Source organism: Prionailurus bengalensis, chromosome B4 (genome assembly GCF_016509475.1).
Source record: "Prionailurus bengalensis isolate Pbe53 chromosome B4, Fcat_Pben_1.1_paternal_pri, whole genome shotgun sequence".
In the NCBI taxonomy this organism is placed as follows: Eukaryota; Metazoa; Chordata; class Mammalia; order Carnivora; family Felidae; genus Prionailurus; species Prionailurus bengalensis.
Window position 1 is genome coordinate 8090986 of NC_057358.1, and position 72089 is coordinate 8163074.

Consider the following 72089-nt stretch of genomic DNA (forward strand, 5'->3'; position numbering starts at 1 on the left):
GTCAAGATTCAATAACAAGAAAGCAAATAATTCAATAAAAAATGGAGACAAGATTTGAAAAGACACTTGCCCATGAAAAAAAAAATGTACAGATGGCAGATAAGGAAGCACATGCAAAGATGCTGAATAATGACTTTGGTTTCTGGTTAAGCATTCAGGCAGCTTGCAGGCCTCTCCTCCAGCCTAACAGCAGGTGAAAGGCTGAATCCAGTCACTGGGGATCCCCCTCACTTGTATGAATTTGACAATACAAGTGCTTGACCAGGTTCTCACAGAAGACTGGGGAAAAGCTCTCTCATGCTTCGAGTGGGAAGAGGGGAGGAGAAACGACATGAAATATGCCAGAGGATATGCTCTTCGCAAGGTCTGTCCTCAGAAGAAATTATTTTACCCCCACCTAGCGTACATGAGGGAAGGAAAGTAAAGCACTCTAAACCTTTCCAGCCATTCTGTTCCACATAAAGGGAAAAAAACAACTGAGAAGCACTGTCAAGTTCATAGTCCAGGAGTGTGGGCTCACCAAAGACTACACCTAGTCAATGGACTATATAGTACAGAACACTTCTACTCCCCACACCTCACCTCTACATTATTAAAAACCTAGTTTCTACAGTCTTTTTGTCCAGAATATCACACATACCTTTTGGCAAAGAATTATCAGACATATTAAAAGGCAAAAAAAGCAGTCTGAAGAGACTGAACAAACATCAAAAATAGGGTCAGATATGCTGCCATATGTATTAACAATTACCATTTTAAAAGTCTATGATTGAGGGGCACCTGGCTGGCTTAGTTAAGCATCCAACTTCAGCTCAGGTCTTAATCTCACAGTCTGTGACTTTGAGCCCTACATCAGGCTCTGTGCTGATAGCTCAGAGCCTGGAACCTGCTTCATATTCTGTGTCTCTCTCTCTGCCTCTCCCCTGATCACACTCTCTCAAAAATGAATAAATGTTTAAAAAATTTTTTTAAAGTAAATGTCTATGATTGAGGGGACCCTGGGTGGCTCAGTCATTTGAGCCTCCAACTCTTGATTTTGGCTCAGGTCATGATCCAGGATCATGGGATAGAGCCCTGAGTTGGGCTCCATGCTGAGCATGAAGCCTGTTTAATTCTCTCTCTCCCTCTGTCCCTCTCCCCTGCTTATGCTTTTCCCTAAAACAAAAAAATAAAATAAAAAACAAAAATAAAAATAAAACTCTATGATTGATATGCTAAGAATTTTAATGGGACAAGTAGATGACAGCAAAAAACAGATGGATAACATAAAAATGGATATGAAAATCTAAGAAAGACTCAAAAAGAAATGCTAGAAATAAAAAAAAAAAAACAAAACACTGAAATAGAAATGAGGACTGCTTTGATGGGCTCATTGGGACACTGGACACCGTGGAGGAAAGCATCCCTGAGCTTGACATATGACAATAGAAACTTCCACAACTGAAAAGCAAAAGACTAAAACAGACAAACAAACAGAATATCCAAGAACTGTGGGAAAGCCACAAGAGGTACAACATATACATAATGAAACCAAAGGAAGAAGAAGGAGACAAAGGAACAAATAATATTGGAAGCAACGATGACTGAAGGAATATCCCCCACACTAATGTCAGACACAAAACCAAAGAACCAGGAAGGTCCAAGAAAACGCCAAGCAGGAAACATGCTAAGAGGAGCTACACCTAGGCATATATGATTCAAACTTCAGAAAATCAAATATAAAGAAAAATCTTGAAAAAACGCCAGAGGGGATGGGAACCTTGCCTATAGAGGAGCCAAGATGAGAAGTACATCTGACTTCTCCTCAGAGGCCAAGCATTCTGTCTGTAAAGACAGAATGAAGCAAAATAGTTCCAGTGTTGAGAGAAAAGACACGCCAACCTAGAATTCTACACCCTGCAAAACTATCCTTCAATAAAGGAGGAGAAACATGTTTTCAAAGGAACAAAAATTGATGGAAATTGTTGCCAGTAGACCTGCCTTGCAAGAAATGTTAAAATAAGTTCTTCAGAGAGAAGGAAAATGATAAAGGGCAGAAACTCAGACCTACATAATGAAAGGAAAAGCACTGAGGAAGGAATAAGTGAAGATAAAATAAAAGCATTATTATCTTGTGTTTAATCCAGCTAACAGATAACAGTTTGATCAAATAATACTAGCAACATATATTAATTATGTATGCTTTCTGTACATATACATGGGTGTATGTGCGCTATATATATATATATATATATATATATATATAAAATGTGTTATAAGGGAAGTGAATGACAGCAATGATGCAAGACATGAGTGGGGAAATTAGGAAAACTTTGTTATTGTAAGGCATCTGCATTACCTGTGAAGAGGTATAGCGTCATTTGAAAGTGGACTGGGATATATTGCCATAGAATCTAGGGCAACCAGTAAAAAACGTTTTTAAATAGCTTATTTGATATGTTGAAAAATAAGAAAATAAATGGGATCATGTAAAATGCTAAACTGAAATCCCAAAAGGCAGAAAATGTGTGAAAAACAAAAATAGCAACAAAGAATAAGGCCAACAAATGAGAAATAGCAACCAATAGTGGTGCCTGGGGGGCATCCGACTTAGTCTCAGGTCATGATCTCGCATTTGGTGAGTTCCAGCCCCCCACTGGGCTCTGTACTGACAGCTCAGAGCCTGGAGCCTGATTCGGATTCTGTGTCTCCCTCTCTCTCTGCCCCTCCCATGCTCACGGTCTGTCTGTCTGTCTGTCTCTCTCTCTCTTAAAAATAAATAAAATATTTTTAAAAAAGGAAATAGTAACAAATATAGGTATTAATCCAACTGTATCAATAATTACTTTAAATGCCAATGGTCTCAATACATCACTTCTAAGCCAGACATTGTCACAGTGGACAAAAAATCAAGACCCCAATATATGCTGTGTACAAAAACTCACTTTGTTATTATTATTATTTTTTTTTTTTTTTTGAGAGAGAGTGCATACGCAGGGAAAGGGCAGAGGGAAAGGGAGAGAGAGAGAATTTTAAGCAGGCCTGCAGTGTCAGTACAGAGCCCAATATGGGGCCTGAACTTACAAACTGTGAGATCACGACCTGAGCCAAAGTCAAATGCTTAATCAACTGAGGCACCCAGGTGACCCTGTTATTATTTTTTTAATTATTTTTTTTAATGTTTAATGTTCTGAGAGAGTCAGAGCATGAGCAGGGGAGGGGCAGAGACAGAGAGGGAGACACAGAATCTGAAACAGGCTCCAGACTCTGAGCTGTCAGCACAGAACCCCAAGCAGGGCTTGAACTTGGGAAAAGGAAACGATGAAATCATGACCTGAGCCAAAGTCCCATGCTTAACTGATTGAGCCACCCAGGTGCCCTGACCCTGTTATTTTTTTAACTTAAATATTTAATAAATAAATGCTTAAATATTTTTAATTTTTTAAATGCCAATAACAAAAGATTACAAAATACTGGCTGTTTTGAAAAAGATTAAGAAGCCACACCACAAACATAATTGTTTACATTTAACATATTTCACGTGAACATTTTCCCCACTGCTAACATGAAAAAAAACCCTCACTTTAAATATAAAGTTACTTACAGATGAAAAGCTAAGGGATGAAGAAAGATATACTAGGTAAAATTAACAAAAAGAAAACAAGAGCAGCTGTCTTATTTCAGACAGAACAGACTTCAGAGCGAGGAAAGTTGGCAGCCAGAAAGTGGGGCATCAGGTAATGATAAAGGGGTCATTACTCCAAGAAGACATAAAAATCCTTAATGTGTATACACGTAAGAATAGAAAGCCAAAGTACATGAGGCAAAAACTGAGAGAGGTGCAAGAAGAAATAGATGAGTCCACTATTATAGTTGGACACTTGAGCATCCCTCTATCAGCAGTGGACAGATCCAGCAGGGAGAAAATGAGTAAAGACATAGTTGGACTCAACAGCACCATAATTAACTGGATACAGTGGGCATCTATAGGCTACTTCAACCAACAACAGCAAATAACACATTATTTTCAAGTTTACATGAAACATTCACCAAGGCAGACCACATTCTGGGCCATCAGACACAACTTAACAACTAAAAGAATAGAAGTCATACAATGTCAGCTCTCAGACCACAGTGGAATTAAACTAGCAATGAAAATAAAATCATGTGTGGTCAGTGCACAGCCTAAAGTTTACAGGGAGGTAAATGACTCAGAATAGCCAACTCAATATATATAAAAAAACAAGAACAGAGTTGGAAGACTGGCACTTACCTGACTTTAAGACTTATTATGAACCTACAGTAATCAAGACAGCATGGTATTGGTGAAAGAATGGACAAATAGATAAATGAAACACAACAGAGGGCCCAGATATAAACTCACATAAACAGAGTCAACTGATCTTTAATAAGGAAACAAAGGCAATACAAAGGAATGAAGATGATCTTTTCAATAAATGGCACTAGATGGATATCTGCCTTCAGAAAAATGAATCCAGACACAGAGCTTATACTCTTTATGAAAATGAACTCAGAGTGGATCGTAGACCTAAATGTAAAACACAAAACTCTAACACTCCTAGAAGATAGCTTTGGGTATGGGGATGACCTTTTAGATACAACACCAAAGGCACAATCCATGAAAGAAACAAATGGTAAGAGGGTTTCATTACAATTAAAAACTTCTGCTTCATGAAAGATAATGTCAAGGGAACAAGAAGATGAACCACAAACTGGGAGAAAATATTGACATCTGATAAAAGATAAATATAATAAAAAAAACTCTTAAAACACAACAATAAGAAAATGAATAGCCTGAATTAAAAATGGGCAAAAGAGCTGAAAAAACACCACAGAAGATATACGGATGGCCAGTAAGTGCACGAGAAGATGTGCAACGTCACATATTCCTTCCTCTTATGTGTATCAAATATAACACATGCCGGCCTTAAATAATTTCTTCCTCTTTTTAGCTTAGCAAGCCAAGTACTTTGTACTCCTCATGGCAGTTCTCATTTTATAATGTGTACCCCTGTGACAGGGTAAGTATTTGGCGGGGGTACAGTAGCCATGTCATCTTCTGCCTTGGGGTTCACGGAATGTCTAAACAATGACTGACCCCAGGAAGTGCCTGGGCTTGTTGATTTTAGTAAGAATAATATAAAATGCCTATAATAGTGCTGGGCATACAGTGTGTCATCAGTAAATGTCAAATTCCTTTTCTCTTACTGTGTCTCAAGTATTCAGATAAGGTAACTAAACTGATTGCGGGCAGTAATTCTCAAGCGTCATGTGAACTTTAATAAACTTTTCGAAAACATCAATGCTGATTTCATTAAAGTTGGAACAACACTTGTAATACATAACCTACTATTCTGAAACAAATGCACTTTTGTGTTGTCTGTGTTTTATGTTTTTTTTAAATATTTTATTTCTGGAATACATATTTTAATATAGTTGCTTTTAACTCATATAGAAAATTTGAAAGCTTTGGGGTGCCTGGGTGGCTCAGTCGGTTGAGCGTCCAGCTTCGGCTCAGGTCATGATCTCATGGTTTGTGAGTTCTAGCCCCGCATCGGGCTCTGTGCTCAAAACTCAGAGCCTGGAGCCTGCTTCAGATTCCAGATTCTGTGCCTCTCTCTCTCTCTCTCTCTCTCTCTCTCTCTCTCTGCCCCTCCCCCACTCACACTCTGTCTCTCTCTCCTTCAAAAATAAACATTAAAAAAAATTTAAAAAAAAAAGAAAATTTGAAAGCTTTTAAAACCTTAACATCCCCAAGCTGTTTTGTGAAAAATTTCATCACGTTGCTAATGAAGGCTCCTTCCAAAAGAGATACAACTTGGGAAATGTCAGTTTATAAAAGTTTTTAATATGCTAATTTTCATTAAGAAACTCCAAGTGAGATGTAATATTCTGTTGTTTCCAATAATACATGGCGATGACACCATTTATTTTTCAGGTTTGTTTTTTTTTTAACACCTTTTGATATTTCTTATCATTAGGAATGCACTTTGGAAAGTAGTGTTGTCAGGGAATGGATTTTCATCAATACACAGTTGCGACGTATTTTAGCACAATAGAGAAATCGGGAGAGCTCATATTGCTGTAATCAGTTTTAACAGAATGTAAGAAACCATGAACAGACTGGAAAATGCTCATTAAATTTAAAAAAAACAACAACAGTATATCATTGTCTGGCTGCTTTTGGTATAAATATCAACCACTTGCAGAAAGAATCCTTCATCCTGAAAGGATGAATCAGATATAGTTTTCTAAGTGAGTAACAGTTAAACACCACACCTTTACTTGTGCAACTGACATTACGATACTTACAAATTTTAAAGGTGTATGTTCTCTGAAATGAATATGGGAGACAGAGAAGAAGGAATCTTGAGAAGTTTTCACTAGCAAAGTGGTCACACCGACACAAAGATCCCAGACTCTGAGGAGTGTACTTGTCCCATTGGGTGCCATTTACTCTGAGTGATGATTTTGTTCCAAACGGACACTGAGCTGAACAGTAAAAATGAGTTTTAGCATGGTAATATGGGCAATAGGATTTCTCTTATTTATCCCTTTAAATAAAAAAATCTAAAACAACGAGAAATATTCATCACTTCTGTCCCTCAAATCTAGCTGAGGAATGATTCCATCAGTCAACTTGGTAAAACAATGATAAATGCATATTTCCTTGGAGGTTTTACTGTATAACTTACAAAGTAGGCAACAATTTATTATCTCTTGGAGATTACCGCCAAGAAGCCCAGAGGAATTCATCCACTTCATCTCTACTCAATATATGTGGTAATTATAGCATTTTTATCACTACATAAAATATTTTAATTAAATCCTTTTGCCACAATCTTATGGGGCTTGAAAATCATCTTTTTTTGATCTTTAACTGATTAAACTGTAGTGCCTTGTTTCATCAGTTCTGACTTTTTCTTTCTTAAAGCAGATTCCTAAGACCCAAACATCTAAGTTTTTCACTGTCAATTAGTGTTCTATTTCGAACGTCAGAATTTACTTAGAAAAGATGACGAGTGAGCAGGGATTCAAAGAAGGAAGGAGAGAGAGAGAGAGAGAGAGAGGCAGATTGTTTCTTCATATCTTACCAATGTCTTTTAGGAAAGTCATGATTCATACCAGGAAGCCAACTGGTAAATATTCAAAAGTCAAAAAAAAAAAAAAAAAAAAGGAAGAAGGATAAGGAGGAGGAGGAGGAGGAGGAGGAGGAGGAGAGGAAGAAGAGGAACAACAACAACACCTCCTGCAAGACAGTGGTAGCTTAAAATCAGTCTTGGTATAAAATTGAGCAAGTGCTACAAATGAGGCCTGTTTTTGTTCATGTGCTTGCTTACTACACCCACTAGATCTATAAACAAATTAACATAACGTTTGAGAAAACAGAAAAACACATTAAAGGTTCTGAAAAGTCCTACAGTTTGGTCCATTTATTAGATCAAATATTTTCCAAATTTTATAGAGGGGCATTTCTTACTGGAATAAAAGTGAATTTTTTAAATGTTTATTTATTTAATTTATTTATTTATTTTTGAGAGAGAGAGAGAGAGAGAGAGACAGTGTGTGAGCAGGGGAGGGGCAGAGAGAGAGAGGGAGACAAAGAATCCAAAGCAGGCTCCAGGCTCCCAGCTGTCAGCACAGAGCCTGACGTGGGGCTCGAACTCACAAACTGTGAGATCGTGACCTGAGCCAAAGTCAGCTGCTTAACTGACTGAGCCACCCACGTGCCCCTAAAAGTGAATTTTTCCAGTGGTTTCAAGAAATCAGGCTCTGGAGCCAGACTGCATGAGCTCAAGGCTTTGCTCCGCCATTTGCTAGTTTCTTCGTGGTTCTTCATTCAACTGCTCTGTGACTTAACATTCTTCCCTTGTAATGTTACAATAAAGTATGTAAAGTTACAAATAAAGTATATAAAGTTATGTGCTTCAAAAGCTTGTTTTTGAGGGTGAGATGGGTTAATGTTACAAATATTAGAATGATGTCTAGAACATAATACATTCTTAGTATATGTTAAGTTCTACTAATTTAAGGAAATCATGCTCCTCAGAACTTATTTTTGAAAACATTCCTCAAAAGTGTAACATAGTCTATGAGGAGATAAACTAGGGATTCTCCTATTCATTTTAAACTACTCAAACGACTTTCTTATTCACATAATATACTGAAAGCAATGTGATATATAGACTCTATAATTCCTTGGTCAGTTTCTATTACAAGTACCCAATAATTAGGATTTTGTTTCAAAGGAATAGGAATTTGAACAACTTTGAAATCATCACTGCTTCCTACTGAACACTCCTTCCTTATACTTTCTTAAAACATTACCACTCTAGGGTGCCTGGGTGACTCAGTCGGTTAAGCATCTGACTCTTGATTTGGGCTCAAGTCATGATGTCACAGTTTCTGGGATCGAGTTCTATGACAGGCTCTGTGCTGACAGCATGGAGCCTGCTTGGGATTCTCTCTCCCCCTCTCTCTCTGCTCCTCCCCTGTGCACATGTGCTCCCATTCTCTCTTTCTCTCTCTCTATCCCTCTCAAAAAAAAATAAACGTTAAAAGCTATATATATTGCCACTCTGTGAGTTATTGCCTTCAGGCCATTGCTAAAATATGATTTTATTAGAGTGAGACACAAAATGGATGCAGCCTGGAGATTTTTATCAGATTTCCTTTATGTTAGTCCATTCAGGGTGTTCTAAGGAAATATCACAGACTGAGTGGCTTATAATAATAGAAATTTATTTCTCACAGTATTGGAGGCTGGAAATCTAAGATCATGGCACCAGTTTCGTTGCATTCTGGCAAGGACCCTCTTTCCAATTAATAGCTAGTGCCTTCTTGCTGGGCTCTCACTTGGTAGAAAGGCTAGAGATCTTTCTGGAACCTCTTTTATCAGGGCATTATCTCCATTCATGAAGCATCCACTCTCATGACCTAATTGCTTTCCAAAGGTCCAACTCCTAGTACCATCAACTTTGAAGGTTAGGATCTCAGTGTAATCTTTGTGGGAACATATTTAGACCATAGCATTCTTGAAAAGATTGCTGAATATATATAACCCAAAATAAGTAAGTTTTTAAACAAAATTTTAATGACTTTTTTCTCCTTTAATATGGTTTTTTGATTTATTATTATTTTTTTAATATAACTTATTCTCAAGTTAGCTAACATATAGTGTATACAGTGTGCTTTTGGCTTCGGGAGTAGATTTCCATGATCCATTACTTATATACAACACCCAGTGCTCATCCCAACAAGTGCCCTCCTCAATGCCCATCATCCATTTTTCCTGCCCCACTGGACCATGCCCCAATAAACCCTCAGTTTTTTCTCTGTATTTAAGAGTCTCTTATGGTTTGCCTCCCTCTCTGTTTGTAACTATTTTTTCCTTCCCTTCCCCCTTGTCTTCTGTTAAATTTCTAAAATTCCACATATGAGTGAAAACATATGATACCTGTCTTTCTTGACTGACTTATTTCATGTAGCATAATACCCTCCAGTTCCATCCATCCATGTTGTTGCAAATGGCAAGATTTCATTCTTTTTCAACTCCAGGTAGTATTCCATTGTGTTAGTGTGTGTGTGCATATATAAATAAGGAGATACACACACACACACACACACACACACACACACACACACACACCCCATATATTCTTTATCCATTAATCAATGATGGACATTTGGGCTCTTTCCATAATTTGGCTATTGTTGATAGCACTGCTATAAACATTGAGGTACATGTGTCCCTACAAATCAGCACTCCTGTATCCTTTGGATAGATTCCTACAAGTGCTATTGTTGGGTCACAGGGTAATTCTATTTTTAATTTTTTGAGGAACCTCCACACTGTTTTCCAGAGTGGCTGTACCAGTTTGCATTTCCACCAACAGTGCAAGAGGGTTCCCCTTTCTCCACATCCTTACCAACATCTGTTGTTTCCTGAGTTAATTTTAGCCACTCTGACCAGTATGAGGTGATATCTCATTGTGGTTTTGATTTGTATTTCCCTGATGATGAGCAATGTTGAGAATTTTTTCATTTGTCTATTTGTCTTTTAGATGTCTATTTATGTGTTTGGCCCATTTCTTCACTGGATTATTTGTTTTTTGGGTGTTAATTTTGGTAAGTCATTTATAGATTTTGGATACTAACTAACCCTTTATCCGTTATGTCATTTGCAAATATCTTCCTCATTCCGTTGGTTGCCTTTTAGTTTGTTGATTGTTTTCTTGGCTGTGAAGAAGCTTTTTATCTTGATGAGGTCCCAATAGTTCATTTTTGGTTTTATTTCCCTTGCCTTCGGAAACATGTCAAGTAAGAAGTTGCTACGGCTGAGGTCTAAGTGGTTGTTGCCTGTTTTCTCCTCTAGGATTTTCATGATTTCCTGTGTCACATTTAGGTCTTTAATCTACTTTGAATTTATTTTTGTGTATGGTGTAAGAAAGTGGTCAAGTTTCATTCTTCTGCATGTTGCTGTCCAGCTCTCCCAGCATCATTTGCTAAAGAGACTGTCTTTGTTCCACTGGATACTCTTTCCTGCTTTGTCGAAGATTAGTTGGCTTGAGAGCATGTTTTAGTCTGTGAGCCATAGAGAAGTGAGAAATGAAACATAAAACTGAAGTCATTTAGGTCTTAGGATTCAGAAAGTTGAACGTAGGACTTCCATAGCACCTGGAAATGGGGAACATGATAACTTAGAAGGCTGATGGAGCCGAATAGAGATTTCATGTGTCATCCATGACAGGATGAGGAGACAAAGATTATAGTTTAAATCCTGCCAAGTCAGAGGGACTTGGTAAACACCTCTGACTTTTTATTAAAACCCAAGAAGGACTGCACATTGGGGGTAAAAACTATGTCCCAGGATGAAGGGCTGCCCTAGGAATAAATGTAAAATATATATAGACTAACCTCAACAAAGCCTGAAATCAGGACTTCACAAGAGCAAGGTGACCTGCCAATAATTTAATTGCCTGCTGGAGAAAAGCTCAGCACGCCTCAGAGAAATATAACAGAATTTACAATGTGTCATTCATATAGTCCAATATACAACCCAACATTAATAGCCATGAAGAAAACAGAATACGGCACACGGTCTAGAGAAAAACCAGGAGACTAACAAACAATCATTATGTAGAAGTTAGTGGGCAAGAACTTTTAAATAACTATGATAAATCTGTTAACAAGTCCAAAGTAAGAGACATTGTTATAGTGGATGATGTGGAGAACTTTAGAAGAGATCCAGAAAACTTAAAATGGAAATAAAATTGAAATCCTAGAATTATAAAAGAGTATATGTGAACTCAAAAGTTCATTGGATAGATTGACAGCAGATTTAACACAACAAAAGAAAGAAATTAAGCTACCTATTTCTAAATGATTTATCGGTCAGTGAAGACAACATGAAAGAAATTAGAAAATATTTTGAACTTAATGATCATGAAAATAAAACCTATCAAAAGTGATAGGAAGCAGCTAAATTGGTCACTGGAGCACAATCTTTGGTTTAAAAGCTCCTGTTGGAAAAGAAGAAAAGTTGAAATCAATGATTACAGCTCCCACTTAAAGAAACTAGGGAAGGCACAGCAAATGAACTTCAAAATGCATAGAAGAAAACAAATGGTGAAGATAAAAATAGAAATCATGGAATGGAAAACAAACAACCTAGAAAATGTCTAAATCAAAACTTGGTTCTCTTAAAAAGATTAGTAAAGTTGGTAAATCGTTGGGAAGACTAATCAAGAAAAGGAAAGGTAATATAATACCAGGAACGATAGAGGGGATGCCAGTACACATCATACAGGTTTTATGAAGATCTTCATGTCAATGATTATAACAGATTGGGTAAAAGAACAAATTCCTTGAAAAGCATGTCATACTAAAACAAAGACAAGGAAATTGCAAAATTTCAATAGTGCTATATGTATCCAAGAATTTTAATTCAAAACGAAAAAAGAAAAAAAATTGAATTCATAGACGAAAGTCTTACAAAGAAATTCATAGATGCAAATGGCTTGATTGGTGAACTCTATCAAATATTGAGCTAGGAAATATTACCACTCTTACATGTACTCTCAGAAAACAGACATGGAACAGTATGTTCCAACTTACTTCATGAGGTAAGAACTCTGATTCCAAACCTGACAACGTCATTACTACAAAATAATCAAATACCAACATCACTCATGAACACAGATATAAAGATACCTAAAATACTAGCAATATGAATTCAGCAACATGGAGAGAAAGTCATACACCATAACCAAAAGTTCTCGTCCTCTGAACACAGGTTAAAATCAATCAACACCATTATTCATGCAAAAGTTTTTGTATTGTTACTTGTCTTGCCAAAATTATACAGCTTTTTAGGTATCCCCCTATTTTCTCCGTTAGCCATATTTGAAATGAGTGGCAACTAATTGAATAAGCACTGGCCCTTTTCAAATTAATTCTACTTCGGCATTCACCTGCTTATGCAACATAAACACCTTGTTCTGTTCCCTTTACTAGCTGGACATCAAATGAACATTATTTTAATGTCATGTACTATGTTTGCCTAAAGTCCTTAGGTATATATACCCACACTATCGGCCAATGTGCCACTTTAAGTCAAAATGTCCCCATGAGAAAGGTAGTGAGTTCTGCCTCCCATGCTAGGTTCATAAGCTTCAAGTGGAAAAACCCTACAGCTTGAGGTGGCTGTGTCACAGAGATCCAGGGCTCAGAGGCTGCCCTGTTGAAGCAGGGAATTGTGAAATCCACACCAGCTAATGGCAGGAAGCAGCCAAGCTGCATGAGAACTTCTGGCCGGTGGATTGCCAAATGCTGAGCCAGGGCTAGATGCTGACCTACTTACTCAGCAATGTGCAAGTGCAAAATCGTGTTTTCCAGTCTCCCTTTAGAGTGGACACAGATAGGACTGAATTCCCAAGGGACTTCCAGCTTCTGATCCTCCTCAAATGAGGTGGTTTCCTGAGTGACCTAGACCAGTCATTGGAGGCAACAGGGTAGAAATAAAATACCCACCTCACTCACATTTCTGTTTTGCCTTTACTTGTGACATACATACACAGCTTGCAGATGACTTACAAATACAAGGTGTTACCTTACCTAAATTGATGAATCACAGGAAATATATACATGTATTTATTTTTATTACTGTATATTGTATATATATACACATTTACTCAAGCTCCAATTTATAAATCATGACTTACAAGTGAATATTTTCATTACCCTAAAAAATAATAGCCATTCTTTCAATAAATGCACTTAAGCAATTGGTATTCTTTATATTTAGTAACAAAAATGCTCGGTAACTAATTATTATTTTTGTATTTATATTAATAGAAATGTATATTTAATACACATATCTATGTAATAAAGTAATATATTACTTTTATAATTATATTTATAACTTTCATATTTATATTACAATATGACTGATTTGTTAGTGATATATAAAACCTATGTTTTCCAGGTGGTCAGCTGACTGAACTGTGGGACTTGCCATACATAAGTGAGGAACAACAAAGAACAAAGAGCTTGCTTGGAAGGTCTGGTTTAGTTCAACACAACTGGCTGAAATCTCCCACTGGACATTGAAACCCAGACAATCTCACTGTCACAGAGGGCCTACATATGACTTTCCCTCTCTTCCCTATAGTTTATTTTTTTTCTGACCAGTTATGAGTGTGGGGTCTCTTTCTCAGAGCCCTTTCTGTGGTGCATCCAATCCTCTATGGCTGTCTGAATTAAGCATAGTTTTGTGGAAAAATGCAAGTTCACAGGACCATTTATGCCTTGCTACTTCTTTGCTGCTAATGTTTCTCCTGGATGAGACCTATTTTGTATTCATACTGCATTACTCTGCTAGAACTGTCATAACCAATTACTACAGATTGGGTGGCTTAAACAACAGAAATGTATTTGCTCACAGGTCTAGGAGCTATATAGCAGAAGTCCAACATTAAGGTGTCGGCAGGGGTTGGTTTCCTCCAAAGCTTCTCTCCTTGGCCGTCCTCATGTTCACACGGCATTCTTCTGCTACATGTGTCTGTGTCCAAACCTCCTCTTCTTAGAAGGCCATTAGCCATATAGGATTAGGGCCCACCCTAATGATCTCATTTTATCCTCATTACTTCTGTAAAGACCCTATCCCCCAACATAGTTACATTCTGAAGAACAGGCCTTTAGCACTTCGATGTATTAACTGAGTTGGGGGCAGGAGACACAATTCAACCCATGACAAGTACCTTATGTTTCTAGCGGTGTTTCTACGTCCTCCTTCCCAAACAGCAGACAAGTGCATATGGAATACCATGGTCTATCTGTGACCCTTTTGTTCTTTCTTCTGGAATATTCTATCAATTTTATATATAATTTTACTTGTATTTGTTCCTTGTCCCCAAATACTGGTTTGTAATCTCCTTGAAGGAAGTATCTATGTTTAAAACTAATGGATGCAAAATAATTATTAATTGCTATAAAATGATATATCAAAGGAACAAAGCAAAGAAATTTATTTCATATAAGGGATATAAGACATAGGGATCTAAGAAACATATTGCCTTTGTGAAGCAAACAATTTTCTATGGATGAAAAAACTGATAGCAATGTGAAGTCATCCTTTCAATGCTACTGATGACTTTTAAACAAGAAGGTGATACATCCGTCCCCCCACGACCCCCACTCGCCGGCATCTGTAAGTTACGGCCTTTGCCAAAGAGTGGCATACAAAGAAGCAAATTGAGACTTCATCATTTTCCCGTGTGGTGAGATTCATGTATTCATTCAGTAAGGATTTATTGGTTTGCTCTGATGTGCCAGGCACAGGGCTTGGTGCTGGTAACACCTTAGTGAAGGAGACGCAGATATGCTACAGAATAGGAACTGAGTTTAGATTTTTACATCTCAACCATTTCAGTGAAGATTAGCATATGAATGAACTATACAACTTATTTGCAGTCACAGTTTTGGTCTAGTCTTTGATATTCTTCCTCTATCACATGAAATAGCTTTTCTTTCATAAGCAGAAGAGGAGCAGGATGAAATAGAGAGTGCTGCTACTCCTTGGCCAATTTCTTTATAAAATTACATTTGGAAATATCTATTTAATTGGTCCCTCCGAGGCCTGTAAGCTGGAAAATTTATAGGCTGTTATGTGGTGACAGAGTAGAAAAGTGGTCCAAGTAATCTTTGAAAGGTGCCTACCAAAAGAAATGAGTTTTACCAGTGATATCTCTATAAGGTTGGCTGACACACGAAGATTCAGGAATTCAGGGATTTACATCCTATGGTACTTCAGACACACTAGCAGAAGAGAGCCCCATATGACGGACCCTGGGTCAATTCCATCTGCCCGTGACATTTTCTAACTTAAAACAGAGATCTCATCCTTCCCACGATGGATTCCATGGAATGGAATATTCCACTGCTATTTGTTCATGTGGAGGAAGCTTTTACTGAAATCAGCAGAGAGGGAGAATTGGGTCCACACAGAGACTCTGGATTATACTTCGTATACAAACCTATGCAATCTGACTTCTTTCCACCATCCCCATGGCTAGTTTCCTGGTCCATATCACCATCACCTCTCCTCTGTCTACCACTTGAGCTCTTTGCTTCCACCTTTGTCGCTTTAAAGTCTCTTCTCAATATAATTATCTGAAATAATCCTTTTTAAAAGCTTAAGTGAGACCATATTATCGCTTAATTTAAAATTCTCCAATGCTCTTTAAATAAAGATGCTCATATTTGGCACAGTAAAAGCCAAAGTCTTTACCAGGGACTACAAGGCCCTACTCTATATGTCTCCATTACCTGGAGTGCAAGGACTGCGGAGGATAGGAGTCAATGTAGCCCAAGAGGTAATGGGACACACAGAGTAGGGCCCTGTTTTGTTGCAAACACAGCAGCCATGCTTCTCAGTCATTCCTGGGCATGAAAGGTTCTTCTCCCGCCTACCCAGGTGGTTCTCCTTTGCCTACTTCAAGTCTTTGACCAAATGTAACCTTTCAGAAATCTCTGGCCTGATTATTCCATTTAAAATGTAATTACCCTGGCATTTCTTATCCCCCTTCCCTGCTTAATTGTTCTCTATATCAGATTTCATTACATCCTTATGTACTTATGTACATTATTGATATATTCCTATATGGTGTTATCGATCTATTCCCTCTAGAATATAAGCTTCAACTCAAAGGGCCTAGGCCAGTGGCTGGTAGAAAAGCATCAACATTAAATAGTTATTCTGAGTGAATGAAAGACATGAGCCAAGCTCTGGATTGTATTATAGAGTAACATTTGGAGAACGACCAAGTAAGCTTTGTAGCTGTACTTGACCAAAGGTCTACCTTCACTATTGCCACTGGACTGTTGGAATTTGAGTATAAGTGGGTGGAAAGTCAAAGAGACATGAGTGCCAAACCAAAAAGTTCTTAAAGTTAGAGCTGTAATTTTGGGTAGAATGAAAGGTTTGGATGGGATATTTCGGGTAGAAAGCCAGATTTAAACTACATTATATATTTTTACTAAATTAATCTACTTTAAAATTTTTTTTTCAACGTTTATTTATTTTTGGGACAGAGAGAGACAGAGCATGAACGGGGGAGGGGCAGAGAGAGAGGGAGACACAGAATCGGAAACAGGCTCCAGGCTCTGAGCCATCAGCCCAGAGCCCGACGCGGGGCTCGAACTCACGGACCGCGAGATCGTGACCTGGCTGAAGTCGGACGCTTAACCGACTGCGCCACCCAGGCGCCCTTAATCTACTTTTAAAATGTGCTTTATAACTTCCAGATTAAAACTTAAATTTTAAGGGTGCCTGGGTGGCTCAGTCGGTCAAGCTTCCAACTTCAGCTCAGGTCATGATCTCACGGTCTGTGAGTTTGAGCCCCATGCTGGACTCTGTGCTGACAGCTCAGAGCCTAGAAACTGCTTCAGATTCTGTGTCTCCCTCTCTCTCTACCCCTTCCCTGCTCGTTCTCTCTCTCTCTCAAAAATAAATTAAAAATATTAAAAAAATTAAAAATATTAAATTTTATGCCACCTTCCGCAGACACACAGTTGTTGTTATTGTAAAACAAACAAACAAACAAAAAAAACACTGACGTCCTTTGGGGACATCAAAATATGAGAAATGTCAGTTTCCTTGAATGAATTCCAGGCATAGCCCTATACCCAGTATAGTCAGGGATTTCTACAACTGTAGGTGTTACCCTGGGGCTTGCAATGAACTAGGCCTTACCACTGCAATTGCAGATTTCTTCGTAGCTTGGTCTGTGTTGATGCAGCATTTGCCATGTCGAGCATTAGAAACTTCCTCAACAATTTCTATATATCTGCCATGAATTACACACAATCAAAGGAGATACCAATGCAAGGTACCACTCGATAGTTCCCCTGGAAGGACCTCTCTCTGTTTCTGGGACCCTGTGGTTCTGTGTCTCTGTACTAAGTGGAATGTCCTAAAATGTATAAGAAGTACGCATGTAACCTGCTTTGCTTTTAGTGAAGAGACACCAACACAACCCAGCCTCAGCAGCGTCCCCCATTTCCTGGAACTCACTATTCTCCACGTTGTACCCGAAGTAATATTATCATTCCCATCCTCAGTGTCATTGTCCACATATGATTATTGAACTATGCGTTAGCGACTGTCATGTGATTTTTATTTCACAGAGGCAATGAGACCATTTCTCATTCCTAAAGTCCACACACAACCTATAAATTAAGCCACACTTTAAAGTTCTAGGATTAAGGAAAAAGTGAAAATAAGAAATAAGTTCTTTCTCAAACATTTGTTTCAGGAATTCCTTACCGTGACTTTAAGTTATTACTTATGTGTTCAACATTCTTGTCATTTTCTTCACCTTAAGGGTTATATTCATCATAGTATCTTAAATTGCCTCTTAAGCAAAGTCTATCTTAAAAAAAATGGGGTGCCTGGGTGGCTCAGTCGGGTAAGCATCCAACTTTGGCTCAGGTCATGATCTCACAGCTCATGAGTTCGAGCCCTGCGTCGGGCTCTGTGCCGACGACTCAGAGCCTGGAGCCTGTTTCTGATTCTGTCTCCCTATCTGTCTGCCCCTCCCGTGTTCACGCTCTGTCTCTCCCTCTCTCTCAAAAATAAACAAACATTAAAAAAAAAAAGCAAGAGAGAACACGGGAAGGCAAATGCAATTTAACATCTTAATTGTTAAAAATGTAATAAAAACTTGGTATGCGAGTTAATGTAGTACCATTTTTGCTCAATAATTTTTTGTTACTCAAAACCATAAGTGGCCAGAGTCTACTCAAATATAAGTTTGAAAATTAGGACAAAATAAACACTAAAGTACAGGGTTGAGTTTTACATTTCTCAGTTCTCCTCCTGGGCCTCCATAGGTCCAGACCATGGAATGTATGACAAATTTAGGGATCGTTCAGTCATCATGCAAAAAGCAATTATTAAGTGCCCATTATGTACGAAGCACAACTCTGTGAGCGTTCATTGGTTGGTATTCCAATAAAATAATCTGTGTAATGTGCCTCTGCTGGCACTGTTGGATCTAATGGGAGCCTGTTTAATCTTAGCTGTCATCATTGCTATTGCAAAGCCATAAAAGTACATCCTGGTCCATGCACCCGGGGCTTCATACAAAGAGAGTCAACCGAGTGAAAATAAGTCCATGTTTAAATAGAAACCTGGAGAAGGCTTGAAATGTATTTAGTCTACCAACAGTCTTCTTTATGTTTTTATTTGGGTTCCATGGGAATGGGTTTCTGTGTGGGAGCTTTGATGCTTTAACTGTGGGGAAATATACGTGTTTTTTTTTGGCAGATTTTAAAGAGAGCCATAGAAAGTCATCCCGACAGATAGAAGCAAACGCTGAAGTACAAATGGGTAACGAATTTTAGGTAACCCTAATAATTTTATTTCATTTTTACATAGTTGCCAATGTATAAGACAGAAATTGTTATAATGTGAAAATAAGCAAACAATGCCACTGCTTCTATTTTTCTAGAAAGTGATGAAAATTAGTGAGTGTTGAAAATTGTTTTTAACTGAATATGTCAATACGTGTGCGTACTAAGTAAAGGTAACGTGGATTCAAAATGATGCCTCAGAAGCACAGATTAGGAGCAGAGACTCTGAGGGAAAAAGGGGAATGTTGCCTCCCCAGTGCTGGCATTTGGGAGTATTTCCTACATAGGACTGGCAGCAGGGACTGGCCATTTAAGGAAAATAAGAACTGAAGTCTTACATCAGACCCATCTTTTGGTCCAGAAGAAGATCACAATTATTTCCTGAGTAAGACACTAAGCCTTCAATATTGACAATGACTATGTTCGCTAACTTTCAATCCACACATTTCCCCCAATTCTTTCTCTTCTGCACCTTTTTCTAAATGTCTCTATTCTATTTGTTGTACCCTCCACAGATATCAATGGATATAGGTTTACTGAAGTGAAACAAAATTTCTTACTTTCAGTGACTCTATATTTGCTTCATTCTCATGCCAAAAATCAGTTTGGTTAGGATTTTGGAATTTAGTTAGTAGGTCCAAATTCACATCTTCTCCTAATTAAAAAAAGATCTCTGGTTTAAAAAAAAGAATGAAAGAGGAAACAAACAAGCAAACAAAATTTGCTAAAGTTTCCCTCGACTGTTAAGATAAAGCCCAACTTCCTTGAAATGGTTCATCTCTCGACCCTGACCTTGTCCCTCTCTGCACTGTTTTGCTCACCCTCGTTCCTGCCACACTGACCTTCCTCAGAGACGGCACAGCCAAGAATGCTCAGGCCTTGACACAGGCTGCTGCATAATGCCTGAGAATTTAATATGCAGTTGCTTTCATCACACCTCACATAGCTGAGCCTCTACTGATTTTGCTTACTGCAGTCTGCGATGAATCTTTCAAGTTTATTACCCAAGCGGTATATCGCATTCACCCTGCAACTATGGTGATCTTTGGTATTTTAACCATGATCTCCCAGTGGTCCAAGAGTAACAGAATTTGGAGGAGACATCCCTGCCCTTCCTACATTCATACCTCAATATATTTGCTTTCAACTTGCTTCATTTCATACTGTATTATTTTATGTAGAAATGGATACATACTTCTGTAAAGCTTGTCTCCATCAAAATCACATATGTGCTTACCTTTTAATCCAGCAATTCCATTTCTCAGGATTTGTCTCATGTGCATCTTGGAACATATATCATTTATTAAAATTTGCGTCACCATTAAAATCCTAAGAGATTTGTAACAGAATTCATGGCCATCAATAGGATGATCTGATATACTCATCGAATCATATACTCATTGGGGAAAAAAAAGAATGAGAACACTCTACTCTTAAGTAAAAATAGCAAAGGGCAGAGAAATATGTATCATACATGTGAAAAAATGAATATATTGCGTAGGATATCTCTATTTGTGTTGGCACGGAACGTCTCTGGAAGGATACACATATCCTTCCAACATCTGTCATCCCCAAAGAGAGGAGATAAAAGCATTAGGGAAACTCTTCATGTGTATGTATACTTTAGAACATTCTGAATTCAAACCATGTGAATCTATTTCCTATTCCTAAATAATTAAAATTTTTACTAACCATAAGTGTTTCCAGTAAGACGGAAGACCGAACATGTGAATCTACACTTGTCTCCTCTCCAAATCTCAATAAGACAATAGTGTACTAGTTTGGGCTTGCTGCTGTAACAAATGACCACACGCTCGGTGGCTCACAGTGATATGGCTTTATCATCTTACAGGATATGCCTCTCAGGAGTCCAACACCATCCTCACGGAGTAAAATCAAGCTGTCAGCAGGGCTGTATTACTCTGTTGATGCTCTAGGGGAGAATCCTTTTCCTTTGCATCTTTAGCTTCTAGAGTCTGTCCCAACTTCCTAATTTCTGCCCCTTTCTCCCTCTCTAACCCTTCCTCTGTCATCAGATCTCCCTCTCGTTACAGTCTGGAAGGGCTCTCTGCTTTCAAAGAATTGTGTGGCTAGTCTGTGCCAGCCTGGATAATCCAGGGTAATCACCCCTCTCAGGCCATTAACTTTGGTCATATTTGCAAAGTCCCTTTTGGCATGTAACAGAGTCCTAGGTTCTGGGAATTAAGACACGAGCATCTGTGGAGGGGGGCAGCACTAGTCTTATCTCCCAATGACAATGATTTTTTTTTTAATGACATAAATCCACAAGAACAAGGAGACTTAGAAAGGGATTTTTGAAACTGGAATACAGACAGAAGAGAAGTCAAGAACCTAAAAGACCCAAGAGAATCGAATGCTACACCTTCAGTGTGAAAAAGCTGTGATCTAAACCCATTTATATCTCAAAATCCCCACATGTCTGAATAATATAGTGCTACTTACCTCTGGAAGGCGGAATGAATAAGAGGGAGCTTCAAATAAAGAAGTTTCTTTGATGTTCTATTTAGGAAGCACGCGAGTTACCCATGTCCTTACCACATTTCTGTGAAGTTGAAAACTACTTCTATTCTCACAAAGGAAATATGTTCTCAAGACAGGACAAGAGCTCAGGTAAGGGTAGAGGGACCCTACTGAAATAGGGGTGACATATCCTGTCAGATCTGAGGCTCCCAGTTCTCTTATTCCTCTGAGTTCCTAATATGCTTGCAGCCAGAAATGACTGGTGATTCAAAGAGTCATTTTTGGAGAACATGACCTGCCTAAGTGGAAGAAACCCAAAGCCATCAACATTAGATGTTGTGTGATCAAATGTTCCAGTCAGTGATCCCTAGAGCACAGTTCACAGTCAAAACCCATCCCTATGCTGAGGGCATCTTCCAAGTTAATCCTTCGCATTCTGAATTATGAGAGGATAAACTAGAAATGCTAGTTTTCTGAAGAAAGCTTCTAACTTGAAACTAGAGGCAATAGCGAATAAACAGAAAGCGTAGGAAGAAAACAGAAACTATAATGGGAGATAAATTTCTTAGAAAAATGTTATTCAGAAGAGGATATATTATATCTACAAAAGCAGAACAGAATGCTAAAAAAAACAGGAGACTTCTAGTGACTAAAAAATAATTTAAAAAAACCCCTCTCCTAGCAGACATTAAAAACTCAAATTCAGTGAAACAACTGAACAATAATTTTGAAAGAGTCCTCAGAGAATAGAGCAAAAAGACAAACAACAAAAAAATAGAAAAAAGGATTTAAAACTTAAATGAGGAAGTCCAAGAGGTCCACCAACTGAATAAAAAGAGTTTAAACTTAATATTCAACTGGGGAAATAAAATAAAGAAATAAATAAAAACCAAAGGAGCCACAAGCAACAAATATGTAGTCATATCGCAGTAAGATACTGTATTTTGTTGTTTGTGCATTTGCAATGCAAACATGAAAAGATCTCCCTTTGACAGGAGATAACATAAAGTTGCCCTAAGGCAACTTTTAAAGAATGCAAAATATCACAGGACAGTAACCTAGACAACTAAAATGCATGGGATACATATAAGATAGGGAGAAACTGGGATATTTGTAATAATAAATGAAGGCTAAAACAAGGTATTTATGAATATATCAATTTCCTATGAGAGCAAGAGCCAAAATAACGAATGGTTTGCTGATGTCTGAATGACTAGTAATGAGATTTAAATTACAAGAGAGAGGATTTAGGTTGAATGGTGGTGGAGAAATCAAGAAGTCTGTGAAAATAAATAATTAGAATCATATATACAAATATATATTATATAATATTATTTGTAGGTAAGCCCTTAAGAAATTGGAGTTTATATCCATAAAAAATTATAGAAATTGAGGATTAATCAGAATTAGAAGTGTGAAGAATATATGGGAAGGAAATTAGAGATCAGTAATGGAATTTTTTTTATATTTGATAAAGATTATTCTATTATGCACAGTATTTTGGAGAAAGTGCTAATAATGAATTAAACTTAAAAATGGTGAATATCCCAGGTTTCAAACTATACTACAAAACTGTAGTAATCAGTACAATATGGTACTGGCACAAAAAGACACATAGATCAATGGAACCCAACAGAGAGCCCAGAAATAAACCCACCCTTACGTGGTCCATTAATCTATGACAAAGGAGGCAAGTATATACAGTGTGGAGAAAACCATCTCTTCAATAAATGGTGCCAGGAAGGCTGCACAGCTACATGCAAAAGAATGAAACTGGACCACTTTCCTACACCATACACAAAAATAAACTTAAAATACATGAATGACCTTAATAGAAGATCTGAAACCATAAAACTCCCAGAAGAAAATACGACAGCAAGCTCCTTGACATCAGTCTTAGAATATTATTTTGAATCTACCTCCTTGGGCAAGGGAAACAAAGGCAAAAATAATCAAATAGGACCACATCAAACTAAAATGCTTCCGCACAGTGAAGAAAACCATCAATTAAATGAAAAGGCAACCTACCGAACAGGAGAAGATATTTACAAATGATGTATTTCATCAGGGGTTAGCATCCAAAATGTATGAAGAACTCATACACTTCCATACGAAAACACAATCTGATTTTTTAAAATGGGCAGAGGAACTGAATGGATATTTTTCTAAAGAAGACACACAAATGGCCAACAGGCATGTCAAAGCATGCTCAACATACGTAACCACCAGGGAAATGCAAATCAAGGCCACAGTGAGATGTATCATCTGGAGTCAAAAAGACAAGACATAACAAGCATTGGTGAGGATGTGGAGAAAAGGGAATGTGTGCCTGCTGCTGGAAATGTAAATTGGTACAGCCTCTGCGGAAAACAGGCTGGAGGTTCCTAAGAAAAATTAAAAACAGAATTACCGTATGATCCAACAATTCCACTTCTAGGTATTTATCTCAAGAGGACAAAAACACTAATTGGAAAAGACACATCCGGCCCTAAAATGCAGCATTATTTACAATAGCCAAGATGTGAACGTAACCTAAATGTGCAGTGACAGATGAACTGATAGAAATGGGGTATATACACTCGATGGAATATTACTCAGCCCTAAAAAAGAATGGGATCTTGCCATTTGTGACAACATACATGGACCTCTGGGGTATTATGCCAAGTGAAGTAAGTCAGAAAAAGACAAATACTGTATGATTTCACTAATATGTGGAATCTAAAAAAACAAAACAAATGGACAAACAAAACAGAAACAGACTCATAGATATAGAACATAGTCTTCTGTGGTTGTCAGAGGAGATGGGTTGGGGAGATGGATGAAATGAGTGAAGGGGATTAAGAGATACAATCTTCCAGTTATAAAAGAAAGGAGGCACGGAGATGTACATCATACAGAGTATAGTCAGTAATAATTGTAACACCTCTGTATGGTGACTGATGGTAACCAGAGTTATTCTGGTGACCATTTCATAATGTATATAGATATCAAATCCCTACGTTGTACACCAGAAACTAATATAATATTGTATGCCATTTATTCTTTAAAAAATCGCCTATAAATGCAGTGCCTGGGTGGCTCACTCAGTTATATGTCCAACTTCTGATTTCAGCTCAGGTCATGATCTCACTGTTCGTGAGTTCGAGCCCTGTGTGGGGCTCCCTGGGATCTGCTTGGGATTCTCACTCTGCCCCTCCCCCACTCGTGCTCTCACTCTCTCTCTCTCTCTCAAAATAAATAAACTTAAAATAAATAAATAAAAGTGGCTTGTATGGTTATTGCTTTGGTTTGTTTATCAAATGCTTCAGGTCCCCCCCCCCCCCACTTTATTTAGGTGCTTGTTTAAAACATACGTATTCTTTTAGAATTTTGAAGCATACCATGTTATAAAAATGCCAATTTTTAAAATAATGCACACATCTAATTTGCAAAGAAATATCTTCAAGTGCCGATTAGCAGAAAAGAATAAGATTAAAACTTTTATAGGAAGGTGAATTAACTTCTCAGAGTAAGTTCTGTACATTTTTCTGTACCCTGGAGAAGTTGTAAACTTTGCAGTGAGAAAGAGACTCTGCTTGGTCGGGAGACCTACAAGAGAACTTGGTCACCCTGATCAGGTTCTTGACATTCTAATAATTTATCTCCCACACAACAGCTGCAGTGTACTTCCAAACATAAAAATCAGATCACTGTCCTGCATAAGACTCTTACGGCTTACCTACGTCCCTAGAATTAAACGCTAAGTAAAACTTGTACATGCTTTACTAAAGTGTTACAAGGTCCAATGTGATCTAGCACCTGCTACGTCCCCCACATCCTGCCAGTCACTCCATGCTCAAGCGCCTGGGTCAAAAAGCACAGCTTATATGCACCTCAGTGTTTTTGTATTTATTTTTTCTGCCTTAAAAGCTTTCTTCCCGGGTTTTCCCCTGGCTTCCTCCCTCACTGCATTCGTATCTCTGCCAAAATGCCTTTGCCTCCAAAGACTTTTCTTCTCGTCCCCCTGCCCGAACCTATATAACTCTCATTTCAACCCTCAAGCCTCCAGCACCTAATTCTTCTCTGCAACACTCCCTGATTAATCTTCTCAACACAGCCCAGGAGGGGGATGGTAAGGGTGAATATGTCACCTGGCAAATTTAAAGTGGCAAATTCTAATGTTTTGTAGATGGCGCACGTATGCACGCTCAGAGCTTGAAGCTAGCTTTATAGATTACAAAGTCATGTAATTAAGATAGTTTACTGATGAGAAAACTCAGGTTAAAAAGAGTAAGTAAACTGAGCACAGTTACACACTTATCAAGTGGTGCAGCCTGAATTTATATGCAGTTTTGATGCCCCCAGAGCCTCTGCTTTTCATGTGTTACATTTTCTTCCAAAAATGAATTGATGCATTTTAGAGTTTTTTCCTATTAGTTACTACAAACGGAAACTAGATAAAGCAATCAGGGACAGAAATCTATGGTCTCTGATAAACAAATGTTTTACCTAAAGCACCTATGTGCTCAAATTAGCCCAATTCCTCTCTCTCTTGTGTTGGCTCTGTTTTAGAAATAATACAGAAACCCTTTAGATTTTAGATTCATTATAAATATAGTGGCTATATGGTATTTAGCATTGAGGTATAACGGACATACAGAATGAGTTGCACCTACTTAAAGCAAAACATTGGTAAATTTTTCATGACAAATGGTACCCCCATGAAACCATACTACATCAAGATGGGGAACATATCCACCGCTCCCAATGGTTCCCTCATGCCCTTTGGAATATCCCCTTCCCGGTCAAACACTGATCTGTTGATGACCATAAATTGCATTTTCTAACATCTTATATAAATAAAATCATCCCATATGTACCTTCTTTTATGGCTTCTCTCACTCAGCATAATTACCTTAGGATTACCTCTTCCTACATGTTGTGACATGTGGGAATAGTTCATTTCTTATTGAAGGATATGGTTTTATTGTGTGGATGAACACAATGGTTTTTAATCCTTTCACCTCCTGGTGGACATTTGGTTCTCCCACTTTTTGGCTATTACCATAAATCTGCTAAGAACTTTTGTTTAAGAGAATTTATACGGGTATGGTCTCTAGGGAAAACACGTAGGAGTGACGTGACTAGATCATAGGTAAATATATGTTAATATTTTTTAAGAAATAGCCAAACTGTTTGTAGTATTTTGTATTCCACTCACAGTGTGTAGAAAAGTTCTTGTTCCTTCCAAAATTTGGTATGGTTATTATTTTAAATTTTAGCCACTCTAGCTACGTAACTAAACCTCACTGTTTTACTTTGCATTTCCCCAGTGACCTGCAATGTTCAGCATCTTTTCTCGTGCTCATTTGTAATCTTCTTCGGTGTTTTCTTTGGTGAAGTGTCTGTTCAAATGTTAGCACACTTCTTCGAGTTTATAGTGTTCTTATTATTGGATTTTGACTTTATGTATTTATACACTATGGACGCAAGTCCTTCGTCAGACATATGCTTTGCAAATGTGTTCTCCCGGCATGTGGCTTGGTTCTTTATTCTCTTAAGATTATTCTACAAAGAGCAGAGGTTTTACACTTTGATTCTCTAATACACCAATTAAATCATGCATTTGATGTCATATTTAAGAAATCTGCCTAGCCATTAGCCCAATGTTTTATTCTAGATACTTTAGATTTTATGCTTTAATTTAGGACTATGACCCATTATGAGTTAATTTTTGTATATTGTGTCAAATATGCATAAATAGATGTTGAATTTATCTCTCCCCTCCAATTTCCTTCCTTTTCTTTCTCTGTCACACAGGATATCCATTGCTCCAGCACCATTTTTTGAAAAGACTACCATCTCTCCTTTGAATTGTCTTTGCATCTTTATTAAAAGTTCATTGGGTCAATAAACTTTCTGTTGAGTTACATTGACTTACTTTTTTACGTGATACTAATACCACACTGTCTTAAATACTCCAGATTTAAAGTAAGTCTTAAAATCAGATAGTTCTAGTCCTCTGACCTTTTCTTTTCAAAATTGTTTTGGCTATTGTAGATTATTTGTATGTCTATATAAACTGTAAACTCTGCTAGCCAATTTCTACAAAAATTCCTTGCTAGATTTTAAAACTATGAATCAATTTGTAGAAAATTATATCTTTTTTAAAAGTTTTAGTTTAAACTCCCTTTAGTAACTACTAGTATACTATTAGTTTCAGGTGTAGAATTTAGTGATTTATCACTTACATATAACACCCAGTGCTCATCACAAGTGCCCTCCTTAATTCCCATCACCTATTTAACCCATCTCCACACTCCCCTCCCCTCCAGTAACCATCAGTTTGTTCTCTATCATTAAGAGTCTGTTTCTTGGTCTGCCTCTTTTATTCCCCTCATGTTCATTTGTTTTGTTTCTTACATTCCACGTATGAGTTAAATCTCTGTGTGACTTATTTCACTTAGCATAATACCCTCTAACTCCACCCATGCCATTACAAATGGCAAGGTTTCATTCTTTTTTATGGTTGAGAAATATTCCATTGTGTGTATGTGTATATAAATATAAATATATTTATATATATACCACATGTATATGTGTTTATATATATATATACATATGCGTGTGTGTGTGTGTGTGTGTGTGTATATATATATATATATACACACACATATGTATATATGCCACGTCTTTATTCTTCAGTCAATGAACATTTGCCTCTTTCCATAATTTGGCTTTGTTGATAATGCTGCTATAGACATCAAGGTGCATGTATCCCTACAAATTAGTGTTTTTGTACCCTTTGGGCAAATATTTAAGTGCAAGTGCTGGATCATAGGGTAGTTCTATTTTTACCTTTTTGAGGTACCACCATACTGTTGTTCCAAAGTGGTTGCACCAGTTTGTACTCCCATCAACAGTGTAAGAGAGCTCCCCTTTCTCCGCATCCTTGTCATGACCTGTTGTTTCCTGTGTTGTTAATTTTAGCCATTCCAACCAGTGTGAGGTGATTTCTCACTGTAGTTCTGATCTGTATTTCCTTGATGATGAGTGATGTTGAACATCTTTTCATGTGTCTGTTAGCCATCTGGATATCTTCTTTGAACAAATGTCTATTCATCTCTTCTGCCCATTTTTTTAACTGAATTATTTGTGTTTGGGAGATTAAGTTTGATAAGTTCTTTATGTATTTTGGATACTAACCCTTAATCAGATATGTTATTTGCAAATATCTTTTCCCATTCCGTAGGTGGCCTTTTAGTTTTGTTGACTGTTTCCTTCACTGTGCAGACGTTTTTTATTTTGATGAAGTCCCAATAGTTTATTTTTGCTTTTGTTTCCCTTGCATCAAGAGACATATTTTGTAAGAAGCTGCTATGGCTGATGTCAAAGAGTTACTGCCTGTGTTCTCCTCTAAGATTATGATGGTTTCCTGTCTCACATTTAGGTCTTTCATCCATTTCGAATTTATTTTTGTGTATGATGTAAGAAAGTGGCCTGGTTTCATTCACTTGCATGTTGTTATTTAGTTTTCCCAACACCATTTGTTGAAGAGACTGTCTTTTTCACATTGCATATTCTTCCCACTTTGTTGGAGATTAACTGACCATACAGTTATGGTTTCATTTCTGGATTTTCTCTTCTATTCCATTGACCTATGTGTTTTTGTGCCAGTACCATACTGTCTCGATCACTACAGCTTTGTAATATAGCTTCAAGTCTGGAATGCCTCCAGCTTTGCTTTTCTTTTTCAAAGTTGCTTTGGCTATTCAGGGCCTTTTGTGTTTTGATACAATTTTTAGGATCGTTTGCTCCAGCTCTGTGAAAAATGCTATTGGTATTTTGATAAGGATGCACTACATATGTAGATTGCTTTGGGTCATATAGACATTTTAACAATGTATGTTCTTTCTTTTTTTTTTATTTTTTAATATGAAATTTATTGTCAAATTGGTTCTACACAGCACCCAGTGCTCATTCCAACAGGTGCCCTCCTCCATGCCCATCACCCACTTTCCCTCCCCTCCCCTCCCCCCCCCCCCATCAACCCTCAGTTTATTCTCAGTTTTTAAGAGTGTCTTATGGCTTGGCTCCCTCCCTAACTTTTTTTTTAATCCCCATACTGGCATTCACCTTTCCTACCCCAAAACGTGCGGTTTGTGGTAACCTTTATAAAAAATGGTTCTAATGGGTATCCCAGCATATACGCTTTTTTAAAAGCCCCTTCTGAATACCAGGGGTGGTGAAAGTGAATTATGTTCTTGGATTTGTTTTAAGCCTGTAATGGGTCAAAAAGGTGTGTTCTGAAGTTTTGTTCTTGTGTTTTTTCATTTAGATCCCCCGGGATACAAAGGAGAGAACATCTCCATTTTCCCAAATTGAGGGTAAGAGAAGGAAAAGAGAAACAGGCTGTTGACCCCAGTTTGGCTCAGCTTCCCAGCCTCCTTTCTGGTTCAGGTTCTTTCACAGGAACTAGTTACTGCTTCCATAACACTGTTATGGGTAATCTGTGAGCATAGAACGCTTTTCCATTTCCTTATAGCATCTTCAATTTCTTTCAGGGAAAACTGCACGATACTATAGCTGTAAGACTTCTGTGGGTATGTTTTAACAAGTTCAAGAAGTCCTTCACTCTTCCTAGTTTGCTGAGAGCATTTATAAGGAATGGATGGATGTTGGATATTGACAAGTGATTTTTCCTATTGGTTTCCTCTTTTAGTTTCAGTGTAGTAAGTTATTTGAATTTCAAATGTTAATCCAACCTCACATTCCTGGAATAAACCAGATTTAGGCATTTTCACATATTGGGTTTCATTTGCTGAGATACTGTTTAGAATTATTGCATCAAATTGCATGATAGTACATTTCTTTCTTGTAATGTCTTTTTCTATTTTTATGTTGGGGTAATGCTGGCCACACTGAATGAGTTCGAAAGTACTTCTAACTTTTCAATATTTTAAGGCTTTACGTGGACGTTGTATTATTTCTTTCATAAATTTTTGATATATTCCTTCTTAGAGATGAATATTGTCATTGTATAGATAGACTACAATTTTGTAAGAACAACCACAATTTTGATTTATTACTGATCAATAATAAAGTCATAAGGTCTGAAGGTGTTTTTTTCCTTCCTGTGGTTTTTCTTTCTAACCTGATAGTTGGGAATGTCAGGTCTTGGGTGGCAGAAAATTTCCACCATTCTCTAGGGAATTGATCTCAGCTGTTGGAGGCCACCAGGCTTTGGAGGTTAAGCATCTCCCATAGGACAGCCTGCAGTCAAGGACTGACTGGTCCAGCCTCCTTTTCTCAGTGCCTACTCTGGGGCATAAATCATGCTTCAAAGTTCCTTAGGGGATTCTGCTGAAACTCGACTCTAACTGAAACCACATCCCTGCTCACCTGCTTCCCCTTTCCTATCCATCTCTCGCTTTTTTAGAGACTTCTCAAAAAAAATTCTTTCTTAAAAAAGCATTTTCATAAGAATCTCATCTCAGCCTCCACTTCCAGAGAAACTTGTCTAAAGACAGCAGGTGTTTGACTCAGCATATCCCAAATGAAATCCTTGCTTTTTCTCACCACTAGCCCCCAAACTTTCTCTTTGCTAATCTTCCCTTTCCCAGAAAAAGAAAGTGCTGCCATCCACCATGGATCCAAAAATATGGCTTTGCCTGTATCCAACTCATCGTGACCCCCTTTCCTCAATCCCAATGATACCAAATACTGCCAATGCACACATTTATTAAGTTACATATTTGCTTCTGAATACACATAAAAAACTGTAGAATTAATTAAGATAGGGTTTCCATATAACATGGACTGAACCTTATTTCCCTAAATCCTAAAGAAAAAAGTGTCACAAAATACGGCCAACCATATTAAAAGGTAGATCAATTCATTTGTACATATATATGTATCTGGAAGTCTGTTTGGTGGAACTCGAACTACATAATAAAAAACAATACAGCACGTTATTGATATTTTGTTATAGAGTTCAGTATTCTAATAATTTTATTCCCGCTCAAATGATAATATACTAGAGTGAATAACATTTTCTGTAAAAATTATTTTCACACATTTTTAAAGTTTCAATCAGTATCCTTTCCACATCGTATCTCAAAATGCCTCTAAAGAACATAATGCCAAGCAATTTGTTTCCTTTGCAAAAATCTCAATTTATACATTTTGCAACTACATCATTTAAAAAAAAAAACTCTTTTATGCCAAGAGAATTACACTGTTGACTATATCAAAGTAAAATATTCAAAATGCTAGCAATATATTAGTACATGTTTCTGACAATGGTTCCAAAGGGTTCAGACAACTAAAACGTATTTATAAGATAGCCATACCATACTTAAAGCACTGAAACCTCAACAACAGTTGAAATGTAAATCAGAGGGCAAACTCAATGTATTCTTCCTATTGCTTTGTGTGAGGTCATTTAATCTTGCTTCTAATCACTGCAATCAAAAATGTACATGACATACCAAAAAGACTGCATTAATCCTTTCAGACTCAATATCAGATAATGAACTAAAAAAGCCCTTCCAGCTACTTCCTGTGGTGAACATTCCTTGTGATCTGTTTATCAAATAGCTCCTTTAACAAGAGCACATTCTTAGTTTTATTCAATCAGTTTTTAAGTATCATCTCTATTTAGACTTTATCTTTTGTCAGTGGCTATAGCTAGTGATGAGGAAATCTCCGGAAAGTGAGGAGTGAAAGAAGGATGTGCCTCTGACTTAGGGCAGAAACTTTGGTCTAAACAAGGAAGAGCTACATTGATGAAAGCCATTTGCATTGAGGGAGTGGATGTGTATTTGTTTCATTTCTAAGTAAAACAGAGAGTCTTCCTTTTTAAAGCAAACCCCTATTTTATTTATTAAGCCACTAGGTAGTTCTAGGTTAAAGCTTCTACTGAGGGGCATCTGGGTGGCTCAGTCGGTTAAGCACTTGACCGACTCAGCTCAGGTCATGATTTCCCGGTTCATGGGTTCAAGCCTCAAGTCGGGCTCTGTGCTGACAGTGTGGAGCCTGCTTGGAATTCTCTCTCTCCCTTTCTCTCTCTGCCACTCCTCTGCTCTTTCTCTCCAAATTAAACAAACAAACAAACAAACTGCATTTTTAAAAAAAGCTTGTAATGATTATATTTATTCTAGATACTATATTTTCCTATATACCTTAGTTCAGATTTAATTTGAACTTTTTCTCATCCTGCTTTGCTCACCACTTTTGTTACGTCTGTAGTCACAAAGAAGACAGATGCCTTTGGGTGGCTTTTGTGGACCACCTTGGATAAATCACTGCATTTCAACTTGGGAGCTATTAGCTTGTTTCTCCGGGAATGTTGTTTTCTCATCAATAGATTTAGGAATATGTTTCCATTTTATTATAGTCGATGTGGCCTAAATATCATCCTCTCAACTAGCCACACCCAGAGGAACAGAACAAGTCCCACTGTAAAACTGTTTAATTTTATACCTAACAATACACATTAAGTACTTCAGTTTTTAACAATTTGATAGAGAACAAGATTTCTTCATGTGCAGAGAATGTCACACAGGGAGAATTTTACAACGCAAAGTAACAATGTCAACAGAAATGATCAATATTAAGGAAGTGTCTCCTTTACTGAAGGCGCAAAGTTGGAATTTCTAAAATCAGAAAAAGTTTTTCCATTTAAAGTCACTGAAATTGAAATGCCTATTTACTCACAACATTTAGCACACATTTAAGTTATGAAATGAGATATGTGGGCATAGCTGATGAAGTATAAGACTAGTGCATACAAGGGCAGCATTAAAAATCTAGATATAAACTTCTTGGTCCTACTATTCTTAATTTCCCCTCTGTCTTGTTTACAAGCTCTCTTTCCTGAGAGCAGTTGTTCATTATGTTAATGCAACATCCTGTCAAATAGTACTTCAACTAGTAACTCTGATGGTATTTTGTTGGTGAGGGAAGGGAAGACATACCTCGATACAAGGAATTACTACAGAATGCTAACGACAACGAAAGAAGTTTGTAAACCCAAATTTGGCAGTCCCGGCATCCTAATGAAATCATAGTATATTTAAGTGGAAAAGTAACTCAGAACTTATCTGTTCATCCAAGAAAGGGAGAATACCCTGAGGGGGGGTTCAAATGGTACTGTTTATTATATGGCAGAATTCCATGAACTGCAAGTGAACAGGTAATGTTTGTAGAGAAGAGAAAATAACCAGTAGTCATTAGGCACTTAGAGTTTAGAAATTAAACATTCCACACCGTGATGGGAATGGAAACAGTGAGTGACATATATTACAAACACCTAGCCATTTCCTTTCCTCACAAGATGCTTGCTATTATGTAATACCGAGAAGACAAAAATGGCACCTGGGGAAATGGCATTTTTCAAGGGTATTTATCACTAGAAAGCACTCCCCGTGACTCCAGTCATTATCAACTTTGTAAAATAAATAGTGGCTTGCAGTACTGGCTTGGCACAATAGGGTTGACAGAGAAAATGCAGTGTTTTGGATGTCTGGAGCCATGGACAAGAGCAGAACCCATCTTGTGCATGTTAGCAAATATTAGCAGCCACCCACCGTGCCCTCTGGAACCCCCTCCTATGCTGAAAAGCCACCGAAACTTAGCCTTGCCTTTTGTAGACATGGATCCAAGCGCTAGAAAACGAAGATTTTCAATTGAGTTTCAGGTCATAGCTTATAAATATGCCGACTACCTACTCTAAAAATGAAAGTAATTTATTTGCTAATGGAGAATGGTAGGTATCGGAACAAAGTTTAGATTAGATTAGAAAGAAATTCTGTCATTCTTTTCATTGCGTTTTCACACACATACACACCCCATTCTTGCAAAGAATAGGACTTTTTTGAATGTGAAAAACAATATTAGAGGCGTTGCAAGGGGAATTTCGATTCATTTCCATAAAGAAATGTTTTGACTTTACCAAAAAAGTGTATCAAAGATTCTGGATACAGGCTACTAAAATTCAATTTCTAGACCTTAGGATGTACCTGGTTAATTTATTGAAGAATACTCTATTTAAGTAGAACTTAATTGACCACATTAATACTATGGCTATAGATCCCACCTTAATTTAAAAAATTAGGCATTGTACAGAAAATTCTAGAGCCTCAGCGTCCCAGTTTATTTCCCCTAAATTTCACCAGCCAAATTGGTTTCTACTTTCTCGTATTTCTGTACTTCAAATATGATGCTAATGTAACACTTTGCACATTGCATTACTATTATTAATTGTAAATGTAAATGTATTCGCTTTCCTATGGATTTTGAGCATTTTTGATGTCACACTCCCTGCATCTGATTTAGAGACAGTACCAGAACGAGACCTGGCTTCTAGGACATTTTTCAACAACACTTTCTGAACTTCATCGTAGTAACTGTTCATCTCATTTTTACCTTTATAGTCCCCCCAAATCTTTCTCTTGAAATGCTCTGGAATATCAAGTTGTCGGGCAGAAGCAGACATGGGCACAAAACTTAAAAATCAGAATTTGTAGTTACATTACTATTTTTTAGATGTGAGATCTTCAACAAACTATTTAATCTACTTAGGTCTCCTGTTTCTCATCCGCGAATGGAGTATAATCACACTAATTATATGTTTTCTTATAAGGATTAACAGTACATTATAAATAAAAGCACCAGATTAGTTTAAAAGCCCTGTATTAAAAAAAAAAAACATCTTTATCTTGTTGCTAGATGAGGTAACATACTCAATTTTGATAGCTCTGTTACATATTTCTCAATTATGTAAATAATATCTTCTTAACTAAAATGTGTACTTTCTGATGTTTGTATGGAGAGAAATAGCACCAAACGAAAAAACCAGGACTGCAAAGCTCATGTTAACATGTTATCTTATGTTAACCAAATACAATTTATTTTGATTAATTTTAATTAATTTTCAAACTAAAGTATTAGATTATTGATCAAAGGTTTATCACAATCTTTTTCAAGAATATATACATTTTTATACTTGTATGTTGATTTGTGTCTATGTGTATGAATAGAATCTTGAGGACTGCTTTCATAACACAGGCAAAATTAAGTGAAAAATAGGACAATTATCATGGTCCCCAACCTCAATATTCTTTTTTTTTTTTCATTAAAATGCCAAGGACAGGAAAGTTGTTTCAACCCAGATTCCAAATTCCCAATTTTGTATCCCATTCAAACACGTACATCTAAGACTGTGTATCTAAAGCACATTCTGCAAAGACGCAAGCACACAGTCTCTTTCCATGTGGACTTCACTATTCTGAAACATACACATTTGGAAATAAATGAAAAAATATCTTCCGTTCTTTGAACTGTGGCAGCTAAGTCCATTTTTTTTTCATGTCCTATAAATGAATCCCATTAAATTGCTGAAACGGTATACAGTATTTACATGCATTTAAATTCACTATAAATATTTACAGAACTTCAAGATGAATGCCAGTCATATAAGCTAAATATGTCTGACCACAATTACTTTTCATGAGTAAACGGGTTTTGCCAAATGGCATTTTTTCAAAAAAAAAAAAAAACTAAGTATTTTGGAATTCTGTTCAGATGACAGCAATATGTAGATAATCACACTCTACAACTGTTCACATAAAGTTGAAGGAAACTATAGATTTTTTAAAAGAGATTCATTGTTAGGTATCTAGGCCTTATGTGTCTTGATAGTGTTCTTTAGCGTGTGTGTGTGTGTGTATGTGTGTGTGTGCGTGCATGCGTGCGTGTGTGTGTGTGTGTTTGTGTGTGTTTTAAACGGGGAGAAGAAATGAACCAGGGGGACTAACAAAACTATAAAATGGCAGGAAGGTGGGGGAATGGGGTTAAGGAATGGAAGATTCTGCCAGGAGAATGAATTCAAATGCTATTTTTAGCAGAAACTTCTGAGGAATTAACTGCTTCCAACAGTTTACCAGAAACTACTTTGATTGCAATAAGTTTCTAGCAGTGACACGGGGGAATTTTTAAAGCTTGGAATGTGATAGGGATGTCCATAAATCTCTAATTCGGGGCCCATTGCTGTTCCTACTCAGGTTGGTCTATACCATTAACAGCAAACATGTCAAATTTCTCTCCATCACAAAAGCAATGAGGCTTATCATCATTGCCATGCTTTTAATAACATCACTTTTTTAAATGGCCTTTTCACAATGTAATCTGTGACCTACATAGAAAATGTGCTCCTCTGAAGGCCATATTTACATTTTGACTATGAGTCAACTGAACATTCTAAGTCAGAAGTAAATAGCAGAATTATAGGACAGACATTTACCAAATCTGCAAGGAAGAGTGAAAACAAAGTTGTGGAGAATAACTAATAAAAAATAAGCTTACTATATGTATAATGTATGATTCTTTGCACATGGAGTTTGGGAGAGGACACACACATCAATTTATTTATCCACAGATTTCATACTCAATACCTAGTTCCTCAAGGAGATGGGATAGATTTCTACTGACCTGACCATAGAAGTTCTATATTCTAGTTCTTTGTTCAGCACCAATTAAATATATGACCTTTGAGTATTTGTACTGAATATCTTGGCCAGAATATGTTCATCTTGATAATTAGAAACACACCTAGGCTATTCCTATGGTATCTACTGCTTAATGACAGTATTTATTATTTGAAATATTATAAAGACCCCTAAGTAAGGAGTAAGCTAAAAGCATTTCCTATGTGCTAGACTTCCCTGTTAGACCAACGGATAATCTATATATTTTAATGTTTATTTATTTTTGAGAGAGAGACAGAGAGACAGAGAGAGAGAGAGAGGGAGAGACACAGAATATGAAGCAGGCTCCAGGCTCTGGGCTGTCAGCACAGAGCCCAGTGTGGGGCTCAAACTCATGAACCATGAGATCATGACCTGAGTTGAAGTCGGACGCTTAACCGGCTGGGACACCCAGGCACCCCTAATCTATATATTTTATTACACAGATAAGCTCACCATTTTGTTCCCAGAACAAAACACTGTGCTTTACACACAACGAACCCTTAGCAAAAACTTACTAAGTGAACAAAATAGCCATGTCATAATTGACATCATGAAGAAATCCTGGTGTAATAAATGTGTACCGATTTGAACAATGAACAAAGAGCCTGTATTTTGTTGTTTTTAATTAAGATCTAAAATAAGTATGTAATTTGGAATATACAAATTTACAGATTAATGACTTTGCCTGAAAACGGTGTATTTTCCAAAGAATTTAAAAAACTTTATATAAAACATCTAATCATCCTACCAAAGGCAAACTAACAGTAAATGAAACAAGGTACATTTCTATGTAGCCTATAGAAATATTTGAAGAAATATATATTTGGCTATCCTCCTTTCCCCCAAATAAACATTTGTTTTTCCTCATCAACAGAAATGATCAGTTTCCAAACACGTTAACTGGAACAAACACATGACTTGTTTTCATTACACATCCAGAAATAATACTGTACACTTAAGACAATGGCTTCATTTGGAATATTTGTCTCATTATAATTCTATTCTCTGTAAAACAGATCCAGAAGTTCAGAAATGCACTTAGTACATTTATATTATACTGGCGATCAGAAAATTAATGAATTTAAGTGCCTGAAACTTTTCAAATCACCACATTTTACTTAAGGAAACTAGTGCTCTGCAATGTCTTTTTATTCTCCCAAGATGGCAAAATTAGTTAATGGCAGAGTCAGGATCAGAAAATATTTCTGATTTCTACCCTGTGTGTGAAGATTTATTATTATTATTATTAATAATATCATTATTATTTATTCTTCATGTTTGTATTGGGTGCCTACCATGTGTCAGGTACTATTCAAGCCATTTGAGATATCTTGATACACAAAAAAGTGAAAAGGACCTTACATTTAGTGGGAAGAGACAGATAATGAACAGATACATTTATAAGTAAACACAAGTAAATTCATATGGTAGGTGAGAAAGGGATAAGTGCTATGGAGGAAAACATCAAGCATGGTCAGGCATTCTGAAAGGTGAGATGGGGAAGGGGAATGGTTAAAAAATGTGTGTACAGGGTAGTTCTCATTCAGAAAGTGACACTGGAGCAAACACCTGGCAGAGGTGAGGATGTTAGCTGTAGAAATTTAAGTGGAAAACATTCCATGGAGAAGGAACAGTTAAGAAAAGGTCCCTACAGCAAGAGTTTGCTTAATGTATTCACGAAGGTCTTGGTAAGTAGAGTAGAGGAAGGGAGGGAAATCAACAACATGAGCTTAGAGATTTGAGGCAAAACAGCCCACGTAGGACCTAACTGGCCATTGCAAGGGCTTGAGCTTTTACTCTGAAGGGGCATGGGGAGCCATTTGCAGAGTTTTGAGCACACAACAAACTCGATCATGACTTACTGCTGAGGACGGGAATTGAAAACCATTTTCTGTAAAGGGCCAGATAGGAAATATTCAGGCTCTGTGGTCCTTTTGGTCTCTGTGGGAAATAATTAGCTCTGCCACTATTACATGAAAGCAGCTATAGACAAAACATAAAGGCATGAATGTGACTGTGTTCTAAGAAAACTTTATTTACAAAAAAAAAAAAAAGAACATGAGCCAGATTTGCTCCACCACTCTGGCCCAAGAATGAACAACCCCAGGGAAGCAAGTGGAAGCAATGAGGACATTTTTGTTTTGTTTTGTTTTGTTTTGATTTTAGTAATCCATGAAAGAGACAATGAGGTATGCATGTTTCCATCTATTCTACAATGTATTTCTACTTAAATCGCCTCACTGCCAGAGGAGTTTTCAATGGAAGAAGTGAAGGAGAGAAAGACAGGGGAGGAGGAATCACCCTTTTGCATAATTTATTTTGTATGGAAAATGCATAAAAATAAAATAGTGGGAAAAAACCAAATATTAGTCACTTAATTAACACATTGCTTCACACAACTCTCAGGAGGTGATCTGAATATGGTAACTGCTTAAAAAATATATTTTGTATGAGAAGGAAAGATAAATAACACATGAAAAAAATAACTTTCAGGCCATACACAATTTAATACTAAAGTATCTGAACCAGACTCTAAAGTATAAGTTGCAGTTCAGCTGTAAGGTGTATCTTTCTTCCTCCCTTCTATTTCCAGGAAAGAAAATTTTTAAATAGCAGATGTCTTTTCTTCCAGCTAGATACATTATCTACTCATGAAATCTGAAATCTAATATGACACTTCTTTTTTTTTTTAATTTTTTTTTTCAACGTTTATTTATTTTTGGGACAGAGAGAGACAGAGCATGAACGGGGGAGGGGCAGAGAGAGAGGGAGACACAGAGTCGGAAACAGGCTCCAGGCTCTGAGCCATCAGCCCAGAGCCCGACGCGGGGCTCGAACTCACAGACTGCGAGATCATGACCTGGCTGAAGTCGGACGCTTAACCGACTGCGCCACCCAGGCGCCCCAATATGACACTTCTAATAACACTATGGCGATCAGCAATGCTTTTAATTGAGTGATTTTTCAAATGCAGATCACAGCAGCAAATAGACAATATTGTGATACTGTTATGACAAAATAGGTACAACTCAAAACAATGAGTATTTAAGATGTATTAAAATTAAGATGATGAAAATATTAAATTATACTAGCAACATTTTATGATTTCACAATTACAGTGATTTTTTTCTGGGTACATAAATGATACATGTGTATTGTAAAAAACTTCGACAATAAAAAAAGTATAAGAAGAAATATGTGCTTTTAAATCTCCATCACCATATATTAATAAATATTAATACTGGCCATTTTAATGCATATATATATGTAGACATATATATTTACTGTACTAGGTTGATACATTACATGTGAAGATTTTTACGTTTTCTTCTTCTTCTTTTTCTCTTCCTCCTCCTCCTCCTCCTCCTCTCTTCCTCCTCCTCCCTGTTATTACTACTCTTCTGAAATCATTTTTCTTATATTTCCAAATCATATCTCATTTCAATGAATCATACTTAGCAATTATATATAGTGGAAGCCCAATTTCATCACGCAAAATAATTGCACAAGAAATGCTACTATGTTCTCTCACTGAATTAACACAGTGAAGAGTTGGAAAGGGAGTTGAGGAAACCTTGATTAATGAGCTGAATAATGAAATAGCCAGTTTGCTGTCAATCAGAGATTGAATAATCATTCTTCCACCTTTGTAGGGCAGGTCTGCATATCCTATGGAAATCAGAAGCTCTTTCACCTTTTGATTTTCTCTTGCCGAGTGTCCACCCAGAACCATTCAGCTTCTTATTAATTCTGACTCATTCTTTCTACTCATAATGCAAACAACTAAGTTCTTGGTAATCTGACCCTACTCATTTGAAATGTGTAGTAAGCTGGATGTGAACTAGCTTAAAGTTATCTTTGGATCATCTATGAAGAGAGTTTGCTAAGCATGTCAATAATAAAATTTCAAACTATAAGATGAAGATTTAGACAACTTTAAGAAAAACAATAGACTGTCAACAATTAAGATGTACTTAAGCAGTTATGGTTTCTATATGATTAATCTGCTAATTATAAAATCTTCACCTATAATAGGTTTCACTGACTACATAGCAATGCTTCCATATTAATTTTGTCTTAGTGCAAGCATTCAGAGGTAACATTTCTGCAGTTTCGGTGATTTCCTAGCTTTTAAATGAACTATTATTAAATATTTCTGAAGATCTTAGAATTTCTCAGTGGCATGAAAGCAAAGATCATAAAAATAACTATAGACTTTTTCATAGTTCTATCGATGTGTTATTTATCCATGATATGCACTTGATTGCTGACCAAAATAATTTTAAATAACTAACTTTTCATATGTGATTTTCTTTTAATTTGACAGTGTGGCTTAGGAACTGTATTACATTGTACCTAGCTTTTTTTGGACTTGAGCCAGTTCTAAGAATAAGTTTTGAGGAACTAATAAGGAACTCAGAGTTTATTCAGTGCTGACATTTTAGCGTTTTTCAGGTGTGATTTTTAAATTTTTGTGTCTTCAAACACTGTTACCCCTACTACTACCCTGTGAGGTCATTCAACAACATCAAAAGGCATGGTGATTTTCATCTGAGCTATATCTTTCCATTGAGGAGAGAAACCCAAGATTTTAGAATGTGAGCTTATTTTTAATAAATCACGTGGTTTTGATATATGAGGCATGGCTAAGCTCTACTGCTACCTGGGGCAATTTTTTTTTCCTATTTCAGTTCCCATCTTATTTACCTCAATTCTCTTTTTCCTACCAGGGTAGTATGCAGACGCGTGTGTGTGTGCGCATGTGTGTGAGTTGCTACTAAAAAATGAAAAGTCAAGTCTTAAGTTACTCTGTAATCCTTGTTGCCAAAACTCACTATGGCTATTATTCCAGTTTTATGTTCAGCATCCCGAGCTCCAACATGCAACCGCATCCCATTCCAGAAGCCCCACCTTTAGCCACATCTCCTTTGGACATTTGGGTATACAAGGATTCATTTCACATTCCTTCAGTAAGCATTTATGTCTCTCAACCCTAAACAATGATTAAGTTCTAACTCATACAGATATTTTAAAAAGATGGAGGTGAGTCAAAAGGAAAAATCTAGGGCTTCTCACTCACTAGACAGTAAATTAAGGTAACTGTTTTTGGTTTTATGCAACAAGAGCTAGATAAATTTTTATAACTAAAGAAGAGCGGAGCCTTTTTAAAAAAATTTTTTTTTATGTTTTTGCATTATTCCTAAAGTAAGCAAGTGAAAGTCAGCCTCAGAAAGAACTGCCTAGGACGTAGGACAGGATCTTCTCTTCAGGTCCCATCCACTTCCTACGCTGGCCCCTGAAGACTCGGCCCATCTTTCACTACACTGCCTCAATTTCTTGCTTCCTCAGGACAGTCAGAGGCCCAGCCAGCATCGATGAAGGGCTGAGACACCTGCCAAGGAATGGGGGTCCCATTCTTTTTTTTTTCCTTAAGTTTATTTATTTTGAGAGAGAGAACACGCACACAGAAGGGGCAGAGAAAGAGGGAGAAAATTGCAAGCACGCTCTGTATTGACAGCACGGAGCCCCACCCAGGGCTCGAACACAGGAACCATGAGATCATGACCGGAGCCGAAATCAAGAGTGGTATGCTCAACCAAATGAGCCACGCAGCTGCCCCTGGAGGTCCCCTTCTTACAGTTCCGTGCAAAGGAATGGTAAAATGCACATTCTTGACACCAAAACTGGCAGTTAGGGAGATGTATCTCTTCCACCCTGAACCGGAAGAAGGAATTTCCCATACAAATATTATCACGGAAAAAGAGCCATACTATTTGACCCTTGGCTTTCACCCTAAACCTGTGAAAGTCCATCTGTGTTCCTGTGAATTGATGTCTCTCTAATAATATATTGAATATTAACCTAACATACAATTTTTTTAAAAACTAAAATCATGTGCATGTTCCATTATTTCCCTAATGGTGCTATGCATGAAAAAGTGCCTAAATCATTAAAAATTAGAGGCCTTTATTGGGGCGCCTGGGTGGCTTAGTGGGTTGAGCGTCAGACTTCTGCTCAGGTCATGATCTCATTGTTCGTGACTTCAAGCCCTGTGTCGGGCTCTGTGGTGACAGCACGGAGCCTGGAGTCTGCTTCAGATTGCGTGTCTCCCTCTCTCTCTGTCCCTCCCCTGCTTACACACTCTCTCTCAAAAATAAGTAAACATTATGGGAATGCAAGCTGGTGCAGTCACTCTGGAAAACAGTATGGAGGTTCCTCAAAAAACTAAAAATAGAACTACCCTATGACCCAGCAATGGCACTACTAGGCATTTACCCATGGGATACAGGTGTGCTGTTTCGAAGGGACACATGCACCCCCATGTTTATAGCAGCACTATCAACAACAGCCAAAGTATGGAAAGAGCCCAAATGTCCATCGATGGATGAATGGACAAAGAAGATGTGGTATATATATACAATGGAGTATTATTCGGCAATCAAAAAGAAGGAAATCTTGCCATTTGCAACTATGTGGACGGAACTGGAGGGTATTATGCTAAGTGAAATTAGTCAGAGAAAGACAAAAATCGTAAGACTTTACCCCTATGAGGACTTTAAGAGACAAAACAGATGAACATAAGGGAAGGGAAACAAAAATGACATAAAAACAGGGAGGGGGACAAAACGGAAGAGATTCATAAATATGGAGAACAAACTGAGGGTTACTGGAGGGGTTGGGGGAGCGGGGATGGGCTAAATGGGTCAGGGGCAGTAAGGAATCTACTCCTGAAATCATTGTTGCACTATATGCTAACTAATTTTGATGTAAATTAAAAAAAAAAGTTAATAAAAAACACTAAAAAAAGTAAACATTAAATAAAAATTAAAGGCCTTTCTTAAATAACAAAGAATCCCTTAGCAATATGAATGGCCAAACCATTTATTTGATTTGTAAATCCTAATTTTATGAATTGATGTGAATAATGTAACTGTATATGTTTCAAAATGCAAAAAAATTTGAGTTATTTAAGCAATCTATAAAACCATATTAGTATATTTTTTCTATTTTCTTACACTTAAATGCTTTCAAATTCACATAAATGAGCTTATATTCCCTCAAAAGTGATGTTTATTTCTGAAAGAATACAAATAAACTTAATGACCTTTAAGTTATAGAAGAAATATCGATATACTACAAGGCTCTACTGTACATTTTGGAAAGTCAGGCTCAACTTACTGTAGCACTATGGAAGGAGGGAGAACCTGATATAAAGTGTGAGAAAGGAAACACTTATAGCATATGTTTTCTGAGTATTGGAGGGATTTTCTAGGTACCATTCAAACCTAGAGTACCTTTTGAAACTTCTTCTATCATTTCTGTAACTCATAAAAGAATAAATTTTGTAGAGAACATTTTCAGTGATGGGATGAAAATCCTGTATTTTCACAGACTCATTAGTAGCTAAATAAAAACCATTTTAGGGGCACCTCGGTGGCTCAGTTGGTTATACATCCAACTCTCAGTTTCAGCTCTGATCATGATCTCATGGTTCGTGGGTTCAAGCCCCGCATAGGGCTCTGTGTTGGCAGGGCAGAGCCTGCTGGGCTCTATCTGTCTTTCTCTGCCCCTCCCCCAACTCTCTCTCTCAAAACAAACAAACAAACAAACAAACAAACAAACAAACTTTAAAAAACTCATAATAAAAATTGGTACTTTCTAAAAGATTGAACATTGCACTTACAAAGAAAGAACAAAAAAGCAAGTGAGAGAGTTAGGAAGATCAAAAGAGGGATAATTCTTTGCACTTATTTATTTTGAATGTTTTAAAAATGATCAGTCCTACAGGAATGAGCATGGATTGATGTGAAGCAACATCAATGGGAATCAGAGTAGCATTATCAGTGGAGATTTCTGATCCAAAGAGATCCTGGTGAAGTATATGAGTTACGGCCATCTGTATCACTCCCATTGACTGTGTCCATCACCGTCCCCTTCAGCCATCATCTCCACTATGTCGTCCCTTCCTGTCCACAACTACTGCCACCATTATCACCACCATCGCCCTACCTAAAACTAAAGAGAGAGAGAGAGAGAGAGAGAGAGAGAGAGAGAGAAAGAACAAAAGAAAGAAAGAAAGAAAGAAAGAAAGAAAGAAAGAAAGAAAGAAAGAAAGAAAGAGAAAATAAGAAAATAAAAGGAAAGGGAGAAAGAAAGAAAGGTTTTATGTGGAACAAGCTTTTAAAACTTCTTTATGGATCTATAGGTTTTACCAATGCCCGATAAGAAAAGGTTGGGGAAACCCCATCCAATTTAGACATGGACATTTATATGTGTGTGTGTGTGTGTGTATGTGTGTGTGTGTGTGTGTGTGTGTATACATATATGTATGTGTGTGTGTATGTGTGTGTGTGTGTATTTTGTTAACTATTATGAGTGTTAATATTCCGTCCTATTACATGTGTTCAGTTTTTCTCAACTAATTAACTTATGAACTTTTCAATGACCAGAGATGTAGGCAACTCCATAAAGACCCTACAATGAAGTAACTGACAGAGTGACTGCCATGAGTAATTCATACACATGATGACAACGTCCAAATCAGGCAAGGAAAACTGCACTCTCAACAGACAGTGTTTCTGTTTGACCGAAAATTTTAAATTACTCATATCAAAATGAAAATAAGCTCAACAGATTCATAATTAACTGGGGTGACCATAATGTAAATACTTTATGTATTTTGAAGTAGACGTGCATTAATTGTATTAATGATTTTGCCTTATTTTTCATTGTAATAATACTTATTAAGTTTGCCTTTAAATGGCAGGTAACTTAATTGGAAATTGCTTATTTTGAAAATTATCTTAGTTACAGTCTTGCTTTGTTCCCTAAATAACCCGATTTCATTCCCTTCCCCTTTTCCCATTTGTGTACTTAAAAACCACAAGGAAAGAATTTTGCAGAGCACAGAATTTCTTTTATGCTTTAAGGTTTAGACTTTGTTTAGAAAATCTGAAGAATTTATTTATTTTCTGAGGCTTTAATCTTTTTGATAAGTAAAGTTCATGGAAAACCATGTAATTGGTATAGAACTTTTCACTTGAATTGAATCGCTTAATCCTTCTGTACTAGAATACTTTTGCATCTTGCCTGGAGTAAATTAGTTTCTTTAGGTTAAAAAAAAAATCTGGGAATTATATTTTTCAATTTGAAATTCGCTTAATATCAAAGTGGCTATAATTAATTCTTTTTTTCCTCATGATCTGAAAAGCCATAATGAGAAATTACAAATAACGTATCAAAGAAATTTCATAAAGTATACCTGATAAAAACATTTCAAGTGTGAGGTACTTTCTTTTTCACACTAGATTTGATTTTATAATACATAAAAGGCATACAATTAGTGCCATCTAGTGCATTAACCCATCATGCTAGCAATCTTATCAATTCATCACATGCCTTGCTTTTCAGAAGGCATTTTGTAAAGTCATACAATTTCTCAAGATCATTTAATTCGAGTTAATATTAAACAGTTGATTTAATTTTAGTTAAACGCTAATCTATTTACCTGTTACAGTTCTTAAAGAAGTTCAAAAATCAGATAGATCATTATTTTCTTATCATTATTTTAATTGATTAGAATTTTCATTGAACATTATGTGAGCACGACCTACACATTTACTCTGTGCATAAAAAAGAAATTTACTCTGTGCATAAAAAAGAAATTGCTGCTTTAAAAATATACTTTGCTACAACTGTAAAGTTCAACAATTGCCTATGTTAAGTTGGCAATTATATTTGGATAGCAATTCTCTTACATAGGTATTTCCCCCTAGGTTTAAAAAAATATGAATATTTCTGAGGTCAACACAGAGTTCCTGCATCATGCCCTGATATTATTAGTTCGAGAAAAACGAGAATGATAAAATTCCATGTACTGTACTTAAATTAGCCATGGGCACTCCCACACTTGTTGTCTATTTAGTTCAAAAAACTCCTTTGTGCATTGAAAGCCTGAGAAAATTTTAAGTCAGAAAATATGATGACTTAGAAAAAAAATGAAGTTGATTAACAACAGTAACTAAGTGCACTGAGACCTCTCCCTAGGAAGGTCAGTTACAGAAAAATTCAGTTTTAACCTTATTTCATCAGATGAACAACCAAACATGAGGCAAATGGTAAATTGCAAAGGAGTGTGCACCCCCCTCCCATTGGCCTCAGTTTCTCTCTCACCACTTTTATATTCCAGGTGCTTCTATGTTCTCTTCTTCTCAATTACTCCCTATTCTTGTATTTCCTTTCTTCCTATTTTGTAACAACGTCAAACCAAGGGAGGTTAACAAAACTCGGAAGCAACAGTGTCACTGACATCATGGCCTGCTGTCCGTTACAAAAAGCATCAAATAAATTTAAAACAAAACAAAACAAAACACCTTGAGAATTATCCAGAATGCTCCCCTTGAGCTCTTGATCCAAACTAAACTATTCCTCCCATTTACTTTTGACCTTAATTTCCATTTTCAATTTAAATTATCCTTTCAACCAATCTTGACATGCAATTATCCATCTGACAGGTTGATGGTCATAATGCAAACCCAGATTTACTCATTTGCTCATTAAGTATTAATACGGTGTGGTGGGCACTAACCTAGTCACTGGGAACCAGTGAAATAGAAAAATGACAAGTATCCCAGTCCCATGAAGCTTATAAGAAGCAAATCATCATCATCATCACCACAACAAATACGTAGATAATGTATGACAGTGGAAAATTCTATGAAGAAAAATGTTTCACAGTGACTGGAGTAGAAGAATTTTAGGAGGGTGGTCATCCAGCTTTCTTTGGAGAGATAACATTGATCCAGAGAGAACTGTAGCACTCTAGGAAGAGAGACCAGTTGAGTGCAAAGGTTTGGAGATGCAAATGAGCTTGATATGTTTAGGATATTCTGGATGAACAAGAGCACATTTAAAGGCATAGATCCATGGAGGTATAACAGTCTATAGGTTGTGGGATCTTTGGGGTCATTCAAAAAAATTGTATATCATTCTGCATGCAATGCCATCTCAATGAAGGTTTTTTTTTTTAAAGCAGTGGAATCTCCAGTCCTGATTCAAGTTTCAAAAGGGTTAGTGCTTTGTGAAAATGTATTACAGAGGAGAAGCAGGAAGACCGATTAAAAACCTATTACAATAGTTTGTCCGGGACAAAATGGAATATTAAGGTTGTGTTATTAAGGATCCATGAATTGGTGAATCATTTGTAAGAAATGAGAAATATTTATCATTAGCACCATCATTCCTAGTCCATGATCTTTCTCTCTCTCTCTCTCTCTCTCTCTCTCTCTCTCTCCCTCTCCCTCACACACACACACACACACACACACACACACACACACACACACACATTCTAACAATACCACTGTATATATTATAATGTGTGTATATAGTACAATAGTGTGATTTATAATAATTACATATTTGGTCTTGTTTCTGGCCCAGAGCTTCTAAAACCTTCGGCATTTCCTAAGTGAGGAGAGCATATTGGTGTCTTTTTTTTATGGTAACAAGATGACTTTTAGATCCTACCTAAGGATAGGGGCCGGTTGCCAAGAGAACCAACCAGGTGATTAGTGTGTTGGAACTTTTAACCCTGCCCTGACCTCTGGGGAAGAAAGAGGGGCTGGAGGCTGAATCAACTGCCAATGTCCAATGGTGTTTCATTGGCCATGTCTCTCTAATAAAGCCTCCATTAAAAGACAAGAGGACTGGGTTCAGGAGTTTCCAGGTTGACGAACACATGGAAGCACCGGGAGAGTGGCACACCAGAGGATGAAAGTTCTGCACCTTTTCGCCAGAAGTTGCCCTATGTATCTCTTTCTTATGGTTGTACCTGACTTATGTCCTTTCATAATAAACACTAATCTGGTAAATCAAAGGCTTCCTGAATTTTATGAGCTGCTCTGGTAAATTAACTGAACCCCAGAGGGAGGTCATGGGAACCTCTGATTTGTAGCCAAACTGGACAGAAGTTGTGCATAACCTGGGGACTAGTACTTGTGATTGGCATCTGAAGGGCTCTGTCCTTAATGTGTGAAATCTGACATTATTTCCAGGTAGATAATGTCAGAATCAAATTAAATTGTAGGACACCCAACTGGTGTCATGGAGAACCGCTTGCTGTGGGGAAAAACATCCACACATTTAGTGACCAGGAGTGTCAGAAATGAAGAGGATTTTGTTTGTTTGTTTGTTTAAGTTTACTTATTTTGAGACAGAGAGAGAGAGAGAGAGAGAGCGAGCGAGCATGCGCACGAGAGCAAGCAGGGGAGGAGCAGAGAGAGAATCCCAAGCAGGCTCCCAGCTCACCATAGAGATGAACCAGCAGAGCTCAATCCAATGAACTGAATTGTGAAGTCAAGAGTCCTATGCTTAACCAAATGAGCCGCCCAAATGCCCCGGAAATGAAGTGTTTTTTGAAGGTAAAGGAGAATATTAGGAATATATACAATCAAAATAAAATTCAGAAGATAAACACAGTAGATGAAATGTGCCTCCTGGTAAAAGGGAATTTAGAAATTTGCATTCCATTCCTAAACTGTCATTGACTTTGTCAGTAGAAGCCACGCCTACATTCCACTTATGTTTATTATTGAGTTAGTTGTCCAGAACCACCGATAGCATTTAAGGAATATACTCCTTCAATACATATACATTAATGTAGTATGGTCATTAGAGCCACAGGATTTATCTACTGATAACAGATTTATCAAAGACCTATTTATGGCAAATAACATTTTTACTGTGAACACTATATAGCCTTTCACATGAGTATTTATTGCCCTTAGGCAAGATCGTCCAAGAAAAGTTATAAGAATATGTGGCACCTTAACCACTATTTTCTCTAACATCATCAATGTAAAAGAGTCCGTGTGGTCTGAGTGTTGAACCATCTGCTGGGGACTCCAGGCCAAAGAAAAAAGTAGCATACATTGGAAAATGAGTTTTTTTTCAAGAATTCTGAATTTTATTAAAATACTATTGTTTTATATCAATTTCCATCCATCTTCTTCTTAAAAGAATTGCAAAAGTAAAAAGATATTTTGGAAAGGTGCTGATGATGACTGCATAGATCTGAATCTCCCTGGAGCCCCACAAAGAATCACAATGGCGACTGGGATGCAAATCCAAAGGCCTATGGATGACATTTCAAATAGAATTAGAATAATACGGTGTCCTATGAACTGCACACTGGTTGGGACAAACTATCAACAGCCACAGACATCAAGTTTCAAAGTCTGTGAAGGAAAAGATAGAGGAAAACACAGGGGAATGTACCTTAGAATAGGAGAAATTCCAAAGAGCCAAGAGTTATTTCTTGAAGCCACAGTGGGCCAACTTGATGTCCACAGCTGAAATGGGGAGAATTTTGCCCAACCTGATGGAGGGTGAGTGCAATGAGTATGTTGCAAGGTCTAAAATGGCATGAGAAATCTAGCCACCATGAACTCTGTAAGATAACCAGACAATGTGCTCTTGCAGAATGTAACTCCACACGGAGGACAGACTTCTGGAGGAAGGATCAAAATCAGGCAGAACTGGAATAATGAAGAAAAAAGAAATAAATGGTCCAGATAAAAGTGAGATATAGAAAAGACACAGGAGATCTCCAAAAGTGAGACACTAAGCCATGAACTTTAGAGCACTACATAAAAACAACAGAAATGGATCTCTGTGAAATTAGATACCCCATATTAGACTACATCTCCCTGTACAAAGTCCAAGGAAACTAATTTCACTTGGAATGACAATGAAGAAATATTAAGGCCAAATCTCATATGGAGTTGTTTTAAAGACAGAATTTGCAGCAAAATATCATCCTAAAAAACAATGGAGAAAGATATGCTCATAAAAACAACCAAAACTATAACCTACTTGAAAGGAGTTAAGATGGCAGAGAAGTAAGGGGACCTAGGTTTTCCTTGTCCCTCCAACCCAGCTGTATTGTGATCAGGTTACTTGGAATACACAGGACATCAATCTGCAGAGTGGCAGAAGGATATCAATGGTTGGGGGGAGACAGCTTAGCAGGATTGAGTTTTTCTTCCCTTTCATTTTCTCTTTTTATAGGTTCCCTCTTTTCCTTCTTTTCTCCAGGCTTACTTCAAAAACAAATCAAAGCCCACCTGGTTGAAGTTCCAAACACCCCACCACCACAAGCAAGGATGAGCTCTGCAGAGGACTGACCAGTGGGACAGAGCAGCCAAAACACAATAACAGAGTGCACACAACATACACCAAAAACATTTCCTGAGTGCCAAGCCTGGGACAGTGGATGAGCTGTTTTTAATATAGTAGCACTCTAGGGTGCAGGACACATAATGAGCTTTTAAAACACACAAAAGACCGAAACAACCAAAATGACAAAATGGAGGAATTCTCCCTAAAAGAAAGTTCAGGAAGAAATCACAGCCAGAGAACTGCTCAAAACAGATATAAACAATAGATCCAAACAAGAATTTATAGTAAAGGTCATAAGACTAATAGCTGATCTTGAAAAAAGCATAGAAGACACCAGAGAAACTCATGCTGCAGAGATCAAAGACCTAAGAACTAGTCACGATCAATTAAAAAATGCTATAACAGAGATGCAAAATAAACTAGACATAGTAACAGCGAGGATGGAAGAAGCAGAGGAAAAAGAGAGTAGGTGAAATAGAAGATAAAATTATGGAAAATAATGACACTGAAAAAAAGAAGGAAAGGAAATCACTAGATCACGAGGGGAGAATTAGAGAACTAAGTGATTCCATGAAATGAAACAATATCCATATCATAGGAGTTCCAGAAGAAGAAGGGCAGGAAAAAAGGGCACAAGGTTTATTTGAACAAATTATAGTTGAGAACTTCCCTAACCTGGGGAAGGAAACAGACATCCAAGCCCAAGAGGCACAGAGAACACCCTTCAAAATCAACAAAAACACCTCAACACCATGACATATAGCAAAACTGGCAAAATACAAAGATAAAGAGATGATTCTAAAAGAAGTCAGGGACAAACGGGCCTTAACCTACAAGGGTAGATGCATAAGGTTCGTAGCAGACCTGTCCAATGAACCTTGGCAGGCCAGAAGGGAGTGGCAGGAAATATTCTATGTGCTGAATAGGAAAAAATATGCAGCCAAGAATCCTTTATCCAGCAAGGATATCATTCAGAATAGAAGGAGAGATAAAGACTTTCCCAGACAAGCAAAAACTAAAGGAGTTCATGACCACTAAACAAGTTCTACAAGAGATCCTAAAGACTCTGTGAGTGCAGAGCAGCAAAGACTATAAAGGACCAGAGACATCACAACAAACATGAAATCTCCAGATAACACAACAGTGCTAAATTCATCTTTCAATAATCACTATGAATGTAAATGGATTAAATGCCCCAATCCAGGGGCGCCTGGGTGGCGCAGTCAGTTAAGCGTCCGACTTCAGCCAGGTCACGATCTCGCGGTCCGGGAGTTCGAGCCCCGTGTCGGGCTCTGGGCTGATGGCTCAGAGCCTGGAGCCTGTTTCCAATTCTGTGTCTCCTTCTCTCTCTGCCCCTCCCCCGTTCATGCTCTGTCTCTCTCTGTCCCAAAAATAAATAAATGTTGAAAAAAAAAATTAAAAAAAAAATGCCCCAATCCATAGACATAGGGTATCAGAATGGATAAAAAAGCACACACACACACACACACACACACACACACACACACACACACACACAAAACAAAAAACAAAAAACAAAAAAACCACCAAGATCCATCTATATGCTGCCTATAAGAGACTCATTTTAGACCTGAGGACATTTGCAGATTGAAAGTGAGGGGATGGAGAATCATCTATCATGCTAATAGACATCAAAAGAAAGCCAGAGTAGCCCTACTTATATCATAAAAACTAGGTTTTAATCAAAGACCATAACAACAGATGAAGAAGGGCATTGCATCATAATTAAGGGGTCTATCCATCAAAAAGAGCTAACAACTCTAAATATTTATGCCCCCAATGTAGAACACCCAAATATATAAATCAATTAATCTCAAACACAAGCAAACATTGGTAATATTACTGTAATTGTAGAAGACTTCAACAATCCACTTATAACAATGGGCAGATCAACTAATCAGAAAATCAGTAAGGAAGTAACAGCTCTGGATGAAACGTTGGACCAGATGGACTTAACAGATATATTCAGAAAAATTCAACCTAAAGGAGCAGAATATATGTTATTCTCAAGTGCATAAGGAACATTCTCCAAAATAGATTACACACTGGGTCACAAAACAGCCCTCAACAGGTACAAAAAGATTGAGATCATATCATGCATATTTTCAAATCACAATGCTATGAAACTTGAAATCAACCACAAGAAATAATTTGGAAAGCATCCAAATACATGGAGGTGAAAGAACATCCTACTAAAGAATGAATGGGTTCACCAAGAAATTAAAGAATAAATTTAAAAATACATGGAAGCAAATGAAAATGAAAATATGACAGTCCAAACCCTTTGGGATTGCAGCAAAAGCAGTTCTAAGAGGAAAATGCATTGCAACTCAGACCTATCTCAAGAAGCAAGAAAGTTTCCAAATATACAACCTAAACTTACACCTGAAGGAGCTAGAAAATGAGCAGTAAATAAAGTCCAAAGCCAGCAGAATAAGGGAAATAATAAATATTAGAGCAGAAATAAATGATACAGAATCCCCCAAACAAACAAACAAACAAACAAACAACAACAAAAACAGTAGAACAGATCAATGAAACTGAGAGCTGGTTTTTTTAAAGAATAAATAAAATTGATAAACTCCTAGCCAGACTTCTCAAAAAGAAAAGAGAGAGGACCCAAATAGGTAATGAAATCATGAATGAAAGAGGAGAGATCACAACCAACACCACAGAAATACAAACAATTAGAATACTATGAAAAATTAAATGCCAACAAATTGGACAATCTGGAAGAAACAGAAAATTCCTAGACATTCACACACTACCAAAACTCAAATGGGAAGAAATAGAAAATTTGAACAGACCCATAACCAGCGAAGAAACTGAATCGATTATCAAAAATCTCCCAACATGGGACACCTGGGTGGCTCAGTCAGTTAAGCATCTGACTACGACTCAGGTAATGATCTTGTGGTTCATGGGTTCAAGCACTGCATCGGGCTCTGTGCTGACAGCTTGGAGCTTGGAGCCTGGAGCCTGGAGCCTGCTTCAGATTCTGTGTCTCCTTTTCCCTCTGCCCCTCCCCCTCTCACACTAGGTCTCTCTCTTTCTCTCTCAAAATAAATAAAATTAAAAAAAATTTTTTTAAGTCTCCCAATAAATAGGAGTCCAGAGCCACATGGTCTCCAGTCATTTAAACAGAGTTAAAGACCTATTCTTCTCAAACTTTTCCAAAAAATAGAAATGGAAGGAAAGCTCCCAAACTCATTCTATGAAGCCAGAATTACCTGGATTCCAGAACCAGACAAAGACCCCACTCAAAAGGAGAATTACAGGCCAATATCTGTGATGAACCTGGATGCAAAATTCTCAACAAGATAGTAGTAAATTGAATTCAACAGTACATTAAAAGAATTATTCACCATGATCAAGTGGGATTCATTCCTGGACTGAAGGGCTGATTCAATATTCACAAATCAATCAGCATAACACACCACATTAATATCAGAAAGGATAAACACCATATGATCCTGTCAGTAAATGCAGAAAAAGCAATTGACAAAATACAGTGTCCTTTCTTGATAAAAATCCTCAAGAAAGTCAGGATAGAAGGAACGTAGCTTAACATCATAAAAGCCATATATGAAAGGACCACTGCTAATATCATCCTCAATGTGGAAAAACTGAGAGCTTTCCCCCTAAGATCATGAACACGACAAGGATGTCCACTCTCACCCCTGTTGTTCAACATAGTCTTGGAAGTCCCAACCTCAGTAATCAGACAACAAAATGAAATAAAATGCATCCAAATTGGCAAAGAAGAAGTCAAACTATCACTCTTCACAGATGGCATGATACTCTACATGGAAAACCCAAAAGACTCCACCAAAAAACTGCTAGAGCTGATACATGAACTTATCAAAGTCACAGGATATCAATGTACAGAAATCCTTTGCATTTCTATACACCAATAATGAAGCAACAGAAAGAGATATCAAGGAATTGATCCCATTTACAATTGCACCAAGAACTATAAAATACTTAGGAACAAACCTAACCAAAGATATAAAAGATCTGTATGCTGAAAACTACAGAAAACTTATGAAAGAAATTGAAGAAGACACAAATGGGATGCAGCAAAGGTAGTCCTAAGAGGAAAATACATTGCAATCCAGGCCTATCTTAAGAAGCAACAAAGTTCCCAAATACACAACCTAACCTTACACCTAAAGGAGCTAGAAAATGAGCAGTAAATAAAGCCCAAAGCCAGCAGAAGAAGGGAAATAATAAAGAGTAGAGCAGAAATAAACAATATAGAATCCAAACAACAACAACAACAACAACAACAGAACAGATCAATGAAACTAAGCATATTCCATGCTTATTCCATGAAAAATATTCCATGCTCATAGATTGTAAGAACAAATATTTTTAAAATGTCAATACTACCCAAAGCAATCTACACATTCAATGTAATCCCTATCAAAATAACACCAGCATTCTTCACAGAGCTAGGTAATCCTAATCCACAAATAATCCTAAAATTTGTATGGAACCAAAAAGACCACAAATAGCCAAAGCAGTCTTGAAAAAGAAAAGCAAAGCCAGAGGCATTCCTGGACTTTAACTATATTACAAAACCATAATCATCAAGACAGCATGGTATTGGCACAAAAACACACACAGAGATCAAAGGAATAGAATAGGAAACCCAGAAATGGACCCACAAATATATGGCCAACTAATCTTCAATGAAGCAGGAAAGAGTATCCAGTGGAAAAAAGACAGTCTCTTTGGCAAATCGTGCTGGGAGAACTGGACAGCAACATACAGAAGAATGAAACTGGACCACTTTCTTAAATACACAAAAATAAATTCAAAATGGATGAAAGACCTAAAGGTGAGACAGGAAACCATTATCATCCTACAGGAGAAAACAGGCAACGACTTCTTTGACGTAGGTCACAGCAGTAACTCACTTGATACATCTTCAGAGACAAGGGGAAAAAAAGCAAAATTGAACTATTGGGACCTTATGAAGATAAGAAGCTTCTGCACAGCAAAGCAAAGAATCAACAAAACTAAAAGGCAACTGACAGAATGGGAGAAGATATTTGCAAATGACATATCAGATAAAGGGTTAGTATCCAAAGTCTATAAAGAACTTATCAAACTCCACACCCAAAAAACAAATAATCCAGTGAAGAAATGGGCAGAATAGACATGAATAGACACTTTTCCAAAGAAGACATCCAGATGGCCAGCAGACACATCAAAAGACACTCAACATCATCATCAGGGAAATACAAACCAAAACCACAATGAGGTACCACCTCACATCTGTCAGAGTGGCTAAAATAAAAAACTCAGGAAACAACAGATGTTGATGAGGATATAGAGAAAGGGGAACCCCCTTGCACTGTCAGTGGGAATGCAAACTAGTGCAGCCACTCTGGAAAACGGAATGGAGTTTCCTCAACAAATTAAAAATAGAACTACCCTACGACCCAGCAAATGCACTACTAGGTATTTATCCAAAGGATACAAAAATGCTGATTCAAAGGGGCATGTGCGTCCCAATGTTTAAAGCAGTGCTATTCACAATAGCCAAACTGTGGAAAGAACCCAAATGTCCATGGACTGATGAATGGATAAGAAGATGTGGTATATACATACAATGGAATACGACTCAGCAAAGGAAAAGAATGAAATCTTGCCATTTGCAACAACGTGGTTGGAACTGGAGGGTATTATGCTAAGGAAAATAACTCAGTCGCACAAAGACAGATACCTATGATCTCACTCATGAGTGGAATTTGAGAAACTCAACAAATGAACACAGGGGGGGGGAAGGAAAAATAAGATAAAAACAGAGAGGGAGGCAAACCATCAGAGACTCTTAAATACAGAGAACAGACTGAGGTTGCTGGAGGGGGAAGGAGTGCATGTGTGCATTGGGGGTGGGTTAAATGGGTGATGGGCATCAAGGAGGGCACTTTTCAGGACAAGCACAGGGTGTCATATGTAAGAGATGAATCACTGTGTTCTACTCCTGAAGCCAAGACTACACTGAGTGTTAACTAACTTGAAAAAAAAAAAAAAAAAAATATATATATATATATATATGTAATCTAAAACAAAAAAACAAAAAAGTATAACCTACTATTTCAAAATAAGCTAAACAATATTAAAAATGATAAAACACATGAAAGAATAAATGAGAAATAGTAGATATCAGAAATTACATGAGAACACTTAAAAGTTAAGGAAAATAATTGCAGAAAGTCTAAACTAGAAAGAACAAAAGATCAAATGAACACACAGTTAATATCTGAAATAAAAGATGAAAACAAAAAATAAAAGTGAAACGAAAAAAGAATTGAAAGGAGCTTGTGGAAAATTTAAAGAGGTGGAAAAAGATCTACCAGTTAAAAAAAAAATGATTTGAAAAAAGATAACCAACATAAAAGAATGGAATAAATACCTAAAGCTGTAATTAAAGAAAACTTTCCTTTGAAAATACCCCCAAAGGCTCAGAATATTGAGCAAAAATGACCAACAGAAAAGCATATCCTAGTGAAATCATTTAACTTTTGAGAGTTTAACATCTGAGAATCTAGGCAAAAATAGCGAGTGTTTTATAAGGGAAAAAACAAAAGGAGACAATCATTCTACTTTTTGGCAGCAAAAGTTTATACCAGAAAAAAAAAAAGCATAATTTATTTAAGAACAGAAGAGAACCACAAATTTTATATCCCAAGAGAACTGACGACATAGAGGGCACAAACCAAATTTTAGCAATATTCATTAACTTGGGGTAACACTGGAAAATAGTTTCAGACAATCAAAGTGACTGAAGAGACACAGACGTAAGAACCAGTGCCCTGAGCACAAACTGCTGCTGACATCAGAAAAGCAGGCCCTTTGGGGCTCCTGGGTGGCTCAGTCGGTTGATTGACCCACTTCAGCTCACATCATGGAGGTTCGTGAGTTCAAGCCCCACATCGGCCTCTGTGCTGGCAGCTCAGAGCCTGGAGCCTGCTTCAGGTTCTGTGTCTCCCTCTCCCTCTGTTCCTCCCATGCTCACACACACCCTCTCTCTCTCTCAAAACTAAAGAGGTTTAAAAGAAATTAAAAAGAAAAGCAGATCCTTTGTGCCCACGTGTGAAAGCAAACACCTGTAAGTTTCATAAAACGTGAATTTGCGTGCCATCAAGCCTCTGGACCCATGTGCCAATTTGGAGGACACAGAGGACAAGGGGACCTACTCAGTTGTACCAACAGTGTTTCCACAGCATGGAGACTGCTGGTTGCAACATACTCTGGAAAATCCCGCAGATGAAATGGCCAGCAGATGGTTCATGAGAAAAAGAAAGGGATAAAGGAGAAATCTGAAGATCAAAAGAGATCTTTAAAAATGTATTTAAAAGCAAAATGGAAAGTTTCAGTATTGGAATCTTAGCGAAGCCCTTGGTGGATAAATCTATTGAAGATGCAAGCAGAGGGTCACAATGAAAGTTGAGAAGAGCTTAGGAGGAGGACATGTACACGCGCTTCTGGGGTGACTGGCAAAAGTCCATTTCCTGATCTGGTTTGCGACGGTCCTCACCGTATAATCATTCAACAAATGACACAATTATTTGGGACGGTTTTCTGTTTTTGTGTTTATTGTGTAATAAAAACACAAAAACAAATTGTATTTGACTTCTTTTTTTTCAGGAAACAAACAAACAATAAAAACATGTAAAGTTAAAACAAATTTAAAAACATTACCCAAACATAAGTATTAAGTTATACTTATGATAAGTTAAGCCAAAAGGCGAAAGGCCGTGATACTGTCCGAAGGAATTCAGAAATTGTGCCTGCAATTGTCAGTAGCCTAAGCAGCTACGAGGGAATGTCAAAGAATGCTGGTGATAGGATGTCATTTCTGGTCAAGGTCAAAATCAAATATTCAAAAGAACTGCTAACACAATAACATACATGCTAGCATATTATTTCCCTTCCTTCCGCCAACTCAGGAGTCCTACCGCCTATTAGTCAAAACTGCATTTAGTTGGCTAAACTTTAATCAGATAATGCATATCGTCACGGCTTATGTTAAATTTCCCAGTAACTTAACTTACATAAGTTGTTAGTTTTTGTCACATGTCCTCATTTGTGGCTTTGGTTTTCTCTATGTTTCTTACATGATAAGTTTTGCTCTATTAAAACAGAACAAAACACACAAAAAAACCCAGAAGAGATCAGAATTGTTTCTCAAATGATTTAGCCATTAGTAGGGTTCCTTTGGTTATTATTCATTAAGCAAACCGTTAGCACGCAAATTAACGTCAAGAATATTAACCACCAAGCAGGCACTTAAAAATACCTGAGTTTAGTTTATTCATTTGTGTTCAGCACTGTGGAGAATGACCAGTGGTTAGAAATACTGTCTCTGGTTCATGTCTTTTTTTTTTTTGTATGTTTATTTATTTACTTTGAGACAGAAAGAGAGCAAGGGAGGGGCACAGAGAGAGAGGATCCCAAGCAGCCTCCACAGCTGTCAGCCCAGAGCGGGGCTGGATCCCATGAACCACGAGATTATGACCAGAGTCAAAATCAAGAGTCGGACGCTTACCCAACTGAGTCACCCAGGTGCCCCGATGTCTTGCTCGTCTATTTACTGTGTGATCCTCAAAGGATCTCTTTCACAATTTTGGCACAAATTTTATTACTGTTTAAGATGACTATAATAATCATTTCATCCAGTCCTTACAAGATAAAATGAATTTTAATTCATATCCTATAAATAGTAGGGCTCTCCATAAACTACTTCCTTAATTCACCTGAATGATGAAATAAACCAGATTACAGATCACTTTAGAAACAGAAAATACCATGATACCCTTTATTTTAATTTTTTTCTTAATGTTTATTTATTTTTGAGAGAGACAGAGACAGAATGCGAGTGGGTTAGGGGCAGAGAGAGAGGGAGACACAGAATCGAAAGCAGGCTGCAGGCTCCGAGCCGTCAGCACAGAGCCCGACGCGGGGCTTGAATTTACAAGCCGTGAGATCATCACCTGAGTCGAAGTCGGACACTCAACCGACTGAGCCACCCAGGCGCCCCAGATACCCTTTATTTTAAAAGACCAGTTTTATCTTTATTTCCTTTGATTGCTTTTTCTCTCATAATTTCAAATATGTACTCAAAACATGCATACATTTTCATATTCATTTTTACTTAACATTATATCTTAAACAGTTTTCCTATAGGTACATCATATCTATTGTATTTAAATTGTGAGTATTTATCCACAGAGAGGATTGGCAAAAAGCTGACTTTTACCTATTATAAGTTATACCTATTTGTCTGATATTCTAAAAATTGCATAATGTGTATATTTGTGTACGTGGCTTTTTATACATTTTGAGTATTTTCCTAACATAAATTTGCATAAATAGAATTTTTTTGCAAAATATTTGTTTCAACTTACAAAATAACTTGCATGAGTATAATTTTAAAAGGTTTCGAGCTTCCCTCTCTATAACCTTGTTGAAATTGGTTTATTGTTTTGCTAATAGAATCTTTCCCCAAAGTTAACACAAAGGTAACTCTCTACTGAGTTTGGCTCTGCTTTAACCCAGATTCCGTAGGACAGAACTGGTGGTCAATTGGAGGTAACTCACTGTACTGTTGTATTAATATATGTGCTTCTATCATTAAAGAGGATGCTATTAAACACCAAGCAGAAGTTTTCATCAACTTCCTAAATGGTTCTAAAAGTATCTTTTGAAAATACGTAAAAAACTGCAGTCAGTTAAAAACAATTTACATATTTAAATACAAATTTAAATACCAGCTGAATCAGATAATCACTGCTGTGATATAAGTAGTCTTTTACATTGATTTTATGTAGATTGCTGATAATTTGCAAATGACATCAAATCATCACAGACGGTTGATGTGAATTTAAATCTGGCAGGACACAGGGCAAAGACTTCAGGAGCACAAGTCACTCGTCCTCCAAACTCAGGCACTGAGATCAGATCAAGCAGAATCCAGTTAAAAGAAATAACTTATCATCGAAATCAAAAGAAAACAATCAAAAGAGCTGCAGTAATCGTATGGACAGCTTCAAACCCTTCTATTTCCCTATTAGTCGGAGCCCCACTCCAAATCAAAAGCGGCTGATTTTTCACAGCAATGGATGGAAATTTTTCCCTTGCTCTGATGGGGATTTATGTACATTAGGAAAATATGTGTAAAAAGACATATAGAAACAAGGATGTGGACAAGCATGTTTTTGGAATATATTATAAAATATACCATATATATTTTACCACGATACACAACAATAGTAGGAAGCATATCATTTGATGTCTTTTTCTCTCTCTTCATCTCCACTATTGACACATTCTGGCTCATCTGGTCTTTTTCCATATACTTAAATCCAGCTCTTTCCTCCCCATGTTTTCCATACTTATCTCTCCCCCCCCCCTCATATTCCCAAATATCTGTTTAAAATGATTCATTCACAGAATTAACATTAAGTAAACAACATAACCTTCGAATTGCACTGATTGGAGTCAGTGAACTTTCGTTCTTTGAGAGAAGACAGAGCTTGGAATAAATAACTATGAGACCTGTGGAGGAAATACATTGTCTTTTAGAATAAAAATATTCAAGAGAAGACTAAAAAGAGGGTAAAGTGGGGATGCCTGGGAGGCCCAGTCAGGTGAGTGTCTGACTCTCTGTTTTGGCTCAGTTCATGATCCCCGGGTCGTGGAATCAAGCCCCACGCCGGACTCTGTGCTGAGCATGAGCCTGCCTGAGATTCTTTCTCCCTCTCCCTGTGCTCCTCTCCTCCACTCGCACACTCTTCCTCTCTACAACAAAAATTAAAAATCTATAAAAATAAAAAATATGAAAAGGGTAAAATGATTTAGCCAACCCCCTCTCCTGAAGACATGAGGAGAAGCACTTCTTCTGCAGAAGATTCGGGGCATGTTTTCACGTTGTACTTTACCTAACACTCCACAAGCCATCTCCCCACCCACATCCCACCTCCCATTTACCAGAAAGTTTTCCTGGGCAGCAAAAGGTTAACGTTTTTCACTTCAATTTGTGTGTATTCTGTGGTTTTATTATTTATTAAGTGTTGTTCAGTCTCTTCACACCAAAGCGGCACATTTTATCCGCACCGTTCGACTTTAACTAGAATGTCACAGGTACAGTGATTCATTCCAGGATTATTAGTTCTCTCAAGTTCACAAAAGCTCTGAACAGAAACATCAGCTGGAAGATTGCAATCTCAATGTGGGTGTCAGGTGGGTCTTTCCATGGCTTTCTTTTATGGTACATGTGCAACCAGTGTATGACTAGTGAGAAAACCTAAAGCAGACCATGTCTCCAAGAGAAAACAAGTCCCAGCCTCTGGCCCCCAACTTCCAGAAAGATTCTCAAAAAGAGATCTTAAACGAATGCCACCTGAATACTCAACCTTACATGTTCCTCAGGCAAAGGCAATCTAGGTGTCATTGTTATAAAGGTCCTCCTCTTAACTTCACTAAGGATGAATATGTTACAATCTCTCTTTAGGAATGTTCCTCAGCACGCTTCCCCAAAAAAGGCTAACTAGAAAGAAAGAAGAAAGGCAACACACATATTTAGACACAACACTAAAGGACTAAATTAAGAACAAGTACAACTCGAGTTGGTAAAATAAGAAACAGCAGAGAAAATGTTACTGTGATTTTGGGGTGTATTCTACAGTGAGAAGCTTACTCCAGAAGTTATCTACGGAGTGTTGTGTGTTTAAATGGTGCTCGCTAGGCATTGACAGGTAGATAACAAAATGGATGTAGCCTCTTTCACTTGGAGCTTACAAATTACAAGTGCCATGAAGAAAAAGGACTGAGCTTTAAGAATGTGTGTGTGATTGAGTGGAGTGGTCCTGGAAGACATGTCTGTGGTTGAACGGGGTAGAGCTCACTGAGGCAGAGCTGTGGAAGAAGTCTTCCAACCAGAAGGAAAGCTGGGAACCCAAAAGAGACCAGGTGTGGTGAGAACTCAGAAGGAAAGAATGCTGCCTGAAACAAGGTTGGTGAAGCAGGCAAAAACCAGATCAAGCAGGATCGTGCAGAGCAATGAGAAGCCTTTGAAGGACTTAAAAAACATGGGATTAGCTCTTATTTACATTAATAAATGATTAATCTATTTTGTTACTGAGAATGGGTTGCAACAGAGCAAAAACAAAAGCAAACATATGGAGGGGATCTTTGAGGCATCCAGGAAACCATAATTTTGAAGTGACAGTTGATAGACTGTAGGGATAGAATGATGTGGTAAGTGAGGGAGGTAAAGGTCAAAAAAAACGTTCTAGTGCCTGGCTTGAGAAACTGAGTGATCAGAGGTGCCATTTACCAAAGTCGAAAAGCTTAGCAGAAAAAAGAGAATATTTGGAATCTAAGGAAAGGAAAATAAAACATTTCATTTGTACCATGTTAATGTTGAGAGCTTGGGATAAAGCTACATGGAGATGTGAAATAGAGAGATTATAAAGGTCTGAAGAGAGGCCTAATGTGGCAGTATAAATTTGAGAGCTATGGAATACAGGTAACATGATAACTCGGACAATATAGGGCATTACCAAAGCAAAAAAGATGGAATTAGAAAAAGACAAAACCCCAAGCCATAGTAAGCTAGGCAACTTCCAAGAAGGCACCTAATGACCCTGTCCCCTAGTATTCACATCCTTGTAGAAGCCTCTCCCCTTAAGTGTGGGCTGGACATGGTGCCAACAAATGGAACACAGGAAGAATCACGGGATATTACTTCTAAGACTAGGTTATACAACGCTCTGACTTCTATCTTTCTTGTCTGGGGTTGCTTTCTAGTGTGTCCAAGTTATTAGGAACCCTGTGGAGAGGCCCACGGTGACAGATAACTAAGGGAGACCTCCAGCCAGCAGTCTGTGAATGACTAAATTCTCAATCACATAAATGAGCTTGTAAGAGGATCCTCCCCCAATTGAGCCTTCAGATAAGATCACAGCCCTAGCCAAGAGACTAACTGTAACTCCATGGGAGACCTTGGACCAGAAGTTTCCAACTGAGCCGCACCAGGGTTTCTGATTCATGGAAACTGTGAGGTAATAAATGTTTGGTATTTAAACATCTTTGTTTCAAGACAATTTACTGTGCAGATATGTGTAGCTACATCATCCAAGCAACCTGACTATTTACAGCAGGAAAATATGATAGAGACTGAAAACAAATGGGTATATTGGTAGGTTGGAAGTCAGGAGAGGGTGAATTATGGAAGTCAAAAGGAAAGAATGTTTTTTTTTGTTTTTTTTTTTTGTTTTAACGTTTATTTATTCTTGAGACAGAGAGAGACAGAGCATGAACGGGGAAGGGCAGAGAGAGAGGGAGACACAGAATGGGAAGCAGGCTCCAGGCTCCGAGCTGTCAGCACAGAGCCCGACGCGGGGCTCAAACTCGCGGACCGTGAGATCGTGACCTGAGCTGAAGTCGGACACTCAACCGACTGAGCCACCCAGGCGCCCCAAGAATGTTTGAATAAGGGAGTGTTCAAAGCACTGAAAGTGACTTAGAGGCCCAGTAAAATGAGGACTGAAAAAGTTGGATTTGGCAACATGAAAGTAACTGAGATACCAGTGAACGTAGTTCCAAAGAGTAGTGGAAGCAGATACTATGTTGAATTCATTTAATAGTACAATGGGAATGTGTTGAGTAGTTAATGGACTACAGGAAAGAGTGTACGAACAACTTCTCTGAACAGTCTGACTGAAGGTATGATGAACATTTTTTGGCTACTCCCACAATTGATTTTCTATTTTCCCTTAAAGTTAGACCAGACATTTCCTAGTCATGTGTTTTCAATGGGCTTGATGTCACTTCTAATTCCAGACTAGATTCTGAATGGCATAATCTTACCAGTTTAGTCCATCCCTCTGACCACAGAAGTTGGTGCAGGAATAATCATATGACCCAATTTTAATTCATGGGAAAGAAACCATCTCCATTCTGCTATAGTTAGTAAATAAAAAAAAATGCTCTTTGTTTCCTATCTCTGACAGACAAAATTAGGAAGAAAGTAACCCACATAGTGGCTGAAAAGCCATTGTGTTGACATGTGGGAAGTTAGAATGCTGAAATCATAAGAGAAAGAAAGAAAGCACTTAAGTTTTTGATGGTGCTGTTGAGCCACAGCAGCAAACTGCACATGAAGCCCATATCCCCTTTGGAATTTTACAATTACGTGAGGCAATTTATGTTCTCCATTGTTTACATCCATTCTGAGTTGGGTTACTGAACTGCAACTCAAGATATCCTAATCTATGGAGAAAGCATAGACATAGACTGGTAGCTTGAGATGAAGATTGAGCTCAGAGAGTTTGTTTTTGGTTATAATTGGAAAAGTACAGACTATTTGAAATGTTAAGTCCAGTGGTCTGGTACAAAGGAAGAAGATGCAAAGGCAGGTAAAAAAGATGATAATCTTGAGCTAAATCTTTGAGAAGCTCATGTGGATTCTAGATCACCCACAAACCAAAAGGGGAAAATAGGAGCAGCCACAGGTAAGAGTGTAAATTTTGGACATGAGAGGATGAACGGGTCTTGTCTGCTGACTCCTGATTATCCTTCTTTCCATAAAACATGAAGCAAAGTTGTCAGTTGTCTTAGTTTGTCCAAGCTGCTATACCAAAAATACCATAGGCTGGGCAACTTAAACAAAAAACATTTCTTTCTCATAGTCCTGGAGGCTGGGAAGTCCAAGAGCACTGTGCTGGCAGACTGGGTGTCTGGTGAGAGTCCTCTTCCTGGTTCACGGGCAGCCATCTTTTTCACTGTATCTTCATGTAAGTGTGAGGGAACTCTCCTGGGTCCCTTTCTTGAAAGCACTAGCCCCATTCATGAGGGCTCCACCCTCATGACCTACTCACTTCGTCAAGGCTCTATCTCCAAATACTATCCCATATGGCACGAGAATTTACCATATAATTTTGGAGGGAACACAAATATTCAGGCCATAGTATAAGAATTTTGGGTTGGAGTGGAGGAAATATCGAGAAAGATGACTTGAATGGCATAAAGAAAATGGGAGTGATAAAATGTTCATGGCAGACAGAGGGTGGTACACTTCCCCTGGAAATATCACTGGAAAATGAGACATTTATTTATTTCTGAACTCTTTTGAGAGAAATATATTGAGTTAAACACTCATTGCTGCTGAATAAGTGGACGTGTACAAAGTAAATGGAAGGGACCAACTTTATATAAGGGAATTACACAGCAGAGAGGAAATCATTTCAACTATAGCTTTGTGAAGCCATGGAGAAATCATTCACATCAACACGTTCTGACATCTACTACTCATAAAGCATAAAATAAAAAGAAATTCTCAATGTCTTTTCCTATAAACAGAAATTAATGTTACATATTACATTTGATTTACTTCATGTGATGTCATTTACAAACGATGAGGGATGTGATTTAGCTCCTATTTAGTCAGATATTGTCAATTCTCTAACTTGAATTAGTACTCCCTTCCCACATTCTTATTTCATAAATACCCTTTCTCTCCAATTTTTAAAAAAATATTTTTAAAGTTTTATTTTTGAGAGAGAGTGAGCAGGGGAGGGGTACTAAGACAGAGAGGGAGACACAGAATCCGAAGCAGGCTCCAGGCCCTGAGCTGTCAGCACAAAGCCCGATGTAGGGTTCAACCCATGAACTGCAAGATCATGACCCAAGTCGAAGTCGGATGCTTAACCGATTGAGCCATTCAGGTACCCCTCTCCAATTTTTTAACTATTCCCTTCATACAGGCTCCTTTTCCTCAGTTTGCCAAAGTCAGAAAGTCCTTCCCCAAAACAAAAGAAAAAAAAAACCCTTTCTTCCTCCTTTTTATACACTTCAAAAAATTCACTGAATATCTCTATGATCTTGCTCTTCTAATTTTAAGAGCTGTCTCCTCCACTACGTCTATGGACGTATTGTGTTTCAACACAATATAGCCTAGATTCTCATCAAAGCAGCTGTTGGAAAGTGTTCTTATAAAATGCACCGATGATTCTCTGGTTACCAAATATAATGGTGACTTTTTGGCTCTTAACTAGTTTGATATCACACTGTCCAAAAACAATGGGTCTAGGTATCCCATCCAAGTTGAAGTTCTGGAAATTTTGGCTGAGGCCACAAGGGACTTCCCTAAAAGGTTGTGACTGTGGGACTGAGGAAGTTAAGGAGAAGGCATCTGGGGAGCCTAGATTGACAATGAATACAGTCCACTTGAAAATTCAGTTTACATTGGCTTGTGAAAGAAACAGACACCAGACATTAGGTGACATGTAAGAAACTACACACTAAGATTAATAAAACAAAGCAAAAGCAAGTTCAGATTGGAGGAAAGGAAAAGTTTCGGAGATTTACCGGGTTGGATCTAAGTGTAAGGAATAGTACATCCTCACCCATGAAGGAGAACCAAATTCTTGAGGGCACTGAGTGGTTTCAGAAATATCCCTTTTGAAAATCTCCTCCAATGCCTTACAGGACACTACTGCCCTGGTTTCCTTCCTGTCAACCTAATCATTCTTAGTCTCCTTACTTCGCACTTTACACATTGTTTACCATGAGATGCTATTTGTTCTCAACCATTGCTTTGTACTCAGCATAGTGTTCCTCTGCTTTGACTCTCATTTCTTTGTTCTGACTTCCAATTTCCATCACAAATCCATCCCTGTTGAGGTTCAATTTATATGAGCTCACTTGGAGGTCTGCCAGTTCCTCAAAACTGAAGCCACCGTCTCTGAATCATTCCTCCATATCTTCCTGCTCACGTGGTCTCCATCTTAATATGTAGCATTACTCCAGCTGAACCAATGCCAAATGTGCACCTTATCTGGACACAAAACATTTTTTCTCAAATCTGACACCAGGCAAATAAAATTTCCAACCCGTCTCCCATAATAATCTTAAGTCACATAATGCAGTCTTCCATCACTTAATTTAGTGTTTCCAATCCCTCTTCCCCCAAATAAGTGTACCCAAATGAGCGTATTAATGGCAATGGGAACCACTTTGGAGTGCCCAGACCAAATGTGATGTGTCTGTGTTATTGCCCTGTTGATGATTTCTTCTTTGCCAAAAAACAATGCTCAATTCTCATTTTATTCAACCTCTTAGCATCATTGGAAACAATTGCTCAATCACATGTCCTTGACCCATTTTCTTCCCTTGACTTCCAAGAACACCCATTCTCCTAGTCTTTCTCCCACCTTACTTACTGTTTCTCAAATCTCCTGGCTGGTTCCTTCCTTTCGCTGGCTTTATTCCTTGGTTCTTTCTTCTTCTTGGCCTTCATTTGCTTTTGTGGCGATCCTGTCCAGTTCTGTGGCTTCAAATAGCATCTGGGTTCTCAAATTTCTATCTCCAGACCAGATCTCTCTTCCAAACTGGACTCCATATTTCCACGTAGATATCTAATAGGCACATTGAACTCAACAAATCCAAAACCGAACTTGTCTTCTTCCTTCTGAAACCAGCCAAACCTGTTTCATCCACAGCTTTCCCTAATCCATTGCTGAAAACACCCATCTTTCCAGTTGTCTCTAGCAAAAGCCTGGGAAACAACCCTCACTCCTCTTTTTCTCTCACCTTCTCATCCAGTCTGTCAGACTATCGTGTTGGCTGTATATTCAGAAAACATCCACAACATAAGTGCTTCTTACCACCTTAACCACCGTGTGGTCAGTCCTCCCATCCTGTCTTACACGACTTATGGCAAGAATCTCCTAACCCACCTCCCTGTTTCCAGTCTCCCCCCACTCCCAAACTGTGGTTTTGACAGAGCTCCTTGAATGATCCTTTTAAAACAAGAGAAAGAGCATGTCATTTCTGTGCTCCAAATACTCCACACACAGCCTACCCATTTCACTCAGAGCGAAAGCCAAAGGCTTGACAATGGCCTAGAAGCCCTCACATAATCAGGATCCTGTCAACTTTCTCACCTCATCTCCTATCGTGCCGTCCCTTTTGCAGTCCTCTTCAGCGATGCAAACCTCCTTGCTGCTTCCCAAACTTGTCAGGTATGTGACAGCCTTATGACCTCTGAGGTAGCCATTTCCCCACAGCTGAATTTTAAGCTCTTCTATGTCTTCTGAGTGTTCAAATGTTTTCTTTTCAGTGAAACTAACTTTGAACATCTTATTTAAACCTGGAACCTGTCCTTTATTCCAAGAACTTAAATTCTCTTTGCTGTGTATGATATTTGTTCACTGTACTTATTTGTTCTCCTAACATATTATATACTTACTTATGATGTTTATTGCTGTAGTCCGTTTCCCCCTGATTAAATGTAAGCTTCACAAGTAAGAGATATTTGTAAGTTTCTTTACAGATTTACTGCCTGGCAGGGCAGGACCCTTGCTTCCAATAAACTTCCACCATCGTTGAAGCAATTCCTCCTACCTCTACCAGAGTGGTCTTCCCAAGGATAAGTACTAAAAGACTTAAACAGCTCAAGGGTATTATAGCTACCTCTTCATTTCAGAATAAATTCTCTGCTGGCTTTCAAATTCTTTTCTTAAGCTAAATAGCTGATACTATCATATTGTCCTAAAATTTTATCACTCTAGAATTCTAAAACCAGCCGTTCATTAAACAAAAAAGTGAAGTTCAAGTAGTTCACAGAGAACATTTTTAGGCTACAGAGTTTAAATTTTGTCCTTCTTCTTATGACTTAACAAGTGCGGGGGCTGCCAAGGAGGCTCAGTCGGTTGAGCATGGGACTCTTGATTTAGGCCCAGGTCATGATCCCAGGGCAGTGAGATCAAGCCCTGCATCAGTTCCACACTCTCTCTCTTTAAAATAAAATAAAATAAAATAAAATAAAATAAAATAAAATAAAATAAAATAAAAGGAAGGGAATTTGTAGCTTACACTCTAATATCCTGCTTATCCTTTAAAACAAACTAACATCTACAGATGGAACTGTAAATATATTTCAAATGTCAAAAAAGGGGTTATTTTCAGTGAACTGTGAGTAGTTCGGGTTCATTTTTGGTACCTATAAAAACAACATATTATACTTTTAGATTACACATTTAAACATTCCGTTGAATTTAGAAGCAGTGCAAATATTATAAATTTCACATAAGATGAACTTATTTCAGCTGTGTTACTAATTCACTGAGACCTTGAGCACCGCCTTTTTTTTCTCCACAGGCTACATTTTCTTCTTATGTAGGGTTAGATGATTACTAGATTCTCTGCCAGCTCTCGAATTCTATAAAATTACTGAAAGGCATTGGTTAGCCTTAAAAATGCATTGGTTGGCCTTTAAATATATAAATCTAAAGTACAGGATAAATATAAATAAGTAAAGGGAAAACTGCAGCTGTTATCTCTCTGGTAGGTAGGTAAACTGACTCAGTTCAGATCGATTTGACTTTTTGTCCTAGTCCAGTCTAAACGGGGGCTGGTCGGGCTGCATCACAAAGGATGTTTAGTGTTTATTAGTGACACCAGCCCTACAGATGAGCCCTACAGATTCTGTACAACAGCCCTACCTACTCAAGGACTTGTGACAGACAGTTCATGTAATTAAGTCTTTCTTTGTCAGTGACACCACCATGTTGATTATATAGATGACACAGAACACATACAAATTCTGTAATACAAAGACAGAATTAGGGTAAATACAATGTAGAGCGGTGGCTTAGAGCATTATTGAAAGAGAAAGATAGGGCGCCTAGGTGGCTCAGTCAGTTAAGCGTCCAACGTCGGCTCAGGTCATGATCTCGCAGTCCGTGAGTTTGAGCCCCACGTCGGGCTCTGTGCTGACGGCTCCGAGCCTGGAGCCTGCTTCGGATTCTGTGTCTCGCTCTCTCTCTGCCCCTCCCCCGCTCACACTCTGTCTCTCTGTCTCTCAAAAATGAGTGTTAAAAAAATTTTTTTTAAAGGAAAAGATGAAACATAGAAATCAAAAAAAAGTGTCCCACTTTCACCAGTTATTTTTAAAAGTAAACACACCAATTTTCCAGAGCTATATAGGGAGATTTTGAAACACCATTTATTCTTAAAATAATTCGTATGTATTATAGCCAATAAAGTTTAAACCAGGAACATCTATCAAATAAATGATACAACTAAGCCCTTATATCAGAGTCTAACCTATTTATAAACTCTACAATTATTGCTTTGCTTCCCCTTTCCCCTAATAAATATTTAAGAGTTTTAAAATGATACTTTTTAAAGTTTACTCAAGGTGAAGGTTTGAAAGCTCTTTAGATCAAAGAACTTCTGAATGTATACATTTTGAAATATGCTTCTTGTTTTACCAAGTAGCGAAGAAAAATTGTCCTAGTTTCAGTTAATAAAAGTCTAACAGCACAACAAACTATTAAAGAAAACTAGAAATTACTCCCTGAAATTTTTATTTCGTGTAGGAAATTAGCTAGAATTTTACTTAGGACCTAGAAGACATTATGTGGGATGGATTTCATGCTGAAAACCAAAGGGAAGTGATGGGGTTTCTCCCTCTACTTGGTTTTAGTGGGGTGGCTGCTTTCTAAAATGTGAAAGTGACTTGTTATTGCTTGAATATTGTATCTCAAAGATCTCAAGTTTTGTGTCATTCAGTGAACTGAGAGATGATTCATATTTCTTAGGTACTTGCAAATAGAATTTGATTCTTAGAAGTTAAAATTCAGTTATGTAGGAAGGTGTTGAGGTATCAAGCTTGGATTTGAGATGACTTCAATGCTCTCCCCTCTTACAAAATACACTATAAAGACCAGGTTATCTCTTAGATAGAAAGTCAGGCATTAAAGGCTGGCACTGAAAAATTAGTAGTTTGACTTTTAGTATATCTTGATCGGCAGAAAAATACAGTTACAATGCTTTTGCTACAGCAAACAAGAAGCTTCCTGCATGTTTCACTTTAAAAAAGTTGATTTTTTTGGTGGACAAAGTGGATCGTTCTCTTAAAAACTCAGTAAAAAAACCCACATAATTGAAAAGTTACAG